At 43.8% G+C, this 69,815-nt stretch overlaps 2 protein-coding genes across 3 annotated transcripts in view; one reads left to right on the top strand and one right to left on the bottom strand.

The window, feature by feature from the left end:
• LOC126987935 (AN1-type zinc finger protein 4-like) overlaps positions 1-31,308 on the top strand; it is a 40,544-nt gene extending 9,236 nt beyond the window's left edge. The window contains exons 2-6 of one of the 2 annotated variants that reach the window (XM_050845576.1): positions 24,562-25,460; positions 25,703-25,904; positions 29,040-29,186; positions 29,564-29,690; positions 29,993-31,308. In XM_050845576.1, coding sequence (XP_050701533.1) covers positions 25,118-25,460; positions 25,703-25,904; positions 29,040-29,186; positions 29,564-29,690; positions 29,993-31,267 — 2,094 coding nt within the window. In that variant the 5' untranslated portion in view covers positions 24,562-25,117 and the 3' untranslated portion in view covers positions 31,268-31,308. Of the gene's footprint in view, positions 1-24,334; positions 25,461-25,702; positions 25,905-29,039; positions 29,187-29,563; positions 29,691-29,992 lie in introns of those variants that run through there. The other variant, XM_050845577.1, reaches the window with a different exon arrangement.
• A 4,627-nt stretch (positions 31,309-35,935) lies between these two features.
• On the bottom strand, positions 35,936-68,853 carry LOC126987934 (mitochondrial basic amino acids transporter-like). The gene is made up of 7 exons (XM_050845575.1): positions 68,446-68,853; positions 50,296-50,339; positions 40,889-40,972; positions 40,422-40,540; positions 39,133-39,391; positions 38,594-38,761; positions 35,936-38,105 (listed from the first exon to the last, which is right to left on the bottom strand). Exons 1-7 carry the CDS (start codon positions 68,477-68,479, stop codon positions 37,560-37,562), a joined length of 1,254 nt encoding a protein of 417 aa, XP_050701532.1. The 5' UTR covers positions 68,480-68,853; the 3' UTR covers positions 35,936-37,559.
• Between the last annotated feature and the right edge of the window lie 962 nt (positions 68,854-69,815).

Below are 69,815 nucleotides of genomic sequence, written 5' to 3'. Positions count from 1 at the left end.
ATGGCGTTGATTACATTTTTCTTGGAGATAAATATTTAGATGTTGTTTCTTCGTGTTTCCTGGAGCATGCGTCTTTTACTTCCCTTCCTCCTTTCCTTCCCTTTGTCCCTTTTCCCTTCCTCTTCTTATTGCTCCTCTTCCCTCTTCTCTTCCTCCATCTCTATCGTTTGCCCCTGTTTCCTTTCTCCCTTCCTTCCGTTTCTCCTTCTTTCCCCTCTTTTCTTTCCTCTTTATCTTCTTTTCCCTTTCCTCTTTCCCCTTCTTCCCTTCTCTCTCATTGCTTCTTTTCTCTTCCTTCCTTCCTCCATCCCTTCCATCTACTGCTTTTCTCTTCTTCTCTACCTTCTTGTTGCTCCTCTTCTCTTCCTCCCTCTCTTCTGTTTCCCCATATTCCCTTCCTTCGTCCCTTCCGTCTATCCAAATTCCCTTTCTGCCTCTCTTCCTTTTCCCCTTATTCCCTTTCTGTGTCCCTTCCGTCTATCCCAATTCCCTTTCTCCCTCTCTTCCTTTTTCCCTCATCCCCTTCCTCCCTCCCTTCGTCAGCCCTTATTCCCTTCCTCCTTCCCTTCATTTTGACCCTATTCCCTTCTGCTCCTCTTACCCTTGCTCCTTTCCTCCCTCTCTTCCAGCTGACCCTTTCCTTCCCTCCGTTCCTTCTATCTGCCCTTTTCACCTTCTCCTTTTCTATGGTATTGTCAATCCTTCAAACTATTTAAACCTCACATCCACACAGGGTTATTTTTACATATATTTTTTTCTTTCCTCCTTCTCTCCCTCCCTCCCTTCTCTGATATAGGCTATCTTTCAAATAACTACATTTCCTTTTACCGTACATGCATATTTTAATCACCTTCGAATATATAAGTACGGTTCGTGTCCCAGCTAAAAATAAAACCAAGTGGCTCCTGAATGCTACACTTATCGATGCGTCTCACCACAGGGAACTGAACTGTTTTTTGAGAGCACGCAACCACACCCAGTAAACAAGTCAAGCATTCGTCTCACCTTCGTTTTACTTCCTCATTCCTTAAGTTTAGATCCTCTCCTATCCCTGAAGACTTGAAGGGCCCCTCTCTCTCTCTTCTTTGTCTTGAGAGCTGAAGGTTTAAAAGGCTCCTCTCTCTCTTCTTTGTCTTGAGAGCTGAAGGTTTAAATGGTTTCTCTCTCTCTTCTTTGTCTTGAGAGCTGAAGGTTTAAAAGGCTCCTCTCTCTCTTCTTGTCTTGAGAGCTGAAGGTTTAAAAGGGTCCTCTCTCTCTCTTCTTTGTCTTGAGAGCTGAAGGTTTAAAAGGTTCCTCTCTCTCTTCTTTGTCTTGAGAGCTGAAGGTTTAAATGGTTCCTCTCTCTCTTCTTTGTCTTGAGAGCTGAAGGTTTAAATGGTTCCTCTCTCTCTTCTTTGTCTTGAGAGCTGAAGGTTTAAAAGGTTCCTCTCTCTCTTCTTTGTCTTGAGAGCTGAAGGTTTAAATGGTTCCTCTCTCTCTTCTTTGTCTTGAGAGCTGAAGGTTTAAATGGTTCCTCTCTCTCTTCTTTGTCTTGAGAGTTGAAGGTTTGAAAGACTCCCCTCCCTCTTCTCTCTCTTAACAGCTGAAAGTTTGAAATGTTCTCTTCCCTCCTCTTTCTCTTGACAGCTGAAGTTTTGAATGGTTTCCCTCCCTTTTCTTTCTCCTCACAGCTCCTACCCATGGTCATATAGGATCACTGTTTTGGGGTTGTGGCTCGGGGTTTAGGACCAGCAGATATCCTTCCTGACTTCACGCGCTGGCACTGAATAGAGTTTGAACCTTCTCGCCACGGATTTCAATTTTCATAGCTTATCGGTCCGACCCACTTTATCACCGTGCCTGAGTCCCCTCACTTTCCCCTGCACCCCCAGAAGTGTTCAATAGTTGAAGAATAAGTGTATTGAAAAGAGATATATTTTGACTCGAGTGTTTTTGTACTGGAATCAATGTACGAGTAAATAGATGATATTGAGTCTCGAGCAGGTAGCATGAACTAGTTTGTCGTTAAAGAGTGCATCAAGACACCTCTCCATCCGAAATTGACCTCTCTTTTGGCTACTCTTTACCTGTTTCTTATGTGGGAGAGGTGAGTAGCGAGCTTTTTTTTTTTTGCACTTTTTATTGCCCTTGAGCCGTTTTCTTTGATGTAAAAATAAAAAAATCAACACACGTTTCAAATTATAACTTCCCTTTTAACGTGAGTGGCTTTCCATTAGACTGTGACTGGAGGGAACTCGTGTGACTGTCTCTCATAACACTTACTTACGATGATTAAAAGTATAGTGTGAACCAATCTGTCGGTAAACTCAACACATACTTCTCTTATTATAACCTTACTTTCTATATGTAACCCTGCAACTAAAAGCGATTTACTAATAGAAGGAGCTGGTGTGACTCTCATAACACTCACTTCTGATGATTAGAAGTATAGAGTGAACCAATCTGTCGGTAAACTCAACACATACTTCTCTTATTATCACCTTACTTTCTATATGTAACCCTGCAACTAAAAGCGATTTACTAATAGAGGGAACTCGTGTGACTGTCTCTCATAACACTTACTTCCGGTGATTAGAAGTATAGTGAGAACCAATCTGTCGGTAAACTCAACACATACTTTTCTTATTATAACCTTACTTTCTATATGTAACCTTGTAACTAATAGCGATTTACTAATAGAGGGAACTCGTGTGACTGTCTCTCATAACACTTACTTCCGATGATTAGAAGTATGGAGTGAACCAGTCCGTCGGTAAACTCAACACATACTTTTCCTACTATAACCTTACTTTCTATATGTAACCCTGCAACTAATAGCGATTTACTAATAGAGGGAACTCGTGTGACTGTCTCTCATAACACTTACTTCCGGTGATTAGAAGTATGGAGTGAACCAGTCCGTCGGTAAACTCAACACATACTTTTCCTACTATAACCTTACTTTCTATATGTAACCTTGAAACTAATAGCGATTTACTAATAGAGGGAACTCGTGTGACTGTCTCTCATAACACTTACTTCCGATGATTAGAAGTATGGAGTGAACCAGTCCGTCGGTAAACTCAACACATACTTTTCCTACTATAACCTTACTTTCTATATGTAACCTTGTAACAAATAGCGATTTACTAATAGAGGGAACTCGTGTGACTGTCTCTCATAACACTTACTTACGATGATTAGAAGTATGGAGTGAACCAGTCCGTCGGTAAACTCAACACATACTTCTCTTATTATAACCTTACTTTCTATATGTAACCCTGTAACTAATGGCGATTTACTAATAGAAGGAGCTGGTGTGATCATTGGGCGATAGTTGGAAGCAGGTTCTCTTCTCCTCCTCCCTCTCTTCTATCTCCCCCCATTCCCTTCCTTCGTCCCTTCTGTCTATCCCAATTCCCTTTCTCCCTTTCTGGAATGTTTAAAATTGCAGCTTGAACCAGTTTGTCGGTAAAATCAACACACCAAACACATTTCTTATTATAAGCTTACTTTTGATATGTAACGTTGTAGTTAATAACTCCTTAGTAATAGAGTTCGCTGGTATGAAAAAAACAACCTACTGTTCTCTTTGCAATATGTGTGTAGTACTGAGTGTTCGCTATAATTATCCGACTCGTTATTACCGTGATCGAGGGGTCGTTGCCCAAAATAGCCTGATAATGAGTTGTGTGTGCGTGGGGTGTGTGGGGTGGGGGGTGGAGGTGTGTGTGTGTGTGTGTGTGAGAGAGAGAGAGAGAGAGAGAGAGAGAGAGAGAGAGAGAGAGAGAGAGAGAGCGTTTACCATGTATCAAACCCATGTAGCTCTTTCGTGGAATAAAAAAAGGAATAATAAGTCGAGATTATGATCATGAATACCGGAACACTTAGCTTGGTCATGCAAAAGGTATTATAACAATTTATTTGATAGTATTACTGAATGGGGAAAAATAAATAAATAAACAGAGATATGTCGCATAGATAATGAGAATAAGAATAAGATTAGAAATAGATATAGGAAGAAAAAAAGGAAATAGAAGTAGGAGAAGAAGAAGAAAGGAGCAGAAGATAAAGAGGAGGAGAAAAAAGCAGAACAATAAGCAGAACAAGTAGAAGAGGGAGCAGAAGAAAAAGAAGAGGAAGAGGGAAAAGAAGAAAACAAGAGGAAGAAAAAGAAAAAGAAAAAGCAGAAGAAAAAAAGAAAAAGGATAGCATGATTTAAGTACGATTCAGTTATAAAAAAGAAACGTTACACACACACACACACACACACACACACACACACACACACACACACACACACACACACACACAGAAGAAGAAAAAGAGGGAGAAGAAGAAAAAGAAGAGGAAGAAAAAGAAGAGGAAAAAGAAGAAGAAAAAGAAGAAGAAAAAAGAAAAAGAAGAAGTATGAGTTAAGTACGATTCAGTAATAAAAAAAAGGATCGTTAAACACACACACACACACACACACACACACACACACACACACACACACACACACACACACACACACACACACACACACACACAAAAGAAAAAAAAATATTGCGTTGTTATCCTCCATATTGCACTGCGTATAATCATCGCTATGCATCGAGTAAAGAGGTTAGCGGCCACAAAACTTCCCTCGAACCGTTTTGGCTTTACGGGAAGCTTGCGGGCTGGCGGCGGAGGGCAAGTACTTTATTGTGCGATTCGGGGCAGTTTCGCAGCGTCCAGGAACCCGTTTGTATCAGGACCTTGTTTACCGCGGGGCGAACACGCGATGCAGGTCCGTGTGTTCTCGAAATCATGGCTATAAGTGAGACACGCGCTAACACACACACACACACACTCACACACAGAGTTAAATTTAATAGTTGATGAATGGAATGTTTTAGCAAATGAATTCGTGCGTGCCAAAATATATACATACATAAGTTTAAGGAATTATGTGATGAAATACGAGACATTGCGATCTTGACTGAGGAATTCGAATACGTAAACACACACACACACACACACACACACACACACACACACACACTGGCTACAACAAGACTGGCAACACGGTAAACACGCCGCCTTGGTTCAGTAATGCATGCAGGTGTTTGGGCCACGCTCGCTCGATGGTTAGTTAGTATACTGAGGGTCGTGTACTTCCTCTGCCTGACAGTTTAAAGAGAATATTATAGACCGGAATATGCCGCGAACGAGCTCCTGTATTCGCCTTGTTTACACTTTCTGTTGTTTTTCTCTTCTTTTCTACTTCATTTTTTTAGTTTGTGTTTTTGTTTTATTTTTCTTTCTTTTTTTATTTATTTTTTCGTCCCTCTTTTTTCTCTCCTTGTTTTGGTTTTTGTTCTTGCTGTTATTTCTTCTTGTTGTTTTTGTTTTTCTCGATATTGTTTGTGTTTTTGTTCATGTCAGTGTTCTTGCTCTCCTCTCCCTCCCTCACTCCTCCTCCTCCTCCTCCTCCTTCCCCTCCTCTTCCACTTCCTTCTCCTCCTCCTGTTTGGGTCATTCACTCTGGGCCCACAAAACCATAGATCCATTATTAAGAATCCTCAAACACACGCAGCGCTGTAAATCTGCTCGTAAAAAAGTCAACACCTAGCTTGAGTTCATCGTGAGGACCTTCTGGTATAAGACGCATGGAGTAATGTCATCCTTGTGTTACTTGTTGGTGAGGCATCATCTGGAAGGCGCACTGTACTTTCTGTTCGCTGTTCATAAAGACGTGATGTTGTTAGAGAGAGTACCGAGACAGCTTGGGCACGACATTGATACCCCTTATTCGTCTCTTTTCGTCTGTCCCCTTCCTTCCTTCACCTCTCCCTAAACTAATGCGGGGTTAGGCGTTTTGTCTTTCCATTCCTTTCCTTTCCTTCCGTTTCTTTCCCTTTTTTTCTTCTTACTTTTCCTTCTGTTTCATTTCCTCTCTTTTAATTTTCTTTCCTTTCAATCCGCTTCCTCTCCTTTTCTTTCCTTTCCTTCCCTTTCCTTTCCTTTCCTTTCCTTTCCTTTCCTTACCTTCCCTTTCCTTTCCTTTCCTTTCCTTTCCTTTCTTTTCCTTTCCTTTCCTTTCCTTCCCTTTCCTTTCCTTTCCTTTCCTTACCTTTCCTTTCCTTTCCTTTCCTTCCCTTCCCTTTCCTTTCCTTTCCTTTCCTTTCCTCTCCTTTCCTTTCCTTTCCTTTCCTTCCCTTCCCCGTCCTTTCCTTTCCTTTAACTCCTTTAACCCTTACCCTGGAACAGAAAGAACTACGGGGAGATATGATGTGGGTCTTCAAGTACCTGTACAAGGCAAATAACATCAAACAATACAAGTTCTTTAAGCCCCAAACAAACTTGATAACTACAAGCAAGAGTCTACCGATTAAGGGAGTGATCCAGTGCAATCCGCTGTTTTCTTCTTCTCAAATCGATTCATCCATCATTGAAGATTGCTGTTGGAGTTGTTAGCGCGCAGTCGAGCAAATCGTTTGAAAATTACATTGACTGGATTTTTTTTTTCTTTTTACTTCTCTGCGACTGAAATGAATTAAATGTTTTTTTATGCCTACGTACAGCGTGTGCCATAATTTATTCCACAGGTCACAGGTGTGTCTAACGAATACATAAAATCTACTAAGCAGGGAATATTTCGTTTCTTTTTAAGGCAACAGGTTTTCAGTTACAAATCCATGTTTATTTTTTCATGTTTCCTTCGCTTTTTTTTCTCTTCCTCCTTCTCCTTCTCTTCCTCCCACCTCTCCGTCTATTCCTTCTTCTCATTCTCTTCCTTCTTATGCTTTTCTCCCTCCTTCCCTTCTCTTCCTCTCTCTTTTCCGCCTCCTCTGCTTCCTCCTACTTCTCTTCCTCCTCCTCTTCCTCTTCCTCCACCTCCTCTTGATCCTGCACCACCTCCTCCTCGTTCTCGTCCTTGTCTTCGTCCTCCTCCTCCTCCTCCTCCTTCACCTCCTCCCTCACCTTATTATTAGCATTCCTCTAAGCATGAATAGTAACGTTCCAACACGGTCAGGAGCAAGAGGCATGAGTCATCTCGAGGGGTAATCAGTGAGTCACAATGAGTAATGGACGCACACACACACACACACACACACACACACATGGAAAAAGCAGATCTGTTATTAGCAAAAAAAGAAGAAAAAAAAGTACGAACTGATATGAAGTATGGAAAAAAACCATAAAAGGAAGAAGAGAAATATGAACGTAATAAAAATGAAAAAAAGTAAGAAAGAAAAAAAATAATTGAAAGCACAGAAGATAAAGTTAATGATGATGATGATGATGATGGCAATAGTGAATAAAAAAAAGTGGAATGAATAAATCAAATATGAATAATGAAGAGGAAGAGACGGAGGTACAGAGGAACAACGACATGACTGTGAATAATGTGGGAAAAGGAGGAGGAGGAGGAGGAAGAGGAGGAGGAGGAGGAAGAGGAGGAGAATACTTCGATTTTCCTCCGTCAAGGTCATATAATTTCCACATTCCTGAACTTATTGCTCTCCACTTGTTCTATTGAATCTTTGTTCCTCCTCCTCCTCCTCCTCCTCCTCCTCTTCCAACTTTTCATTAACGTTCATTCTTGTTCTCCTTGTTCCCTTTCTCCTTTTCTTTCCTCTGTTCTTTATTCTCCTTCTTTCCCTCCTCCTCCTCCTCCTCCTCCTCCTCCTCCTCCTCTTCTTCCAACTTTTCATTAACGTCCATTCTTGTTCTCCTTGTTCCCTTTCTCCTTTTCTTTCCTCTGTTCTTTATCCTCCTCTTCCTCCTCCTCCTCCTCAAACTTTTCATTAGCCTTGTTCTCGTTCCCATTATCGCCTTTCTTCTTTCTTTCATTTTTTCTTCTTTATTCTTCTCCTTTTTCTCCTCCTCCTCCTCCTCTTCCTCGTCCTTTTCCTCTTCCCACTATTCATTAATCCTCTTCTCTTTCGCCTTCTCCCCTTTTTCTTTTACTTTCATATGTATTTTTCTTCTTTATTCTCCTTCTCTACCTCCTTCCTTCTCCTCCTCTTCTTAGTTTTCATTAGCCTCCTCATCATTCCCTTTGTTCCCTTCCTATTTTCCTTCCATATGTTTTTCTTCTTTATTCTCCTCCTCCTCCTCCTCTTCTTCTTCCAACTCTTCATTAACCTCCTTCTCGTCTTTCTTATCCCGTTGCTATTTTCTTCCATCTGTTTTCTTCCTCTTTCTCACTGTTCTGCTTCGTGTATTTTCCTTTAATCTCCTCCTTCTCTTCCTCTTATTTCTCTCCCTGTTTGTTTTATTTTTTCGTGTTCCTTTCCTTAATTCTCTTCCCTCCTCTTTATCTCCCTGTTCTATTCCTTGTTCCTTTCCTTCCTCCTCCTCTCCGTCCTCCTCTTCCTCTTCCCCCTCGTCCCAGTAATCTTTCCCCGTATGGAGTCTCTGTTCGCCCTCCTCCATCCCTTTCAGCCTTTCATCCCAAGTTATTATGTTCGTTAAGCCTTTTACCTAATAATGATATACAGTGGCGGACGCTCCCCTTCCTTCCCCGCCTATGAAAACGTCCATACCTTTCATGCTTAATGGGTACACTGTTTTTCCGACTTATTTTTACTTTTTTCCTTCTTTTCTCCCTCTTGCTATGTTGCACGAAAGAGAGAGGGAGAGAGAGAGAGAGGTTTTTACTCTTTTTTTTCCTTCTCCGAATAATATGTTGCTTGACAGTGCGTGAGAGGAGGCTTTATTTTGATCTTTTTACTTAGTTTTGTCTGTGTTTTGTGTTGTAATTAGTGAATACGTGAATGATAGTGTACGTTGTTGGGTTAGTAATGAAGGGGAAGGGAAACGAAAAGAAGAGGTTCCCGTTGCAAAGCTGGTGGTCTAAGTCTTGGTCTGGGAAACGGATGATGTTGTAGGGTTAGTGATAAAAGGGACGGGACACGAAAATTGAGGTTCCCGTTGCAAAGCTGGCGGTCTGAGTCTTGGTCTGGGAAACGGAGGAGTCTTGTGTTTACCTTTTGATCCTGTTGTTTGTGTTGATGTGTTTGTGTTATGTGATATGTGTTTCTGCTGTGTGTTATGTGTTTGTTTGTATTGTGGGTGGGTGAAGTAATGAAGAAATAAAAGGAAGAAAACGAAGGAAAAGAGGAGATAAGAGGTTGTGTTTGTGTTTATGTGTTTGTGTTTGTGTTTGCATTTTGTCACGTGTTTGTTTGTGTTATGTGCTTGTGTTTGTTTATCTTATGTGTTTGTTTATGTGTTGTGATTGTGTTTGTGTTTTCCTTATCCCTTCGTTTGTGGCTCCCGAGTGTAACCAATTATAATGAACGGATACACTAAGAGATAACGAATATATTGATAAGACCTGCCAAGTTATGTTATCGGGTGTATTTAGGTTGTCCGAAGGTGTTTCAGTCCTTGTGTTGAAGCGTTCTAATCCTTTCGCTTTTTGCTTCTCGTTTTTATTCGTATTTTCACTCATCTTTTGTTCTGCTTGTCGTGGCCTTGTTGAATTTGTTATGTATTTAGCTTTTTTTTCTTTTGTCTCGTCTTCTTTTTTTGTTTTCTGTTCTACCTCCTTCTATTTCTTCCATCACCAGCACCACCGCCAAATCTTTTTCTTTCTCCTCCTCCTCCTCCTCCTCTTCATTCTCCTCCTCCTTTTCCTCCTCCTTTTGTTCGGTTTCTTCGATTGAGATTCATGATTAGGTGCATATTTTTTTTTATCTTTTTCGTTCTTAAAGTATTAATGTGCACTATTATTATTATTATTACTATTATTATTATTATTATTATTTCTTTGTCCGTTATTTCCACCCCAACATTATCAGTATCTTTTTATTAATTCTTTCTTCCTTACTTCCTCTCTCTCGCTCCCTCCCTCTCTTCCCCTCCCTTCCTTCCTCTCTCTCTCCTTCCCTTCCCCTCCCTTCCTCCTTCCCTTTCTCCCTCCCTCTCCCTTCCTCTCACTTCCTCCCTTCCTTCCTCTCTCCCTCCTTCCCTTTCTCCCTCCCTTTCCCTTCCTCCCTCACTTCCTCTCTTTCTTCTTTCCCTCCTTCCTCCTTCCCTCTCTTCCTCCCTCTCCCCTACTTCAATTAAATTCGCGTGACTTTATGAAACGTACACACAGGTATCTCGTGTATGTGTGTGTGTGTGTGTGTGTGTGTGTGTGTGTGTGTGTGTGTGTGTGTGTGTGTGTGTGTGTGTGAAATCAATATATATTTTTAACTAATTGGGTTAATAATATAGGAAACGTGGCAAGAGTAATACACACACACACACACACACACACACACACACACACACACACACACACACACACACACGAATACCTCCATGAATAAATTAAACCTGAGAATCCTTGAAACTGGATTGACGAACACACACACACACACACACACACACACACACACACACACACACACACACACACACACACACACACACACACACACACACACACACACACACACACACACACACACACACACACACACACACACACACACACACACACACACACACATCTGTTGAAAGCCACACCTGCCGGAAAGGGGACAGGCGTGCTTAGCGTGCTGGATCAGAGAAGTACCTGGTGATGGACAACTTAACTTCCGAACATTGTTTAAGACTTTGCTAAACAGACCAACTTTTTTTCACCTTCAATCTCTCTTAAGACTTTTTTTCACATTGTTTTATTTAGTGATATTTTTCTTGTCTGTTTCATTCAAGGGGAGGTATCAGGACACCTCTTCTCACGGAATTGACTGCTCCTTCGCCCACTTCTTCGGATTCTTTACAGGAGCAACGAGTAGCGGGCTTTTTTTTTATTATTATTGTTTCCTTTTTTGTGTGCCCGTGTGCTGTCTCCTTTGCTGTAAAAAAAAAGAAATAAAACTTTGTACAAAATTGACTTGTTGACTGTTATTTGACGTGATTGATTTTCTGTTAATTCTAGTGTACCTCTTCTGCCTAATTCTTCAGAGAGTACTGTGAGCATTTTCTTTTATATATATTTACGCTGAAGAAAACCGCTCAAGGGCAATAAATAAAGGAAAACAAAAACGCCCGGTAATTCCCCGCTCCTGCCCAAGGAAACCAAAAGAATGACCGATACATAAACAAATAAGAGAGTTTTTCTTCTTCTTTTCTTCTTTTCCTCTGATCTCCTCTTTTCCTCTTCCTTCCTTCGTTTTTCTTCCTTTTATTTCTTCATTACTTCGTCTTTGCTGTAAAAAAAAATAAGTGATGAAAAAAAAAAACGGAGAAACAGAAGGTAAATTAAAAGCAAATCAAAACGCGAGCAGGTAAAGGGCGAAAAAAGAAATCGGTCTATCATCAAGAAGTGAGGAAAGATTGCTGATTGGAAAATTGGCTTAATGGTTGAATGATAAGGTAGCGAGGAGGCGGAGATAATTGGTTGAATGGCCAAGCGAAATTAACAAGGAGAGAATTATAATATCACAAAAAAAACAAAGGAACCCAAACGCCTCAAACTGTGCAAGGATTTTTTTTTTTTTCGCGGTAAGAGTTTGGGAAAGAGAAGAAAAATAAGGAAAGACGAAGTAATGAAGAAATAAAAGAAGAAGAACGAAGGAAAGATGAAGAAAAGAGGAGATAAGAGGAAAAGAAGGAAAGAAGAGGGAAAAAATACCCACCAAATGGATTGAGTTGAAATATTAAAAAAAAAATTAAATGACCAAAAGAACCTCACACTATGAAAGGACATTTTTTCTGCAAGAGTTTGGAGAATATTAAAAAAAAACTAAAAAGAAAATAACCACAACAAGAAGATAATTAAAATATCACAAAAAAATATCCCATACTATGCAAGAGCTTTATTTTACGGTAAGAGTTTAGAAAATACTTAAAAAAAATATATAGCCACAACATTCTACCTCCAGACGGAAAATATATGAGTTAACCAAAAATAGCAACAACATATTAAGGTCAAGTTCAACAGAAGTAGCTAACTGTGTCGACGGTGTTTTCGCGTCCTCATTAGTCTCCTTACCTGTCGAGCACCTGGCCGGGGGGAAGCTCACCTGTGCTGTCTTTCAAGTGTAGTGCTGGTGTGCGGTGCTGAGGTATTATCCTACATTATATTACCATCGTTTTATTGTGAGGTATTATATATATACTCGTAGCCAATGTGACGGAGATGAACACCGAGGCTACTACGGCTATTGGGTATGCCCCCCCAACTTTGCCTGTACTCCTATTTAGCTGCAAGGGATGTGTTGTGTGTGGCCTCCTTACTTCGTGTTTGGCTACTAAGTTTGTTTTCTTTTGGTAATTTAGACGGTTCAGAAGATATATAGAAAATACTCGAAACTCGTCGCTCTGATGAAAAAAAATGAAAGTAACGCCCAAAAAGAAAAGAAAAAAAAACAAAGAAATACCAAAAATAAAATATGTAACTCCAAAAAATAAATTAAGAAAGAAACGCCGAAAAAAAAAAAATTACCCCCCTCCCCCAAAAAAACAACAACAACAAATAATATAAAAGAAACGTCAAATAATAAAAAAAACGCTAAAAATAAAAAAAGGTACCAAAAAATCCCCATCAAAATTCTTAGGTCTAGAGAGAGGTTCCGAGAAGGCTTGTTCATCAGTCACCTCACCTGTCGAACACCTGGCAGGAGGGAGCTCACCTGCGCTGCCCTTTAGGTGTGCATGCTAATGAATCTTACGTTTACCCTTCATGCTGAGATACTATTAAACACTGAATGGGTAAGAAGGGTGTTGTGTGTCTGCCTTCTATTAGTCCGTGTCTCTGTTGGCTACTGAGTGTACTGTACTTCGTGAATGATTACCTCGACAAGTGTTACTGAAGTATTGTATTGAACAGGTGCGCGTCTTGTTCTCAGTTGTTGACGTAGGTTAGGTTAGGTTAGGTTAGGTTAGGTTAGGTTAGCTGATAAACGAAGAAGGAAGTGTTTGTGTGCCGGGGGGGTTGTGGGGTTGAGAGAGAGAGAGAGAGAGAGAGAGAGAGAGAGAGAGAGTGCCATTTTTGTTGTGGTTGCTGTCGTGGAAACGTCTAGAGAAAGAAGAGGAAGAGGAGGACGACAAGAAAGAGAAGGCGCATGGATAAAAGCAATGACTAAGATCTAATCGAAGAAAACTGTGAAGAGGGGAGAAGGAGGGAGAGGGAGAGGGAGACAAAAGATCAAATGGAAAGTCGGAGAGAATGGATGAAAAGGAATAAGCAAGACAAATGAATAAGTGCATGAAATGAAATAAATCAATAAGTAAATTACTGAAGAAATAACGTTAAAAGTAATGACACACACACACACACACACACACACACACACACGTGATATATATAGGAAGAAATCGCATTTGACTTATCAATAAACGACGTACTAGAAATGAGGTCATGGTGAATGTGTGTGTGTGTGTGTTGACGCGTGCATGTTCCCTCCTTCCCCCCCGTAGGCTTCTGACCCACTGGTTAGGGTGAACCACTGTAGCGGCAGACCCATATTATATTTATCTAGGGCGAGGGGAGATGTTTTTGTTGTTGTGGTGGTGGTGGTGGTGTGGTGGTGGTAGCGGTGGTGGTTGTTGTGGTGGTTGTGGGGGTGGTGGTGTGGTGGTGGTAGCGGTGGTTGTTGTGGTGGTGGCGGGGGTGGAGTATTCGTATTCAGTGTTCGTATTCGCGTACATTCGACTACCGTATTTGGGTGCATTCGTGCTCGTATTCGAATATTTATTGATAGAAATCAAAGTATTCTCATTCGTCTTCGAATACAAGGAAAAAATACTCGTATTCTGCGAATAATCTAATGAATATTTCAAAATGTATCATCAGAAATAACAGCCGTTGTTCCTTACAACTTTTACCTCCTGGGCGGACGTGTATAGTACAGGTTCGCAGACTGTGGCAGCGCGGTGTACTCTGGGCTCGCGAGTATGACTCAGTTCAAAGTCAGTTGCCACTTGCTAGTGTGGACGGTGACTGTGTGGCCCAGCTTGATACAGGCTTATTGTAGGATTGTTTTCTGTACTATCCTGTTGCCCACGGGATGTTATATCTACAGTGGTGCGGCGTTTCAAGGAGATAACAGCGTTCACTGTCCGTGTACAGTGTTCCAGACACTGAACAGTCATTATTCATTATTCATGAGCTCATTTTACTATTGCCTAACTTTAGAACAATGCTGTACCCAAGTACATCAAGAGGTATTTTTTCAATGAGAACATTCGTGAATGTATTCATGCATGCTTTCACGGAGTATTCGGATTTATATTCGAATTAAAACCATTTCAGAGTATTCGAATTCGTATTCGTATTTGTTGGAATTTGAAGTATTTGTATTCGAGTAAACAACTCTTGTATTCATTCCATCCCGGGGTGGTGGTGGTTATATTTATTTGTTTGTTTGTTTACTTATTCATGTATTTTTTTAACCTTGCTTATTTATTTATCTACTTATATGCGTGACGTTTATTTTCAGGTATTCTTTAGTTAAATTAGGCATATAATCATTGATTTATCATTAATATTATAGTCAGTGTTATTTTTACCATCATCATCATCATCATCACTACCCTCTTTTGAACTAACTAGGGCTATAACGTGTGCATCGTTGTTCGTCTGTCTGATTGATCGTCGTTCTGTTTATGTTTGTATGTTTGTCTGTCTGTCCGTTACCAAGTATCTGAAAAAGGGATAGGCACACAAAACTATACAGCCACCAAATACACATGACAACATTCTTACGTGGCGACCTTAAACTCATTAACTCTTACGAAAACTCCGATTAAACTGACTTATAAGTGACGGCGAATAAATTATAGATCGACCGAATGACTGACGAATGACTGAACCAGGGCGGACCGCGAGTGCTTCGTCAGGGCACTGGGAGCGTCTGAACCTACATAACAACGCTTATTTCATTACGGAAGTGACTTACCTTTGCTCTTTCGTCCCCCATGCACCTGTACCTTACTCATCTTTCTCCTAAATGTGTAAGCTTAATGAGTACTATGAAAACAGGTACAATGGGGATGATAAACATGTTAAGCTGTCAGTGTAGACCATGCGCTCCTCATGTGGGTTGATGGAGGGTCTGGGAGGTGGTTCGGCCCATAATTTGAGTTCTTACTATTTTTTGCTTCCCATCCGAACCCTTTCCAATAATATCCTAAAAAAATGGAAAATATGGCAGGTAATGACAGGTGATCCGTAATTGACCTCCCCTGACCTCTCATTGCTATTTTCTTTCGTAGTTGCAATGTTTAGTCGTCTTTCTTTTGTTTTGGTTTGTTTTTTCCCCTCAGCTGCTTCCTTCACTGTTAAAAAGAAGATACGTATAAATTATTTGGAGTCCGGAGTTTCCATCTTACCATCATCATCATTATCATCATCATCATCATCTTAACCCCTCTGAGACACACTCTTCCCCCCCCCCCCCCCCACACACACACACATGCACACACACCTACCGTCCCCTCAGTTCTAATGATCGATAAGGAATTTTCAGCATAAAGGAGGAGGAGGAGGAGGAGGAGGAGGAGGTAAGGGTTGCAGGCAAACATCATAACCTTTCTCGCCTCCCTCCCTCCTGCAATGCTTATTAAAGGTTGTGACGGAGGGATGGAATGCATGTTTTATTTATTATTATTATTATTATTATTATTATTATTATTATTATTATTATTATTATTATTATTATTATTATTATTATTATTATTATTATTATTATTATTATTACTATTACTATTGCTATTACTGTTACTATTACTATTACTATTCCTATTATTGTTACTACTACTACTACCACTACTACTACTACTACTATTGTTGATGTTGTTATTGCTGTTTTTTGTTGTTATTATTATCATCATCATTATTATCATTATCATTAAAGTCTGCCCCCGCAAAGCAAGGAGGGGAATAATGTTTGCACCGTTGTCAGTCTGTTTGTCTGGTCGTCTGTTTGTCTGCTCGTCTGTTTGTCTGGTCGTCTGTTTGTCTGCTCGTCTGTTTGTCTGCTCGTCTGTTTGTCTGGTCGTCTGTTTGTCTGGTCGTCTGTTTGTCTGGTCGTCTGTTTGTCTGGTCGTCTGTTTGTCTGCTCGTCTGTTTGTCTGCTCGTCTGTTTGTCTGGACGTCTGTTTGTCTGGTCGTCTGTTTGTCTGGTCGTCTGTTTGTCTGGTCGTCTGTTTGTCTGGTCGTCTGTTTGTCTGCTCGTCTGTTTGTCTGGTCGTCTGTCCGTTACCAATATAACCAAAAAGCAGCTTGACATTTTGCCATCAAACACGCATACAACATTCTTATTAAGTGAATATCTCAAACTTAAAAAAACGCCAATAAAACGCTAGTGTGTGTGATTGATGGCGGATAAAAAGACGATTGACTGACTCAGGGCGAACAAAAAAGGACTGACTCAGGGCGAATAGAAAATGATAGTGACTCAGGGCGAATAAAAAATGACAGTGACTCAGGGCGAATAAAAAATGACAGTGACTCAGGGCGAATAAAAAATGACAGTGGCTCAGGGCGAATAAAAAATGACAGTGACTCAGGGCGAATAAAAAATGACAGTGACTCAGGGCGAATAAAAAATGACAGTGACTCAGGGCGAATAGAAAATGACAGTGACTCAGGGCGAATAGAAAATGACAGTGACTCAGGGCGAATAGAAAATGACAGTGACTCAAGGCGAATAGAAAATGACAGTGACTCAGGGCGAATAGAAAATGACAGTGACTCAGGGCGAATAGAAAATGACAGTGACTCAGGGCGAATAAAAAATGACAGTGACTCAGGGCGAATAGAAAATGACAGTGACTCAGGGCGAATAGAAAATGACAGTGACTCAGGGCGAATAGAAAATGACAGTGACTCAGGGCGAATAGAAAATGACAGTGACTCAGGGCGAATAGAAAATGACAGTGACTCAAGGCGAATAGAAAATGACAGTGACTCAGGGCGAATAGAAAATGACAGTGACTCAGGGCGAATAGAAAATGACAGTGACTCAAGGCGAATAGAAAATGACAGTGACTCAGGGCGAATAGAAAATGACAGTGACTCAGGGCGAATAGAAAATGACAGTGACTCAGGGCGAATAGAAAATGACAGTGACTCAGGGCGAATAGAAAATGACAGTGACTCAGGGCGAATATAAAATGACAGTGACTCAGGGCGAATAAAAAATGACAGTGACTCAGGGCGAATAAAAAATGACAGTGACTCAGGGCGAATAAAAAATGACAGTGACTCAGGGCGAATAAAAAATGACAGTGACTCAGGGCGAATAGAAAATGACAGTGACTCAAGGCGAATAGAAAATGACGGTGACTCAGGGCGAATAGAAAATGACAGTGACTCAAGGCGAATAGAAAATGACAGTGACTCAGGGCGAATAGAAAATGACAGTGACTCAAGGCGAATAGAAAATGACGGTGACTCAGGGCGAATAGAAAATGACAGTGACTCAAGGCGAATAGAAAATGACAGTGACTCAGGGCGAATAGAAAATGACAGTGACTCAAGGCGAATAGAAAATGACAGTGACTCAAGGCGAATAGAAAATGACAGTGACTCAAGGCGAATAGACACACTGGCATGACATCTTTCTATGTAAATCTATGTAAATCTTCAGGGCGAGTGTCAGGCTGCTGGTCATGATATTGCTGTTCTTTACCAAAAATCTCAACCCGCTGTCAATTTTCTTTCTCATTTCTTTTCATGAGGTGGTTTTACCCTAATTGTCTGACCTAGATCTGTGTATTCCTCTCTCTCTCTCTCTCTCTCTCTCTCTCTCTCTCTCTCTCTCTCTCTCTCTCTCTCTCTCTCTCTCTCTCTCTCTCTCTCTCTCTCTCTCTCTCTCTCTCTCTCTCTCTCTCTCTCTCTCTCTCTATCTATCTAGAGAGAGAGAGAGAGAGAGAGAGAGAGAGAGAGAGAGAGAGAGAGTGAGAGAGAGATTGAAATCCTGAATAGTGTGTGTGTGTGTGTGTGTGTGTGTGTGTGTGTGTGGAGGGTGAATAGCTGGTGATTGGAGTGGTGGAGGGGATAGGTAAGGGAGAGGGGAGGGAGGATGTGCGGAGGGCGAGAGGGGCACACACACACACACACACACACACACACACACACACACACACACACACACACACACACACACACACACACACACACACACACCTCAGATATATATTTATTTCTTCGTGCGAAAAAAAAAGAATGCATGTCGTGATCATTTACTTCAACTCTAATACAGAATAATTTCGTTTATAATCTCGTCGGAATGCAGGACTTACATAACTCGTTTTTATGTGTGTATTTTTATTTTATTTCTGTTGCTATCGAGAAAAACAAAACTATTTTAAGTTACAGTTTTTTGCAACGACGTAATTTTTTTTTATCTGTTTTACATCGACCGAACAAAAAAAAAAAAAAAAATCAATAGTATCTACAGAGTGGCCCAGAAAAAGGAAGAAAATGTGGGTTAGAACAAGAATGGAAGAGAAACGAACATATAAACAACTACCAACATCATCCTTTTTTATTTTTAGCATTATTTAAGGAAGAGTAAAAGCATATTAGGAGTTAACAAACCAAGAACAGAGATTAAAGGAAGAAAGGAGAGGTTAAATTATGAATAAGAATGAAATTGACCTAAAAACAACTGCTAACATCATCCATATTACTTTCAACATTATTTAAAAAGGGTTAAAAGCATATCTGGAGTTAAGAAGGTAAGGTTAGAGGATAAAGACTTCCATAAATATAAGAAACAAGGAAGGAGGGGAGAGCAAAACGAGGCTAATTATATATACAGCGACTCCCCTCACCTTCCACTCTCTTGCTCCCCTTCTTTCTATCTAAGCGAACTCCCCTTCCCTCTTTCTACCCGATGCAGAGCGTGGTAATATGACTTCTGTGCTTCCATTATCTTCTACATTCTCTTCCCCTTCTTCCTGCCTAAGCCGAGTTCCCTTCCTCCCTTCCTTCTTTTCTTCCCGATACAGACTGTGACAATGATATGATTTTGTTACACTCCTCTCATCTTCCACAGTATACTATTCCTCCCCTTCTTTCTGTCTAACTAAACTCCTCTTTCTTTTCTCCCGATACAGAAGACCTTGGCAATGAGTCTTTTATATTACCTGCATCCTCCTCGCTATGCTCTTTCTCCCTTTCTTTCTAAGCCGACTCCCCTTCCACCATTCCTTCTTTTCTTCCCGATACTGAGCGTGATAATGACATGATTCTGTTGCTCTCCCCTCACCTTGCATACTCCTCCCCTTTCTTTCTGTCTAAGCGAACTTCCCTTCCTCCCCTTCCTTCTTTCTATACAGTACAGAGCGTGGTTATGAGTGTGATTTTGCTACAGTCCGCCCTCAAACCAAGGCTGTCGCTGAACTTCTAACTCTTCACTGAGACCCTTTCCTCGTGACAAAGCAAGCTCGTGGTGGTTGTAAAAGAGGCCATGAGAGTAGGGGTCGAAATTGTGCGTTTTTTTTTTTTTTTTTTTTTACAAGGGCATAAAAAAAAAGTTACAAATGTGAAAAAAAAGCCCGCTACTCAATTATTACTCCTGTTTTTGTAGTCTCATTTTTTTTTTACAGGAAAGGAGGAAGTTCAAGGTAAAAAATAAGAGGAAACAAAACACTCCACTGGGCCTGGTCATTCAAAGAGTGTGTAGTGAGGGAATTCCAAAAGAGAGAATCAGAATCATTTGGAGAGGTGTCTTGATTCTTCCCTCTTTAAAGTGTTCAAGTCTTAGGCAGGCTCGTGTTCTCTTTAATTACTGAGTGAGGCATCGGGGTAGCTATAAATCATTCACATTACAACATTAACTAAAGGATATATAGAGGAAGCTAACAATAGATTAACTAAGATTGTAATACTCGTGTAATCCTCCTGTTTTATTTTAATACTATATGAGGTCATCGTATTATAAGATCATTCAAATTACGACGTTAATTAATGGAGATATATAGAAAACAAACGACAACTTAACCCGTCCGCTGCGATTGGCACGGATTTTGGCCTTCACTGGTAGCCTGGTCACATATACTCCTAGGTCTTTCTCTGCGTCTGTGGTGGATAGTGGAGTGTTTCCCATGTGGTATTGGTATGCTGGATATCCTCTCCCAAGGTGCAGAACTTTACATCTTTCCTCATTGAATTGTAGCAGCCACTTTTTGCTCCATTCCTGTAGCTTGGTGATGTCTTCTTGTGGGACATCCGCGATCAAGGGGTTAACGAAGATTGTAAAAAAAAGCAGCACTTGAAGTAGGAGAAAAGGCCCCAGTGAACAGTGGCACGAAACTAACAAAAGAAACAAAAAGATCTTGGTTTGTATTGTAAGACTCTTTCGCTCCTCATATTAACTATTTCTAAAGGTTAAAGAGTGATTCAGTCAAGTTCTAATGAGTGTTTCCTTAGGTCCATGGTACAGAAGAAGGGTCAGATTACCACCAGGGTCATAAAACTACCTCTGGAAATGCCCAAAACTCCTACGAAAGCCTTGTCAAATAGATGAACTTTGGCGACGGAATGCTTAGTGATACGGCCCCTTATATCGTAAAGAAACGCAAAAATATGAAAGTAAGACACGAATTCTCCAACGCTTTCGGCTCTCACAACGAACAGAGGCCACAGAGGAGACTTATCTGGTTCACATGCGTTATTTTTCACATTCACGATGCAGAAGACTTATCAAATTATCACTAGGCTCATCAAACTACCCATGGAAATACCCACCACCACAACCTCTACGAAAGCCTTATTAAATGTGGTGTGTGAGCCCCGAAGAGTTTGACGATAAGGAAGGTTAGTGGAAGAGGAAGGGAAGCGAGAGAAGGAAGAAAAAAAGGGATAGTAAAGAAAGTGAAGAAAGAGAGAGAGGGGAGAGGAACTAGAAGGGTGAGATAGACTTGGCGGAACTGACATCACTGATCTTTGTTCTTTTCTGACAATAAAGAGATAAAACACGATACCAGTAACTCGCACCCTGCCAAAAATATCGGTGCCAGAAATAGAGAACAACAACACATCTCTTTCCTGAGGAAGAGGATGGAGAAGGAGGAGGAGGAGGAGGAAGGGAAGAGTTAGAGATATGAAAGAAGGGAAGGAGAATAAAGGAAGATAGGAGGGATAAAGAAAAAGGAGAAGAGGAAGGTCGATGATAAAAAGGAAGGAAGGAGGGAGGGAAGGAAAATAGGAGAAGATAGAAAGAAAAGAGGAAAGGAAGGAAGGTCAAGGATAGGAAAGGATGGTAGACTAGGGAAGGAAGGAAGGAAGGAGGGAGGGTTGGAGATAAGAAAGGAGGGAAGGAAAATAGGAGAAGATAGAAAGAAAAGAGGAAAGGAAGGAAGGTCAAGGATAGGAAACGATGGTAGACTAGGGAAGGAAGGAAGGAAGGAGGGAGGGTTGGAAATAGGAAGGGGAGGGAAGGAAAAATAAGGGAAGATAGAAGGAAAAAGGGAAAGGAAGGAAGGTCAAGGATAGGAAAGGATGGTAGAATGAGGGGAGGAAGGAAGGAAGGAGGGAGGGTTGGAGATAAAAAGGGAGGGAAGGGAAAATAGGGGAAGATAGAAGGAAAAAGGGAAAGGAAGGAAGGTCAAGGATAGGAAAGGATGGTAGATTGAGGGGAGGAAGGAAGGAAAGTTGGAGATAAGAAGGGAGAGAATACACAAGGAAGGAGTACGCTAGAGGAGGCAACCCGCCCTCACACGGCACCTCCTGAGAGTATGTTATTTACCAACTATTTCCCTACCTATAAATATATCCTCTCTCTAACGTTTCTCCCTGTCATCCCTTCCTTCCTCTTCCCTCATCTTCCTTCCCTCTCATCCTCTCTCTAACTTATCTATTCTACATTTTATTCCTTCATATCTCTCTTTCCTCATTTCATTTAATATTTTCAGTTGTGTTTACCTCAACTATTTTTTTTCTCACAACAAAGGAGACAGCTCAAGGGCACAAAAAAAGGAAACAATAATGAAAGAAAGCCCGCTACTCGCTGCTCCTAAAAAGAATCCAAAGAGGTGGCCGAAAGAGGGTCAATATACCTCCTCTGTTTGTTGTACTCATCCACCACCTTGTTCATGACCCACCTCTTGCCTGTTTCCTACATTAAGCTGAATTTATCAAACTTAATCTCTTTTTAACGTAGGAGCACCGAGTAGCGGGCTTTTTTTATTATTGTTTCCTTTTTTGTGTGCCCTTGAGCTGTCTCCTCTGTTGTAGAAAAAATAAGTACTTAATCTAAATCGCTCTTGTTAATCCCCTGAACTCACCTAAGTTAAATTATCTCGCAGTCTACGTCTTTCCAAAAAAATGTAAGTGGTTTTTTTTCAGTCTTTTTGTTCGGTAAGTTTTTAAGCCCTGGAGCGTTTTGGTCACTTCTCTGTACTGATTGGAGGGCATCTTTATTTTTTATTTTATTTTATTTATTTTTTTGCAACAAGGGCACCAAAACTGAATACCATAATCCATAATCCATACCGGCCTCTTGCAGACTCCTACGTTCTTTTGTTCTTATAATCCTAACCAGTGCCTTCAGTCGCTTCCTATCAGTTATTTTTATCCTTTACGTTAATTTCTCTTCAAAATATAGTCTGGCCTGAAACTCGGCAAACGGCCCTTCAACCTTAACACGTTGAGACTTTGGCTCCAGAAATAGTAACCAATTATACAAGATGCGTGGGAAGCCTCTGCTGGCCGTACATAAGGAATTAGCGGAGGAGGAGAAGGAGAAGGAGGGAGAGGAGGAGGAGAATGAAGGAAAGGAACAAACAGTAGAACAGGGAGAGAAAGAGGAGGGAAGAGAATTAAGGAATGGAACACGAAACATGAAAACAAACAGGGAGAGAAATACGAGGAAGAGAAGGAGGAGATGAAAGGAAAAGACACGAAGCAGAACAGTGAGGAAAAGAGGAACAAGAGAAGAAAGAGAATAAGTGAAAGGAACACGAAAGAAGAACAAGGAGGAAAAAAAGAGGAGCAAAAAAAGGAGAATAAAGGAGAGGAACACGAAGCAGACGAATAGAGAAAGGAAGATGAGCAAATAAAGAAAGAGAAATAGCGTATTGAGAAACTTGATAATGCATGAAGAAAAGAAGATGTGAAGTTGGAGGAATAGAGACATTTTGGAGAGAGAAGTTGGGATGAAGTTGGAGATAAAAATTTGAAAGGGGAGTTATGTAGTGGAGAGGGAGGAGAGGAGGTATGAAGAGAGGGAAGGAGGAGGAGGAGGAACACAAAGAAACACAAAGGAAGAACAAACAACAGCAGGAGGAGAGGTACGTTCTGTAGAGGGAGATCAGAGGGAGGAAGGAGAGATAAGATTTTTTTTTAGGAGATTGAGATAACGAGATATTTATGTGGAGTTTAAAGAGTGGAAAGATAGTTTGTTGAGGTTAAGATAGAGTATTCTGAAGGGAAAGTAAAGTTAAGGAAAGCACTGAAATGACTTTAATAGGGTACAGAGGGAAACAGAAGGGAAACAGAAGGCATTTTTGAGTTAGAGAAGGTAAAAGATAGAAAACAGAGATAAGATAAGAGATCAATAAGGAAAGCTAGCAGTAGAGAAGATATGGAAAGAAAGTTAAGTAATGAAAAAATCAGACGGGGGAAGAGACATCGTAGAAGAGGGGAAGGAAAAATGTTTAGGAGATATAATGAATCGGAGGAAGAGAAGGCAGTACGTAATAAAAGGGAAGAGAGATAAGTTAGAAGAGGAAGAGGAGGAGGAGGAGGAGAAAGTGTTGGAGGAATGTGAAGAATAATACGTTGAATTATTTATGAATAGGAGGAAGAGGAGGCAGTTCATAACATAAGGGAGGAGATGAAGGAGGAGAAAGAGAAGGCTGTGCATAATAAAAGGGAAGAGAGAAAAGCTAGAAGAAGAGGAGGAGGAGGAGAAAGGGATGGAGGAATGATAAGCTGAATTATTTATGAATTGGAGGAAGAGGAGGCAGTTCATAACAGAAGGGAGGAGATGAAGGAGGAGAAAGAGAAGATGATGGAGGAATATAATTTACCACAAAGAGGATGATAAATAGTTTTAACGAAGGAGTGACAGGGATGCATTTCGTGATGGAGGGGAAGGGAGGAGGAGAGAGGAAGAGGGAGAAGGGAGGATAGGGAGGAGGAGGTGGATGAGAAAGAGAAGATTTAAGAGTATCATAAACCATAAAATTTGCCGCTTCGCTAGAGTTTCAGGAAGCGAGTCTTTGTCCCCCATGCAAGACACGCGGTGAGTCAGGTCCCATCAAGCAAGCTCCTCGTCCTCGTCCTCATCCTCATTTGCCTTATCCTCATTCCCAGTCATGCACGCAGGGGGAAGAAGGGAGGGAGGGGGAGAGGGTTAACTGAGGAAGAAAAAGGGAGAAACATGGAAGCCGGAGGGAGGGAGGGAGGGAGAGTACGGTAAAGGTAAAGTCAGGGGTTATACGTAATAGCTGCACGTGGCCTCGGTGTTCATCTCCGTCACATTGGCCCTTAAGCTTTAACAACAAAAATTCCGCTAAGGGCGGCTCCGGCGAAAGCACACAAAACGAGTGGCCAGAAGAGAGGTCAGTTTCGGATGGAGATATATTCTTAATTGTTCTGTGTTCATGTGTAATTCTGTATATTGCTCTTTGGTGGTGACTGCTGTTGTGTTTCAGGCGCGTGATGTGCGGGCGTGAGTGAGGGCTTCCTACAACACGCTCCCTGTGCTCTGCCAACCAACACATGCTTTGCTTCTGCCCCATCCACCACCACCACCATCACCTATCCGTCGAAGAAACAGCTCCCCTCACCCCACAAGGACTCATGCATAAGAACATAAGAAGGTAAGGAGTCTTCAAGAGGCCGACTTGACGGAAACACCTCCAAACTTCCCCACCACCATCACCACCTCGACCCTCAGGGAACACCTTGCACCTCGGGCTGCCCACACCTGTAGGATGTAAACCCCACCCGGCCCCGCTCACCCCGGCCTTGGTGGCCTTGGTGGTGATGACCTTGGCAAAGGTTGAGACCCTTGTGACCCGCCTCAGCGCCGCGTAGCCAGTGTTGAAGGAACAATGTTCAAGGGCTCACAACCCTCGGTGGCGGCGGCGGTGGCGAAGGGGGTGAACCCAAGACTCCTGAGGGTGGTGAAGACCCGCCCCGCGTCGCTGGTCACCTCCGTGAGATGGCGGACATTTTGAGCCGCCCCTGCACGTCCCCCTGACCGACATGCGGGACGCGGGCGGCGGGCCGAGGCGGGAGCGTTCTCCTGAGGGTGAAAGCTCCCGAACAACCTCCCGGCGAACCTCGGAGTCGGAAAACGAGAACGAGAGCAATGTTAGCGAGACGCCGCAGCTCACCCAGCGAGACCCTGAGACCATGCTGGAGACCTACAATGCCGAGGACTTCGTGGACGGGGATGTTGAGGAGGAAGAAGAGGAGGAGGAGGAGGAAGAGGAGGAAGACGCTTTGGAGCTGGTGGTGGAGACGCTGACGGGCGTGTCCTACCGCGTCAGGGTATCTCAGTGGGACACCGCGGCGGGCCTCAAGGACCTCCTCTATCGCACGCAAGGTGGGTGTTGCGACGCTGGTGCTTCTGTGCAATACTCACTACGTCTCCTGCTGCTGCTTCTGCTATAGGCACATCTACTACTGAAACTCCTACAGTTATCTTATTACTTCTACTGCTACTATTTATATTACTACTACTACTACTACTACTTCTACTATTACTACTATTACTATTACTTTTACCCCCAATCTTTTTGCTACCGCACACTTCCACATACCCTCAACTCCTCCTCCCACCCTCAGGCATCCAGCCCAGCTACCAGCACCTCCTCCTGGGCGACCGCGAGTTGCTGGACGACGCGTGCCTCATCGACCAGCAGGTGACGGACGGCTCGACGCTGCGGCTGGTGCTGGCAGTGCGCGGCGGGCCCATCAACGCCCGCCGCCTTCAGACCCACGAAGATCAGTTCCTGCGTGAGCTCAGCGACTACATGGACTCCAACAGGTGAAGGAGAGTGGATGGGGAGTTGCTATCGCGAGGGAAAGTTGGGAAGAGAAAGGAAAATTAGTGATAAGGGGAAAGCGAGTAAAGGAGATTGGAAAATTTACATGTAAAGGAAAGAGGTGAGAGGTCAGGGGAAGTTAGATCAAGAGGGGAGTAGGAATGATCTTTTTTTTTTTACCTGTTAGTCTATGGCGCCAGGAAGTGGTAGCGTGGGAATTCGAACCCGCGTCGTCCAGAACTCAGTGAATGTAGGGCCAGCACGCTAACCACTCAGCCACCGCCCACCCTAAAGGGATAAGAGATAAGGGAAATAAGAAAAAGAGACGAGAAACTTTAATTGTGGAGAGAAGTAATGAAAGGAAGTTAGAGTAAAAGGGAAAAAAGGAAGGAAAACGGAAAAAAAAACGGCAAAAAGAGATGGTAAGATTTCATTGTGAAGGGAAGAAGTTGGACTAAGAAAGTTGAATGAGCACTTATAAAGAATAAAGAGAAATGATGAGGGAGAAGGAAGAATCTCAAGGTGAGGAGTAGAGATGCTGAAGAGCAGAGGTGTGTGACAGATGAAGCTGAAAGACAGGAAGATGACGAACAGCTGAGGAAATTAGAAGACGAGAGAAAGTAGAAGTACTGTTAAAGGAAATGGGAAGAGGGGAAGAGAGAGGGAGGGGGAGATTTCACTAGAAGGAGATTCGAAAATAAAGGACAGTCGCCGAAATATGAAGAGATTAGACTGTGAAGGAGGACTGGAAAAAATACATTGGGAAGAGAAGAGCGCAAAAGAAGATTCTAAATTGAAGTGTAGATGCGAAATATCAGTTTGAGGAAGTTAGAGAAGATTGAAAGGTAAAAGAGATGGGATGAAAGGAAAAGGGATATATGGGCTTGGATTAGACGATCACTGAAGAAATTGAAACGAGAGGAAAAGATGAATAGAGGGGAAGAACTTTGAAGTGAATATTGAAGACCTAAGAAGAAGACCAGGAATGGGCTAGTAGTTAAATGAATATGGAGAAGAGGGGAGAGAGGAGTACAGGTGAGAGAAGAGGTAAAGAAGGGAAGGGAAGGAAATAAGAAATAACTTAGGGTGAAGGATGATGAACAGCGACTGAAGTAAAAGAGAAAAAATGGAAAAGAGAAAGAAGATTATATATGAAAGAAAGAGTGGAGTAAAGAAGAAAAGATTGAAAAGGGAAGAAGAGGAACAGTTACGAAAAAAAAAACACTGGAAGAAAGTAGAAAAAAAGGGAAAAGAAAAGGATAAGTAGGCCTATCAATTAAAGCGAATATCCAGTAAAGAAAAAAAATGAAAAAAAGAAAGTTAGGTCTATAAGGAAGTGAACACAAAAAGAATCTCATATTAGCGTCAGTTTGAATTGAGCGCGATTCTTTGGGTAGCAACACGGCGCCTCCTTTAATCCTATTCTCCTATTCTGTGGCTCTGGTTAATCCTATTCTCCTATTCTGTGGCTCTGGTTAATCCTATTCGCCTATTCTGTGGCTCTGGTTAATCCTATTCTCCTATTCTGTGGCTCTGGTTAATCCTATTCTCCTATTCTGTGGCTCTGGTTAATCCTATTCTCCTATTCTGTGGCTCTGGTAAGTCGTAGTGTTGCGGTGTTGAGGGTGTTGTCGTAGGTCACTACTACTACTACTACCACTACTACTACTACCACTACTACTACTACTACTACTACTACTACTACTACTATGATCACTACTACTACTACTACTACTATTTTTGCTTCTACATCGTGAACTACATATATTTCTTCCCTATCCCTCCTTTCCTCTTTTTATTCTCTCTCTCTCTCTCTCTCTCTCTCTCTCTCTCTCATATCGATCACTCATAACAGGACGTAACGAGGCGAACGACCTACATTTTAAGATTGATTAAGCAAAGAACGACAACGCGACTGAAGGACTTGACAACGCTGCTATTTAGGTCTCCCTCGGCTGTCGTTCGTTCCTTCGTAATAAAGACGCATCGATCTCCCACTCTACCGCTGTATATTGATGGGAGTAAGCGAAGTGCAGCGAGCGAGATTGATTGAGGGAAGACCGCACGAGCGTTGCCAAAACACATTAGTTATTGTATAATCATGTTTCTGACCCATAACTATTGGAAAAACACACCTATGAATGATTTTAACGATAACTTTAATTAGAATCGCTATTTGTGTGGGTATGTACGACAGTTTTGAGTATGAAATCGATATATGCCATGTTCTGAGTACGATAATCCGGTAACACTGCGCCTCACCTCCAAGACTACCTGTACCCACCTGTCCATTCCTGTCATGCGAGTAGATTCCTGCCGCCGATATATGGAATGCTTCTTCTTGGCTTATGTAATATTATTTTTGTTGGCTGTTTTATTTATTATTTATTTATTATTATTTTTTTTTTTTTTGCTATTGACTACTATGGTGTAAAGAGAAAAAGAGGTAATGGATGTTACCTGCATTTTTTTTTATAAGGATATTTTTCATCTTTCGATTCGTGACGTTTTATTTTTCGCAGTAGGACGTTGTGAGCATTTATTCTCTGCCTGCTCTCATCGATAAGAACAGGCACTGAATCGATCGGTCTGATTAGTTCACGAGTTCAACGAATCTTTAACAGTGACTGACTTTGTATACCTACGGGGCACACGAAACTTGTAATAAAATCTGAAAAAGAAGCTGAGGCATTTTTTTTTTTGTTTTTGTTTTTGTTTACATTCTGCCTGTAGCGCCGGTAGGCTTTCTTCAGGGGCCTGGTGGTCGGCCCAAGCACGTCATGGCGCAGGCAATTTTTATAGTGGCGCCAGTGATGCTTAGGTCATGCTACCCCCCGGAACTCACTTCAGGACAGCATGTGGGCCACTCGGCGGTGACTGAAAAATCCCAGGTGGTAGCGTGGGGATTCGAACCGACGTTGTCCATGGCGCCGTGAATGTTAGGCCCGCACGCTAACCACTCAGCCACCGCCTAACCATACCCATACCTACCCATATAAAAAAAATCTTTAAACTGTTGCCTTTTTCTGGTGTCCCTGAGGTAGACAACTAAATATAAGCTGCTTTTCATATGTGCTTCTTCTTAGACGAACAAAACAGAATATCAACCAGTTCCTAATATGCGTCCTCCCTCACAGCCAGGAGGGCGTGGAGGGCGTGGGCGGCGGGCGGACGATGACGCTGCTGCTGTACCGCGACGAGGACAACGTCGTGGTGTATCGCATGGTGGACAACAAGGACGGCACCTACTCCCCCCTCAACGAGTCCTGGGGCTCCTCCGGCAGGTGTGTGTGTGTGTGTGTGTGTGTGTGTGTGTGAGAGAGAGAGAGAGGGGGGAGACGGTTGTGTGAATGGGTGGATAGCTATGTCTGAGTGTCTGTGTGTATCTGTGTGTGTGTGTGTGTGTGTGTGTGTGTGTCTGTGTATGTGTGTGTGTGTGTGTGTGTGTGTGTGTGAGAGAGGGGAGAGACGGTTGTGTGAATGGGTGGATAGCTATGTATGTGTGTCTGTGTGTATCTGTGTGTGTGTGTGTGTGTGTGTGTGTAGGGGGGAGACGGTTGTGTGAATGGGTGCATAGCTATGTGCATGGCTGTGTCACAAAGAGAGAGAGAGCGTCCAGACTCGCCGAGGAGGCTTTTCCTGAATCTCGCCGTGTCCGCAGCGGTGGTCGTGGCGGCGGGGCGGACAACACGTCGCCGCGCACAACCCAGCCGACGGAGGAGGAGCGGCGCACGATGGCGCGAATGGCGGAGTTGCGCGCGCAGATGGATAAACTCAAGCTGCGCAAGGTACGTACGTCGCTCTGCGCGATGGTGAAAGGCTGTTTATGCACAATAGCACCTCGTAGTTCTCTTGGTGCGTCTTGTTAAGTCATAATAATTCTGACAGCCCTGGAAAGTACTAGCATGGACACCAGACTGTCGATTAGGTAAGTTGCATAACATAAATGATCGTCAAGTTGCATCACCTCTGGGAAGGCTGTACCACCATCAGGCCTCCTTTGACAGGTATCGCTACTAGATGAGATGAGAGAGAGAGAGAGAGAGAGAAAGAGAGAGAGAGAGATGGTGATATGCTTCAACCCTTTCAGAAGAAGAAGAAGAGGAAGGTTGTGACGGGCAGCAATCAGACGTCTCTGAGCAGCAGCCTCAGATCGGTGCCCGGACGCCTGGATGACGCCTTCACGCCGCGCCTGGACTTGGGGGAAAGCGGGGGCCTGTCGGGCGGGGGCGGCTCTCTACAGACGCCGAGGAAGCGCAGCGGCGGCGTGAAGCGGCTGGTGGGCGTGAGGCGGGGGTCGCGGCCCACCACGCAGGAGCGTCTGGAGTACCTCAAGTCGAGCCACGGCCGGCCGATGCTGCGGGAGCTGCCCATGGCCAACCCGCCCGTGCCTGTAGACTTCTCGCGCCGCAAGCCCCTGGAGGCCATCCGTTCCCAGGTGGGCCGCGGCCGCCTCGAGGCTGTGGACGAGTTACGGGGCAAGGGGAGCACACCGAAGACAGGGGGGCGGCAGTCCCGCGCGTCGACAAGCACGCAGCACGAGGCCTGGCCCTCGCGGGACGCCCCCAAGCCGCCCCTCCACATGCTGCCGGAGATTCCCCCCAGCAAGCACAGTCGCTACGACCACGACCGCCTCAACCACTCTCACAACCAGGAGCTGCTGCGGCCCCCGCGGCACACGGCGAGTCGCCGCCCCAAGACCTCCCCCGAGGTGCTGGAGCGGATGCCCGGCACGCTGAGGGACGGCGCGGGGGAGCGTTTTACGCTACGGCAACCTGACGACCGCCTACGGGAGCTGTGCTCGATCCTGGAACCTTCTCGAGGCAGCGAGTCACGGCAGTCCCAGCGGCTCGGAAGCTCCCCTTCTGAGGGTGTACTACCCCCGCTTAACCTGTCCTCCAGCCTTACGGGGGGGGCCCCGCCCCCTCGCAGCCACAGAAGTAACTCAGTGGTGTCCCTCTCTCGGGCTTCACTCCGCACGCGCGGGGCCACGCCGCCCTCCCCTGGCCAGGGCGCCTTGGTCACCTCGGGTTCACGTGAGCGACGGGACGCCCTGCGGAGTCTCATGCGTAGCCAGGGTGGGGTTACGTCCCGGCCAAACAGCGGCAGAACGGCGCCAGCCCCGGCACTTCTGCCTCCAGTCACGCCCAAGCGCCGCAAGGCCCACAGGAAGCCACGCTGCGAGCAGTGTTCGCGCCGCCTGGGTCTGTCCAGCACCTACGAGTGTCGGTGCGGCGGCGTGTTCTGTGCCCAGCACCGCTACGCCGAGGAGCACACTTGCACCTTCGACTACCGCGGGACGGGGCGCGCGATGCTGGCCGTGGCCAACCCGCTGGTGGCGCCCAACAGGGTGCCCAAGATGTGAGGACGCGGCGACCCTGGGGACGAGAAAGAAAAAAAAGAGAGAGAGAGAGAGAGAGAGAGAGAGAGAGAGAATGAATGAATGAATGAGAGAATGAATGATAAGCTCACCATTGGTTTACATTTTCTCTGACTACGTCACGCATCCTCGTACGGATAGTATGGACTTGTTGATCATTGTTACGAAAGATCTCTCTCTCTCTCTCTCTCTCTCTCTCTCTCTCTCTCTCCCATACCCAGGGTTCCCAGCCAGCCAGTATTACCCGCAGCAGGGATACCAACAGTGCAAACCGTAGTGATGTAGCCCAACGCGGGGCGCGACGTTGCCTCACCTCAGTCCACAGCGCAAGACACGTGAATTTTATAGTAATCTAAAGCAAGTGTATATGCTGGCGTTGTGACTGACAGGCTGAGGACGGCGGCGGTGCTATGGAAGCCCTCGTCCGCGGGTGCTCCTTTTCTTCTTCTACCCGCAAGACACGGTGAAGCAAGGTTGAGGAAGGTCTCGTTTGCTTTTTGTTAATGACCTTTATTCTTCCTGCAAACTTTATATTCTCGTACAATTTTATCCGGTGATTTTATTCAGTAGCCTACTATTTTGTAATTATATAACTTTGGCTGCTGAAATTGAATATAAAAAATGGTTGATTTGTAGCCTAATATTCATGTACTCCGATTCCTTGCGTTATTTATAGGTTAAGCAAAAACGTATTATTGTATTTTTATATTCTTACAGCAAGGAAAGAAACTAAAGCTCACATTCCTTATATATTTTGTTGGTGTTAGTCAGCGTTCAGTGTCCCGTTGGAAAGGTGGACTCACACAGCGGTGCCAGATTACCTTGTTCATCACACTTTATTTACCGGTTTTCGACACAACTATCACAAAAAAGACATCAATAATTAACCATTCCAACGATAACTATAAATGAATCTAGTTATTGGGGTGGGGGAGACAGATTTTGGGTTCGAAATCGGCAAATATAAGAAAATGAGTACGACAATCTGGCACAGCTGGACACACGGCTGGGGGCGGGGCGTCAGTTTCCTTGTTGACATGGCGGGGAAGGTACACGTGCGTCTCTAAGGTAATCTCCAGCAGCATCAGTGCCTTATGCCTGCCACTCCTCATCCTAGTAACCCGTATGCATAGGCCTACATTCATCATAGTGGACACATCATACTCACCATAGTCAGCCTTCATTGTGGTGTTTTCGTCTTCGTTTCTTGTGTTCACGTCTTTTTGTTTTAATATGTAAGTATCGTGATGGCGGTGATGGGCGATTTTTAATTATTGTTTTCTATTTAAGGATTCATGTGTTAAGACAGCGAGGTATGGCAGTATTATTATTTAGAATCTCTAGTCAATGGTGTATAGTAATAATAATAATAGCATGGGGTAATATTTTCAAAGCAATAGGAAGAAAAATGATAAAAGAAAATACTTAAACAGTAATTGTGGATTAAAGAGTAATGATAAAGTTAAAAAAAAGGAAATCCTAGAGTTTGAAATAAGAAAAAAAAGCTTAAAGAGGAAAGATTGAGTTGTAAGTCTTATACAGTTAATTACTTCTTGGGGTAAAGGGATGAGATTGATTACTCTAACCTTTCAAACGGTTAATTAACGGAAGGGATTAAACGAACGAGGTATTCACACGCGAGGTGATCAAGGTGAGGCGAGCATGTGAGGGAGAGGTGTGCGGGAGGGGCGTAAGGGAGGGAGGGGGGGGGGGAAGAATGGGACGGAGGGAGAAGAAGAAAGAAAGGAGGTTTGTTTGAGGTTGTTGTTGACCCTTGTTATTATCATCATCATCACTTTTATTACTATCACTACTACTACTACTACTACTACTACTACTACTACCTCTCTACTTCTACTTATACTACTACCACCAGCACCTCTACCACTGTTGTTGCGGTTACTAATACTACTTTCCTTCCATAATACTTGATGCTGCAGTTCATTATTCCGTCTTTAATATTTGCCAACGAGAAACGGAACTTGCATATTCTCGCTCAGTAATTTGCAGAAGTCTAACACACACACACACACACACACACACACACACACACACACAGTTTCTTGGTCTAGGTCTGAAGTTTAACTTATTTTGTATTTGATTTTATGATGTATCCGATTTCTGTGTGTACCATGTTTTTTCTTCTTTCTTAAACCATGATAATTCTCCAATAACAATACCTTAGAATTATGTTGATAACGCACAAAAGATGACTGATTATTCTCTCTCTCTCTCTCTCTCTCTCTCTCTCTCATCCTCTCTCTATATGTCTCCTTTTTAACAAGTATAATTGTCTTGAACCGAAAATAAAGAACTAACACTCAACGAGCTGATTATTATTATTATTATTATTATTATTATTATTATTATTATTATTATTATTATTATTATTATTATTATTGCTATCATCCGCTTTTCACTTACTTCTGTATATTGGGATCGCTCCGTTGATTATGTTATTGTCTTTATTTTAGTTGAATTTCAAGAGTGAATATAAAAAATGGTTGTTCTTAGTACCCGTTATCTTCATCGCTGTGCCATAACTGTACCTACTAATATCCCATTTCTCTATATCCTGTCTGTTTCGTTCCCTTGTATATAGTATTTTGCGTTATAAAGTTCACAGCCAATACAATAATCAGAGAGGTCATTACTCCTGCTCATCACTACTTTTATTTGTCCGTCTGCATAATTGGTTTGTATGATAAGCTATTCTGACGCCACCACTGATTAATATACCATGTCTGTTATAAGCTCATCGGAACCTTGCTGCCTCCCTCTTACGGTTAATGGGAGAAGGGGAGGAGGGTGAAGGTGTATGTATGTAACCTATTGAACCGTTACCTGAGAATTCGGATATGTATGTTTGCCATTTTCTACGCATCATCCCAGTTTCTACTTATATCAGAGGACGAAATTACTCCTCCCTGAATTTGATCTGATGCATAAGAGTAATAGACTACTTTCATATTTTCCGTTTTTTACTGTTTTTATTATTTTTGTACTATTTTACTATTTTTCCGATCGTTAGTTAGACTGGAGTTCGTTTTTTATACCTATTATGAACTTTCTATGGCAGTTGCTTTTCCTGGTATCGATATTCCAAAATTGACCTTATCTCTCGGCCACTCATCTCTACCTTCGTTTATAGGAGCAGCGATTACCGTCTCTCTCTCTCTCTCTCTCTCTCTCTCTCTCTCTCTCTCTCATCCTTTCTCTATGTCTCATTTTTTAACAACTATGATAGATTTGAACCGAAAATAAAGAACTAACACTCGACAAGCTAATTTTTATTATTATTATTATTATTATTATTATTATTATTATTATTATTATTATTATTATTATTATTCCTTTGTTGTAAAAAAAAAATGGGATGGTGTGTATAAATTGGCGAACACTTCTCTGCAACAAGTTTCCTGCCGACTAGTGGAGCAGGTAAGGTTGGTTGGTGTCCCCCGAATGAAGTTCCTTCCGGATTTGTCACTCGCATAACGTAGAAATAAACATAATTTTCATTTTTGGAATGTGATTTGATGCCCCCTTCGCGTGCACCCAAGCTGTGGAATGGATGAAAGAAACGAGTGCACAGATCAGTGATACATATATAGTTTAATTTTTATGGAGAGGGATGAAGGGAATGAGTCAATCTATATGATGAAGTGTCCCCAGTATTGCATTTCTGACCTTTGCTCAATAATGTTTTCCCCGTCGTTGTATTTATAGAAAATGGATAATTTGTTAAACTAATTCAAGGGGGACATTGTCATTTCTGTAGAGAGGGATAATGGATATGAGAATGTTATATGATGCAGCAACCCCAGTAGTGCATTTCGAACCTGTGACCAATGATGCTTCTCTCTCATTGCACTGTAGACACATTTTTTTTTTTTTTTTAATGAGAGAGGGATGAAGGGGATGGGGCAGTGTTATATGTTGTATTAGGCATATCACCAGTTTTGCATTTCTGATATGTACTCTATAATGTTTTCCCCTTCATTGTAGTTATAGACAGTGGTGATATGCAAAATCTACTAAAGGGGATGGTCTAACTCAGGGTGAAAGGGTGGTGTATGTTCGCATCAGGCTAAGGTTTCAAGATGGGACGGTAGTTTAACACCAAGGAGAATATATTAGTACAACAGTCTCCTTGTTTAACACCGGGCAATGGTCGTGTTTATCATTTTTGACAGGGGTACAGTATTCCCCCTCAGCCCGACCCCTGCTTAAAGAGTGTTTTGTTATCTGTCGTCATTCTTGTGTTTTGTTTTGATCGTTATTTTTATTGCCATCATCATCATTAGGTTTTCTCGCGCTATCAACAGCAATGGTGGTGAGGCGGGAGATCCTTCACCACACGAAACACGGCGCAAGGAGTGACGAGGACAAGCCCTCTACAGCAAGGTGCGTTACAGTGTTTTGTGTAATAATGTGTCAGGCTGTACAGTTGTGAGTAGTGACCTCCCGCCCCCCCTCCCTCTCTCCCATCAAAAAAGAAAAAAAAAATAATAATAATAGTAAAAGAACGTGCAGCCTCAACACTTTCCTCTCTCCTTACCTTTCACTTGTGGCTGTCATTACCTGTGCGTTATAATTATGCATTGGTGTTGTTGATAAGGTTAGGAATACCCATGTGAAAAAAATAAGCAGATATATTGTTGGTAATATTTTATTGAGAACTTTTATTGAAGTTTGATGTTTTGGTTTACACTTCTTCAGTAATGCATCACGGACTTTTATTCGAATGTGATTTTTTGGTTTATTTTCTTTTCTTAAGTTGTGCTCACGAAACGAAGATCAATAAATAATGGACGGATCAGAGACGAATGAGACTCGCGGATTTGAAACAAGGTCGATGGTTGGTGGGGGGAGGCCCTGGAGAGAGAGAGAGAGAGAGAGAGAGAGAGAGAGAGAGAGAGAGAGAGAGAGAGAGAGAGAGAAGATTAATAACCTAAAGCCACTTTGGTGTTGATATTGTAATATGCTAATATTTTCAGAAAAACCTATGTACAGCCTGTTATAATGGCGGGTAAGAACTGATTGGGGTAAACAGGAAAATAATAACATTTAAAAGTGCTAAATTGTACACGTAAGATATTCTGTACACTGAACACCAAAATGACGTTGCATGCTTTATATATATATATATATATATATATATATATATATATATATATATATATATATATATATATATATATATATATATATATATATATATATATATCCAGGGCCTCGTCAGCAGCCTAACAGTAAGCTGCGGCAGGTATCGGTGGACAGGTAAGGGCTATAGGGGAGCTGTGGCGAGAAAGAGACACAGACTCCGGAACATGAGAAAGCAGCTTTCCTTTCGAGTGTTGAGTCTGCTCCGCGTGTTCCCCGCCCGCCCACCAAGCCTCGAGAAGTTGTAGAGAAAGTGATGATCATCCTCTATAAGAGAATTTTATGCCCCCAAACTAAAGGGAGTTTGTGGGGCGGGTCTTTGCACTGTCCTGAGACAGGCGAGTTGGCATTGGTTTTAAGTACTAAGTAAGCTAAATTGGTCACCCTCAGAGGACCGTGTTGCTGTCACTTAGACAAAGGATTCCTTACTGGACACCTACACGACAGGCTTCCCCAGGAGGCACCCTCACCTGCCTGGGGCGTGACAGGGACCAGCGATGCTTGCACCGGTTGGCCCCGCTGCAAGCTGGACACACACATGGTACAGTCGGGGGTCGGGGGTCGCGCGGCCTACCCCATTCACTCCAGCGAGCGGTGTTACAGTGACGGTGACGGCCTGTTGTGTGGAATGGTGATTGCGCAGGTGTGTCGCCAGACCTGCACACGCCCCCGTCAGGGGCCGGCCACCCCCACGCATGCAGCCGCGGCGAGATAGATGCCGGGCCCCACTCATCCTGCTCTGCACGCGCCATGATCCACGACCCCTCTCCTCCCAGTGCGCGGAGAGGAGTCGTGCCTATCAGCTGATGAGTCAAAGATCATGCATTTTTCAGCAGTATATTTTTCTGTTGATCCTATAGTATTCATGTTTTGCTGGGTCTTGGTAAATATGACTGTATCGCTGACCGGCTACAAAGTGAGGTTCTATGACTTACGAGGTGCGACAAGAAGCTGACCCAGAGGTTTCTGGCGCCAGCCGTTAGGTCACCGTGACTGGCCACTGTAACACCGCCCGAGCTGGGCCCCGCAAGCTCCGACCCGCCGCCGCACGATCACAGCCTTTTCCCTTCACCTAAGTAACGGCGACAGACCCTCCTGTGGGCGCTCCGAGGCCTTAGAGCACGATGCTGAGGTTATGATGTAGCCTGGCGGAGGCAAACACGTCCTCCCCCCGCGTCCTCCAGGAAGAGAAGGCCTCATGACACTTGCACACTGAGCCGAACAGGCCGGGGAGCTTGCCGATCACTGAGGAGCTGTGCCGCTTCCAGCACTGACACATAGTCTCGTGCTCCTCCTCTTCGTGGAACTCCGCCTTGGACGCCGCCATGACCTGCGGCAGGAAGGAGTTTGCTGTGTTGCAGGAGGTGCTCAATGCGAGGCTGAGCTGCATGATCTCCGGGATGGCGGCGGCCTGCACTAGAGTCTCGCCTCCCGTCTGGATGTCCCGCCATGACTGATTGGTCTCGACCTCTTCCTGCTGGCCCTGGAACGCCTTCATGGTCCAGGTGACAACGGCGAAGGTGGCGGCATTGGTGGGAAAGGCGCGAATGAGCGCGGAGTTGAGACCCCGGAACAGCACGCTGGAGCCCTCCGTTGCCATGCTGGTCTTGAGGCAGTGCAGGATGCCGCGGTACTTGTTAACACCGCCGATGCCGTCAGCCTGCAGTGGAATACAGAGTTAGCGGCGAAGGGCTCATACACACACACACACACACACACACACACACACACACACACACACACACACACACACACACACACACACACACACACACACACACACACACACACAGCCAATCAATGCCATGATCACTTACTACAGAACAACGATTTTTCTTTTAGAATCTTTTAGCATCTTAGTAGTATTTTTTTTGTAATTTATATATCACAGATGTGTTCGTGTGTCTTTTTGTCATTATTTAAATCACTACTCAAGGCAACGACCACATCATTTCTACAAAGGCGTGTGTGACTCTCCTCCCGAAATTGACCTCTCTTTCGGCCACCTCTTTTGATTATTTTTTGTAGGAGCAGCGAGTAGCGGGCTTTTTTTTTATTATTGTATCCTTTTTTTGTGCCCTTGAGCTGTCTCCTTTGTTGTAAAAAAAAAAAAATCATACAGGACAGAACCGCCAGTATCACACTCACCTGTAGCCGGGACTTGATCATGTCGATGGGGTAAGTCACCACCCACGACAGGGCTCCGGCAAACCCTCCGGCTCCCAGCACGGCGGCGGGGGACACGGAGCCGTCAGCCGAGGCCCACGATCTGCTGAGGTATTCGTAGCTCAGGAAGTAGGAGGCGAACCCGGGAACCTGTAGGGAAGGCGGCGTTAGGTAGCTTTGACGTGTGAAAGAGGCGGGCTTTTTTTTTATTGTTGTTTACTTTTTTGTGTGCCCTTGAGCTGTCTCCTTTGTTGTATAAAAAAAAAGTCAGGGAGGATAGGGAAGAATAGAAAGCAAACTTAAAATCCTACCCCTCACGAAGGCGTTACGCTGATTGATTGTATCCCCACGTTGACTATTGTGGAGGTATGTGTTTGCAGTGACAGTGGGCCGCGCTAGGAGGGCCACGAAATTAGTGTGTACAAACAAGAGGGCTCAATGAAAAACGCGAGGGGAGGACAAGCTGGCCACCGAACGAAGCAATGAGTGAGTGAATGAGATCAAGAGAGGGGCACACTCACATCTCTGCAGACTGTGATGAGCTGTCCCCTGAAGATGCCCCGCCAGCCCTCCGTGGTGACGATCTTCCTCACGCAATCCATGGGGCTGGCGTAGCTGCTGCAGTTGGTCACCGTGGAGGAGGAGGTGGCGGCGCAGGACAGGGACTTGGTGGTCGCGCACGCCTCTGTCTGTATCTGTACCCGTGTCTTGATGAGCTCCATTGGCGACGACACGATGGACTGGGAGAGGCCCGCCGCTGCGCCGCATAGCATCTGTGATCTGTCGGTGCGGGAGAGTGGCTGATAAGTGAGTGGCAGGTTAGGCGGCGCTCTGAGGCGACGAACACAACACGGATAGACTTTTCCCTATCCTACGACTTTGACATTCATAAACTAATTATCACGTGAATCCCCGGAAACCAAAACCTAACCCTGGACTGTCAAGGGACTCTCCTCCTTTTTTTTTTTATTTCCCTTATATTGACAATCGATCAACACTATTCGAAATGTTACTCATGTTCTGACCGTTGTAAAAAATTAAGATCGAGTCCAACGGAGGCAAAAACAAGACCTTTGCGGCAAGGAAATGGTGTGTGAACAAAAAAGTCACCTTACTTATCATGGATTTCTTCCCCCTTAATTCTCGGAGGTTTGGTGTGACGCAAACCAAAGAGTTGTAGTGTTGAATGTGCAATGTATCTGTGGCTCAACTCGGGAAATTACATAATTAAAATAGGTTGCGTTATTAATGAGTATGTGTCTACCTCCTCTCGGGATATGACATCCGTTGGACAATAAAGTACTTAGCTGTATACACGAAGGGCGTTGTTGTAATGTTACAGACAAGGAACGCAAAAGCAGGAGAGCCCCTTATATGATACTGACAATCATGGCCAAGGCTTGCCGGGGGTGCAGTGGGCAGCCCGCTACGGGTTGCTGAGCGGCGGGCTGCTTACTGTGCGGGCCAACAATTTTATTTTTCATTTCTATTCTCTTTTTCTTTTGCCTTCACTGCCCCGCCGCACCAAGCCAGAGACCCCCTACAGTGACCCTCCAGACAACCTTCAAGCTTGTGCACTGACGGCCCCGACAATGCAGGTCAGGTCGCCTTCGCCCCGCCCACCCTCACCATCACTGTTCGAACTCACGGAAGCGACTCGCCGCCCCAAAGAGCAGACGACCACGCATTCGAACAATCGCGGTGAGAGGTGAAGCCCAAGGCGACAGCGACGGTGGCCACATGTTCGGCGTTGCGCCACTGAGAGGCTGATTACAGGTAGCTTTTACTCCGCCACGGCGGTGGTGTATACCTGAGGGAGTCTGGATTCTGGATGTGTTTGACCATGTTGCCGTGGACGCCGAAGACTATGGCGTTGACGAAGGCCACTCCTGCCATAGGGGAGGACATGCCCTTGTACAGTCCGCGAAGCTGTCGGGGAGGAATTAAGGGTAAGCAAGAGGAAGGACCCCGACACCCTCAGGCTTCGCTTCACACCTCAAGCCGCGATAGGAGGCACCCCGCACTGCCCACCGCCACGCCACGCCAGCTCCAGCGTGACCTGAAGCCTTTGCCGCCGGTGTCCCTCCCGGCCTGGCCCTGTGAAGGTCCAGGGACGGAAGGATCAGTGGGGGCAAATTCTGGGCGGCGCAGTGGGCACTCGTTCGTGTCGCCTTCTCGGGGCTCAGAAATGTGAAGGAAACTCACAAAATTTTCCCACCCATTACGTTATCTTATTAATATTTCCCATCCCCGTGGCGCTCCTAGACTGGCACTCACCGACTCATTTTTTACTGTGTCCGTGATGCAGTGCCACGTGCCTCGGTACTTGGGGTTGAGGAAGTCCTGGGTCTGGAGGCGGACCTGTGCGGGACGATAGGAAAACAGGGTCAGTATGCAGGAAGGCAGCACCAAGCTCTGCCACTGAAGATGAGCTTTTTGCAATGAAAGGAAGATACTGCCTGTTATTATCAACAGGTAAATAATGAATGGGACAAAGGAAAATAATTTTGAAATAAAACTGCATTGAAGAAAATAACTCAGAGTAAAGTTATGTCTCAAAACGACGTCACTTTCCTTTTTTGCAATTTAAATAGTCACCTTAATAAACACTAACACAAACTTACGCTAGTGGGGAATATGCCCCTTCTATAAAAAATAAAAAAAAGTAAAGTTTCTAATTCAGTCGCTGCAATTGAAAAGGGATGACAGGGTCCCGTAGATTTGTGTACCACCGTTTTCAGTAAGTAGTCCTTTTTCCAGAGTTTCCAGATTCCGTATCCAGATGGAAGTGCGTAACGTCGTATCACCTCTGGCATGTCGTTTGTTTAGGATTTAGGCTGTATGTTAAGACACGCGGGCAACTTACTTTCGCTAACGTGGGAAAGAATGCAGTGGTATGCTTTTTATTCATTAACACATTATAGATGACTGATAATGACTGTAAAATAAATAACGTAGTTGTTCCCTTCACGATACGTCGACGATCAGGTTAGCGATAAAAGAACTAAGATGTCGTTGGTAAAAATAAAAATAAAAACATGTCCAGCTTGGCAGATGTGCGGCTTGGCTGATCGACACGGCAAATATCTAAAGAAGTTCCTCCTATGTTGGATTCTTGATTAACTTCTTGAGGGGAGATTCACATCCTCGATCCCCATTCGTGCTCATTCCTACTCCTCGCCACCTGCTAAGCATCACGCCTTTATCCCACGTGCCCTGCCATGCCCAGATTGCTGTCCCCCTCCCTTCTCCCTTCGTCACGTGCCTTCGCCACAATCTGCCCCTGTGCTGCCCTCGTGCCATGATCAACACGTGACTCCCTTCACCGCCTCAGAGCCCAGTACGCAGCGGGGCCTTTGTGCTCCTTCTCGCCTCTTCTCTTTGCTAGACATTGTTTTGGGCAAATTTCTTATCTTATTTTTTTCCCTTGACCCCGAAATTACTGTATAATTACTAACATTATTGATTCTTTTCCGTTTCTCCTAAGTTTTATTTAGTAGATAGTGAAATTGACAGGTCGTATTCTCCAAATATTCCCCGTGTTTCGCTTGCTAGAGAATGAGATCGACAGCTTTTTTTTTATTTACTGGGTTTGTTTTGTTAAAGTCTTTCCTGATTTCCTTTAAAAAAAAAAAAGAGGTGTTGTTGTTGTGACCTTCCGTGAAAGAACACACTCTAAAAGAATATACCTTTCACTCAAGATCTACGTAGTAAGGTTTTCACCCGTCTAAATGCCACAACCATAATCTGGCCTCCGTCCCCTCCCCCTCTCCCTCCCCAAACCAGAACTCGAGGTACGCTGGCACTGGACGGAAGAAAGATCGACAACTTCAGAGAGAGAGAGAGAGAGAGAGAGAGAGAGAGAGAGAGAGAGAGAGTCACTATCACCTATATAAGACGCCAAAGAATGTCCCCCATCAACTCATTCTAATCAACATTGCAAAACGAACTCACCGCCGCGGCGCCTAACCCCCCATTAACCCCCCCCCCATCCCTCCAGGCCATCTCGTGTCAATGAGTCGAGAGAAATTCATGATCAGCTGCAAGACCGGTACCACATACGGCTCTAAGGGGCGTGCGCTGCTATTGGGTGAGGCGGTGAGGGTGTCTGGCGCTGATTGGCGGGGGCAGTGGTGTGTCCGAAGCCCCGCCCCGAAGCATGCCTCGGGGCCGGCGAAAATCAACAACACCGGGGAGCCGGTTTGCCACACGGCCTGAGGAGAGCCACTTTTTGCGCCTCCTCGATCCACTTATATAACTATAAGGTTCAAAATAGATGTGCCAGAGAGCCTTCGGATGTACAGAGACCTTAATTAGGAGCACTAGAGGAAAGATTATTACGGGGAGGTTTGAATCAACGCCAGAAAGTTACTGGGTGCACAGGGGTAAGATTATTATTATTTGATTGTTGAAAGATTAAAAAAGGTCAGAGGTTTGGATTCACGCAGTAAGATCAACAGCACTAGTTTCGTATTCTTTTAATTTAAGTCAACGAACAGTAGGTAAAGGGTAAACCTCCTGTAGGGCTAAATTATTGAAGACAAGTAACAGCTCAGACCGTTGTTTTTGCTAGTGACAAGGTTTACTGCCGTCTAGAATGCAATGGTTATACAAGAGGATGAAAATAATTTGCTACGACTAAAATAAAAGGATTCTCGTCTTTTTTTCCTGCATGGGGTAATACCCGTTACCCTGAGGGGGATCAGGGCTCATAGGACAATAGAAAAAGTTATGCCGAGGGAAAAGTTATTTAAGAGTGAGCAGTTGGTGGGTTATATTTTTTACTCTTTGGAGGTTGTTTTATGAGGTTTTAGACTGGGATTATTGTTATATGAAGAATGCTAAAAAAAAAATGCAGTGTGTGTGTGTGTGTGTGTGTGTGTGTGTGTGTGTTGAAATTATTCAGCCGGGAGAGAGAGAGAGAGAGAGAGAGAGAGAGAGAGAGAGAGAGAGAGAGAGAGAGAGAGAGAGAGAGAGAGAGAGAGAGAGAGAGAGAGAGAGAGAGAGAGAGAGAAAGCATGTGTGTGTGTGTGTGTGTGAATGTCGTGAAGAGGAAAGCACACACACACACACACACACACACACACACACACACACACACAAATGAACATGTCTCTATCACCCCAGGCATGCTTAGTGGGCGTGATGGGGTGGTGTTGTGGTCTTCCCGCCCCCGCCATTGTGTGTTAAGCAGGGGTGTGTCGGTCCGTAATGCGTCTGTTGTCACCGCACATGCTTCCCCGCGTGGACACAGGTATGGCGCCGCTTCTTGTTTCATGTTCCTCGCACGTGTTTGTCACTCACTTGGATACTCGGTTTGTCGTGTTCGTAAACGAGTATGGTCGCTTTTGTTCGGTTTTGTTACGTATTTGTTATTTATTATTTGCTGGTCGTGTGTTCCTGGGTCTTCCTACCTTTTCTGACGCAATATAACGGTTAATTTCCGCTCTTGTTCGCTAAATTGTTTCGTGGTTAGTATTTCTTATTTGCTGGTCGTCTGTTCCTGGGTCTTCCTACCTTTTCTGACGCAATATAACGGTTAATTTCCGCTCTTGTGCGCTAAATTGTTTCGTGGTTAGTATTTCTTATTTGCTGGTTGTCTGTTCCTGGGTCTTCCTACCTTTTCTGACGCAACATAACGGTTAATTTCCGCTCTTGTTCGCTAAATCGTTTCGTGGTTAGTATTTCTTATTTGCTGGTTGTCTGTTCCTGGGTCTTCCTACCTTTTCTGACGCAACATAACGGTTAATTTCCGCTCTTGTTCGCTAAATTGTTTCGTGGTTAGTATTTCTTATTTGCTGGTCGTCTGTTCCTGGGTCTTGCTGCCTTTTCTGCTGCAATATACCTGTTAACTTTCCTGACTTTCTTCACTACCTAACGAGACTCTACATGGCGACTGTTTTTTTCTTTCCTAGTTTTCCTCGAGTTTTCTTTGTTAGACATTGTTTTGGGCAAATTTCTCATCTTACTTTTTCCCCCAGACCCCGAAAATACTGTATAGTTACTAACATTATTGATTTTTTTTCCGTTTCTCCTAAGTTTTATTTGCTAGATAGTGAGATTGACTGGTCGTATTCTCCAAAAATCACCCTTGTTTCGCTTACTAGAGAATGAGATTGGCAGCTTTTTTTTTATTTACTGGGTTTATTTTGTTCAAGTCTTTCCTGATTTCCTTTAAACCGGCAGCAGCGACGGGTCAAATTTGTGGCATTACCGTGTACCAGCGACGGGCCAAATTTGTGCCATGATACAAACCCCCCAAAATAGATGATGCATATACTGATCACAAATGCTTTGATATATATTATGAAATGGTTTATGTGAGAGATGATTTTTCTCGTTTTTCTCGCTTAGAGGGACCATTAAGAAACGTGATCCCCGCTGCTACTGGGTTGAAAATTAGAAAGAATGTTTTCCCCTCTCGCTCTTCATCTGTAGGCAGCGTTCTGTGTGGCCGGGCTCATACTATCGAGCTATATATTCCTTTCATCCACCTCCTCCAAGTCGACAGTCGGGATGTCTGCTCGCCTGTCTTTACCTATTTTTGCATTCACTCAGTAGACTCGTTTGCTCTGCCACATCCACTCAGAAGTACTTACTCTTGTATTAATGACCTCTGACTTTTTCATGTGCATTCCCTCACAAACAACCTTGCCAGCGGGTGGGGATAACGACCCTGGCTTATAGTGTTGCCAGGGATAAAAAGTCTTGGGTTTTTACGGTTGTCGAAAAAAAGGGTTTTGTGGATTTTATTAATTTTCAGGGACAAAGCAGCAAACGTGTGGGATATTTAATGGCTCATAAAACTCGATCATAAAAAACACTACTCGGGTAACTATGCTTCCCAGGACTGAATTGATGTGTTAGCCTGTTTAGTCGTTGGAAATATATTGGTGTTAGGTTTGAAAATATTTGGAACCCTTGCAGTATTTCCTTCCAGCAGAAATATCACTGACTTAGCGTGTGGGATTTTAATGGCTCATAAAACTCGATCATAAAAAACACTACTCGGGTAACTATGCTTCCCAGGACTGAATTGATGTGTTAGCCTGTTTAGTCGTGGGAAATATATTGGTGTTAGGTTTGAAAATATTTGGAGCCCTTTCAGTATTTCCTTTCAGCAGAAACATCACAAATAGCGATAATAAAACGTACTACAACAGATTAACATAAGCAACACCGCAAACAAATATAAGTTCTGGAAAGAATATGACGCTAATAACTTTGAAAATAACACGTTTGACAGCACCAGTAAAATGCCACCACCACCACCACCAACAACAACAACAACAACACTAACAAGAACAACAACTATACCAACACACAACTCTTTTACGTAACGTTGCTACAGAAATCATCCGTATTTAGTTTTTACTTCTTTTGGTGGGGCGGCTTCTCCTTTAAGTAGAGTTTCTCATTAATGGAGTACCTGTTTGCCACACCTATCAGGATACTCTTAACCCGTCCTCTGCGATTGTCACGTATTTCGCCTTCACTGGTAGCCTGGTAACATACACTCCCAGGTCTTTATCTGCCTCTGTGGTGGATAGTGGAGTGTTTCCCATGTGGTATTGGTGTGCTGGATTTCCCCTCCCACGGTGCACGACTTTACATTTTTCTTCATTGAGTTGTAGCAGCCACTTTTTGTTCCATCTCTGTAGCTTGGTGAGGTCTTCTTGTGGGAAATCCGCAGGGTTAAGGTCAGGTGAAGTACTGTTCGTGTCACCTACCACCCTCTGCCAGTGCGTCCCTCAAATTACACAACCACAGTGGCGTTGCAGCCTTGTCCTTCCTGCCGTGGTTACTGTCCCTAAACAGCCCCTCGTATGCCCGCTCGCCCCCTCCACCATCACGCAGCCGCTTACACAAGACTTGCTACTCATTCTGAACTGTCTTTTCTCGTCCTCGTCCGTGTGCTAGATTTAATAGTATGTTTTATTTAACCAGTACGAGAAAGCAATCTAAACAAACGTCATTACTACATTTAACCAGTACGAGAAAACAATCTAAACTGACGTCATTACTACATTTGCTAGATTTGATAATATTTTCAAATGCATGAGAAAAAATCCAAAAAGACGTCATTCCTGCATTTCCTATATTTAAATCCTATATATTTTCACTGCATAAGAAGAAACTCCAAAGCAGACGACCTCCCTGCAATTGCTATATTTAATTATGTCTTTTTATTTCACTGTTTAAGATGAAATTTCAAAGTAGACTCCCTTCCTCCGTTTACAAGACCTGATCATGTCTTGAATTATCTTCATATTTAAAACAAGTATTAAAAGATAGCCTTTCTATATTTTCTGTTACCTACTACTTGGACGTTTTCAAGGGAGGAGTTTCAGAAAATTTGACATAGATTGTAAACTGAAGCGCGTGTCTCGACCTCTGTCCTCTGCATTGCGGCAATATTGTAAACTTTTCTCCAATATTTTCAATCCTTGCACGGCGCCGATTGAATCTTGTACGGTTAAATTAAAGATGTGTGTCGGAGTAGCAGAGAGGCTTAGCAGAGTTAATAAACGGCATTCTTTCCGGATTTTTCTTTCTATGTGACGGATCAGACAATTTTTGCTACAACTATTATTAAAATGTTGCGGATCAGAACAGCCACTGCGGAGAATCTAAATTACAAAGGAGCTGCAGTGAAGTCGGTAACGGAAACAAATAGCTAACGATTACAATTTACTTTGAAGCTAAAAATAAAGGAAAATGTATGTGACGCATCAAATTAATACTCGCGGGAAATCTTGGACCTTCAGCGAGGCGAGTGCATAGGATAAATAAATAAATAAATAGACTACTTCATATTTTTCAACTCTGTGCGTCCACTTTATATACGGCGCTGCTAAAATATGGTTAAGTCTGCCCGCTAAGCTCTCTGTCTCTCGCTCTCTCTCTTTACCTGGGCCTTGTGGAGCCATTCATTAGCTGCCGTGCACCTGTAGGCCTAGGCGACGATGCAGGGCGCCGATAGCGTGTGGGGCCGAGAGTCACCTGTTGAACTCTAGGCCTAACAGCGGAATGTGTTGCCTAGGTTAGTGTTGGTGTGTGTCGGGTGTGTTTTTGTGTATTGTTGTATTATTTATATGTGTATTATTTGTTTGTGTATAGTATGTGCATGGCTTGTATAGGGTTTGTGTACGGTGCTTGTAAATTATGTATATGTTTTGTAAATGTCGTGTTTGATCTGTATGGTATGTGTATGGTATGTGTATGGCTAATGTATGTTTGTTGGGTATGAGAAGATTGGTTTGTGGTCTTTGTATGGTCTGTATATAGGTGGTGTATGGTATGTGTATGGTATGTGTATGTTCTGTGTATAGTTAGGTGTCTTTTTTAGCGGAAGTGGCTTTACTAAGTGACATTAAGACTGGACCTTTTTTTTTTTTCACTCTGGAGCGGTTTGTGTTGAAAGGTCATTTGGTTACACAATAGGCCTACACTCCTTGACTTTTCCTTCCTTCCCTTGAATTTAACTTTCTCATTTTTAGGTGGAGTTATCTAATCACCAAACGGATTCCTTATTTAGGCATACTTTCTACTGTGTTAACGAAGTATATTATATCAATCTATTTTCTCTTCCCATCTGCCTTATTTAAGCATGTGTTGGGTTTTGTGAAGAACTTACTTGAGGGAAAACTAAGGTGTATAACAACAAGAAGGCCTAGCGCATTTTTGCTTTTGTTGTTGTTGTTGTTGTTGTTGTTGTTGTTGTTGTACTGATGGTGGGAACGGTAGTGGTGGTGATGTCGCTTTCGTTTCGGTAGTGTGTGTGTGTGTGTGTGTGTGTGTGTGTGTGTGTGTGTGTGTGTGTGTGTGTGTGTGTGTGTGTAAACAAAAACAGGAAAAAGGCCTACTTAAAGATCAGATACGCCTTGAGATTAAATTTTTGAAAGTGACGTTTTGTGTCTGAAAAAAAAATACATTATATATATTTTTACCACACTAGCTTTTGCGTTTAAGTGGCTGCGATTACGAAATGATGCATCGCATATATCTTTGTGTCCTTAACTCACCAACGTTAGAAATAGAACAAACTCCGTCACAGTTACGAGTAAAAAAGTATGTGAAAGGAAAAAAATACATAAGAGAAATCTATTACAACTCATACACATGATGCGAGTGTAGTAGTAATAGTAGTAGTAGTAGTAGTAGTAGTAGTAGTAGTAGTAGTAGGAGGAAGAGGAGGAGGAGGAGGGGGAGCTGTAGTAGTAGTAGTAGTAGTAGCAGTAGTAGTAGTAGTAGTAGAAGTAGTAGGAGGAGGAAGAGGAGGAGGAGGAGGGGGAGCTGTAGTAGTAGTAGTAGTAGTAGTAGTAGTAGTAGTAGTAGGATTAGGAGGAGGAGGAGGAGGAGGAGGGGGAGTTGTAGTAGTAGTAGTAGTAGTAGTAGTAGTAGTAGTAGGAGGAGGAGGAGGAGGAGGAGGAGAGGGAGTTGTAGTAGTAGTAGTAGTAGTAGTAGTAGTAGCAGCAGCAACAACAGAAATAGAAGTGTTAATTGTTGTTGTTACCGCAATAGCTGTGTTCCCGATCATGTCCTTGCTCAGTATTACGCAATTACATGTGAACAACAACGCAGCGACGCACACTCCCCTTAATGAGAAAAAAGTGCAAGTAGAGGTGTGCGACGCAGCGCCTCCCTTACTGCGCTGACCCGGGAAGGAGAGAGGGAGAGTCAAGCCACGTGATCCGGTGAATGCGTCGTAGCTCCTTTTATTTTCTTTTAACTCTCCCCCCCCCCCCGCCCCCAGTTGTAAAGTTACCCTTACCCAACACGTGGCTCTTAAACTCGTGTAACCTTTTCTCTTCAATTTTTATTACTCAAGATCATCTGTCTGTGTTATTTCGGTATAGATGCTTACGTAAACTTGTGTCCTGTTACTCTGTCGGAAAAAAAAGAGGTTCTAGGGAAGCAATTATAGAAAACAGTTAAGCACGCCTTGTTGGGTAAATATTTGCTGAGGTGTTTAAATGTAAATGGTCCAAGATATTTTTTAGGGAGCAGTTGTACAAGTCTTAGAACTAGACACTCGAATTACTTGCTTAGTCTATTTTTATCATTCTCAAGAACACCTAGTGCGTTATTACGGTATTATGAATGCTTACATAAACCTAACGGAGTCCTTCTTGTTGCTTAAAGTTGAAGGATCTCGGAGAAATACTTTAGTAACAATTAGTAGATTCTGAATATCCGTCGCGGGAATTTCAACAGCCTAGACGGAACAAATCTTTTTTTGGCGTGAGTGTAGTGTTTGTTGCACCTCTATTGCTTGCCTCGTGTCTCTCAGCTTTTGTTTATTTAGGAGTTAGGTGATGCTCGATGATTACCGATTATATGTGGGTCTATATGATAAATAGATAAATGGATTGTTAGATACTGAGAGAGGGCCATTAACAGGGAGTGATAAACAATACAGTTATAAGGACAGAGAATGAACGACGAGGGAATACAAAGGAGAGAAAGTAGGAGAGAAGATAAAATAAAAGGAAGGGGTGAGGAAGTATCAGGACACCTCTCCTCCCGAAATTGACCAATCTTTCGGCCACTCCTTTAACTCTTTATAGGAGCAGTGAGTAGCGGGCTTTTTTTCACATTTGTTACCTTTTTTAATGCCCTTGAACTGACTCCTCTGCTGTAAAAAAAAAAAAGTCGAAAAAGAAGAGGAGAAATGGTCTTACCTTTACTGTGTCGAAGGGATGCCCCACGGCCACTCCAGCACACCCTGCGGAGGATAGAAAGACCGTCAGGAACAATGATACACACATAACATTACACAGCTACACATAATTACACTCAACGGTCCCTATAGAGAAAAAAAATTTTTGCGTTCTTTTTTTGCGTTCTTTTTTTGCGTGCTTTTTTTTTTTACATAAGAACATAAGAACGCAGGAGTCTACAAGAGGCTGGTAGGCCTGTACGAGGCAGCTCCTTTGACCCTAAGCCTGTCTTCACACTCATCAGATTGCGAGTCACTACATGTATATATATCTAGGATGCAGGACTTTGGTTACCGCGTCGCCACCTTCAACAGACGGATCAAAACATCGTATGGAGGCCAGTTTATATATCGTTCTTCAGGTCTGGCGGGAACATGTGGTAGTAAATATTTCTCTCACATCACTTATGCCTCTATAGCCTCTCTCCCACCCTCTACCTCCCTTCCCTTGTGTTCCTTTTACTTCCTCCTTTGTATTGAATATTGTGGTCCTTTTCCTTCGTCGGTATCAGTGTTTTTCTTTGCTTCCTCTGTCGTCACTGTTGGTATAGCATTTCCTTCGACAAGTTTCCATTATGCTTTTTCAGTTTACTTCCTCCTTTGTATTGAATGTTATGTTCCTTTTCCTTCTCACATCACTTATGCGTCTACCTCTCTCCCTCCCTCTTTTCTCCTCCGCCACATCCATTTATCCCTCTACCTCCCTCCCCTCCTCTCCTGCGCCGCATCCCTCCACCCCTCCCCTCCCCGCACTTGTTTTCCTCAGCAAAGTATCTCGTCATTCCTGCTTCGTGAAGTTGCCCATTAATCCAAACTGGGTCACGTCAAGGACAGTTTGCCAACCATTGTATCAGCTTATCATTGAAGTTTCTAATTACATAGGAAGAAGCTTGCTCAAGGCAGTCTACTTGTTAGCTTTACTGGACATGGAAGCTACGAATCAAGTTTTGGAGTGCGCTGAACTGACCCTATTTGGTGTCACTGGGGGCAAGGTGAGGCAGGCAGGCAAATAGGTAGGCATGGCAAGGCAGGCGGCAGCAGGAGGCGGAGTACTCGTGTGGTAAGTTGTCAAGGCGTGGTTGGTGCGTGTGGCATTTCAAGGTAGAGCAAATTTTATTATTTTGGAGCAACTTTTCTGGGACTCGTTAACACGTGTATGTAAAGAGAGTGTGCGATGCTTATCTCTCCTTCATCTCCACCCCTTATCTCTATACCATATTTTTTTCTCTCTCCTTCATGTCCATCCCCTCTCTCCACCATATTTTTCCCACTTTCCTTCATCTCTATACCATATTTTCTTATCTCCCCTTCATCTACACCCCTTATCTCTATACCATATTTTTTTCTCTCTCCTTCATGTCCATCCCCTCTCTCCACCATATTTTTCCCACTTTCCTTCATCTCTATACCATATGTTCTTATCTCTCCTTCATCTCCACCCCCCTTTCCTATACCATATACATCTCTCTTTCATCTCCATGCCTTATATCTATACCTTATTTTTCCCTCTCTCTTTCACCTTCACTTCCACCAAGTCCCCTACGGCCTACGCCACCAAGCGCCACCAAACGCTTCCCCTCCCACTCTCTACCTCTGTTAACGCTTACACTCCGGACACTCAGCCAACTCTTGTGCCCTTCATTAGTATTCAGACCTCGCCTCAGCCACAGCCAAAAGCTAACTTGGGCGCCTACTCTTACGTAAAATATTACCTGGCCGGGCAAGTCGCGTGGAGTTACCCTGAACAGGTATTTTTTATAGAGATTGTTGGCTGGTTGCTGGGTGTGGTGGGCGGAGGATGTGGAGGAGGGTGGAGCATGGAGGGTGTCGGCGGGTAGCCATGTGCACCCTTCTGTCTGCTTTTGCAGGAACAGCGCTTATCGGGTTCTGTTTTTTCTTTGTTTATTGTCTTGAGCTGTTTTCTTTACTGTGTTAAAAAGTAATGGGAGGCTGATGTTTGAGGAAGGTGGATGTTGAGGAGGTGATTGGGGAAAGGACTGGAGCATGGTGCGTGGTGGGGCGGGTGTGGAGGGGCAGGTTGTGGGTGCGTGAAATGAAGGCGCATTTCACACGAGGTCACTACGGTTGAACGGCGGCGTCACCGGGTTTCAAGGTGGCTCGCTCGCGTAGCTGGTGACCGCCACCCGCAGTGGACGCCACTCACTGTAAGGCACCGTTTCCAATGGGAGCTTTCATACGGAGCCACCGGTGGCCGCCACTTTCGTCTAATGGAAGTCCAGGTGTGAACACTGTACCTGCTATGCGCGGACGCGGGCTCGCAGATGACCCAAGGAGGGCCCGCGTTGAATTTCGCCCGCGCGCGACGTCCGCAGCGTGTGAAAGGTTCCATAAAAAACATCATTCAAGTTGACGCGGGTCCGTGTTATAAGCGCGGACGCGGGCCTCGCCCGCAAGTGTGAAAGGGGCCTGACCAAAGCAGATTCTTGAGGATTCTTGTTGTTTGTCCAGGAAATATTGAGAGGAGTAATGGAAGGGTTTGTGTGGAGGGAGAGGTGTGGAGGGTAGCAAGGGATGGTGGGAGGGAGATGCAAGGTGGTGTGTGTCGCTGATATATATATATATATATATATATATATATATATATATATATATATATATATATATATATATATATATATCTATATATATATATATATATTTGTGTGTGTGTGTGTGTGTAATGTGGTGTCGCCGATGATGAGGCCGAGAACCTCCTGAAAGGAAGGTCTGCTCATACGAAAGATTTTTTTCTCGTCGGCACATAAATCAGTGTATCGTGTGATGCAAACCACTGTCTATCCTAGTAACAGAATACCAAGGACATACACTTTCTATATCAAGCTCCTGAAGTCTACCGAGAACACGATAATTAAATTTTCTCTCGTCACTAATATATCTCCCCCTCCCACCTCCCACCTCCCCACCCCTCTCCGCCGCCGCTCATCCTTACCCCTCCCCTCCCCTCCCACCTATCCCCCCCAGGTGTTGCCTCATACCTGAATAAATAATTATAGAGTTGGTTCGTGCGTACAGACGGTGACCTCGTGGCCGCTGGATGGCCGAGGAAGTTTTTGTGCTGTTTTTTTTACTTAGATTTGGTGGAACGGTTACGAAATTGAAATTAATGTTTTGAAGACCTGCTGGTATTCTACACATATATAATACAAATATGATGCCGTCTCCCCGCTAACTCACGTATAGATCCCACCAACAGCCAGGAAATTGATCATATATCTCAAAATCTAAATCAAAATAAATATGGAAACTGTCCACAGAATAAGTATCAAAACATAAAAAAATGACCATGTAATCAAAATCAAAATATCCATGAAATAAAAAGAAAAGAAAAAATGTTGCAATCAAGACTCAAAAACAAAATCTATGCAGTCAAAACCAAAATAAAACAACTTTGCTCTGATAACTTGCATGAAAAAACTTATCCATGCAATCAAAATGAAAATAAAAATGAAAAACTTCCCAAACAATAAAAGAAGAAAACAACAACACACCAGAAACCACCGCATAGATAGACACCCATCCATCTTGCCAACTCATCCCTCAGTCAACCCCTCCACCTGACCCTCACAACCACCACCTCCTCGTCCACCTCCTGAACACCAAGAGTACATGTGGAGGGGTGGGCGCTAAGGAGGGCAAGGCCGGTACATGCTCGCGTGTTGCCCTTGTGCTGGGACGGGCGTGAGTGTGGTAATGTTTGACCTTTGCTAGTGTGGGGCCCCGTATCATAGACCTCGTCCAGTAGTAGTAGTAGTAGTAGTAGTAGTAGTAGTAGTAAGGCAGGGGTCAGGTATAAAGGTAGGGATTTTGAAAGCGTTTCCATGATTGTTGAACGTTTGTAGAAAAGATATATGAAGAGCTAGTGATGTTTCATAAGGTAGGTAATGAAATACTGGCACGGTAGAAAGTGAGGGAGAAAGGAAGAAAAATAAAGGAATGAGAAAGGAGAAGAGATGGGAAAAAAGATGTGAAAGTACTATGGGAATGAAGAGAAAGGGAGAGGGAGAGAGAGTGTGTGTGTGTGTGTGTGAGAGAGAGAGAGAGAGAGAGAGAGAGAGAGAGAGAGAGAGAGAGAGAGAGAGAGAGAGAGAGAGAGAGAGAGAGAGAGAGAGAGAGAGAGAGAGAGAGAGAGAGAGAGAGAGAGAGTAATTTGGCCACGATAATTATTCCCATATGGTCACGGTTGGCCACTAATAGATCAATTTACGAGAGAATTAATTAAATGTTTGCTGTGATCACAAACCATTCCGCTCTGATCTTTTTTTTTACGGGAGGAGAAACAAACTAGAGAGACTGAACCCCCACAAAAAAAATATAAGGGAAAAAATCTTGCAACACTGAACCTATGAAAAAAAAAACACCAGCAGGAGTATGCCGTTAAGATAAATGGGAAAGGGTTCTAAAATCATCCTAATTTTATTTTTATTTATTTATTTTTTTTTTTTGTATATGTGTATGTGTGTGTGCAACTACATAACCTCTGCAACCTGTCATGTTTTTTTTTTTTTTTTACATCAAGTTTATTTACATCGCCTTTTTTACATCGAGTTTTTTTATATAAGTTTTTTTTACATCTATTTTTTTTACATCGTTTTTTTACATACTAGTGGAAACAACTAAAAGGCATAACAAACAGAGATAAACAAAATCCCACAACAAAAACAAAAGCCCTGTCATGTCACACTCACGTCACGATCAAGCCTTGGACTCGGTGGCGCATGAGGTGAGGTGCTGAGGTGAGATAAGCGGGATCGAGGCTTTTAAAGTGACCAACCAGATTATCTTTTCATTCATCTCAACACGTGATCAGAGCGATGGCCTAAGCGACCCTCGGCAGCTTCAGAATCGGAGGCCGTAGATTAGATAGGACGCAGGTAAATGAGTGACCAAGTGGACGGAAGGGGGGGAGGGGCAGGTAAAGTAGAGGTTGAGGTAGATAAATAGACAGGTAGAGGCCGTAATGAAGTAAGGTTTGCAGGTGTCATACTGGTTGTAGTAGTGTGTTCAGGGTGAAGCAGAAGGGGGGATTAAGATTTGCAAGGAAACAAAGCAGGATAAAACGAAGCAGGTGTTCCATATACGAAGAGGTGTGGAGAGGTTGAAGTAAGATGTGGAAGGAAGAAGAGAGTGAAGAGGGACGAGGGTGAAAGAAGAAGAGGAAGGTGAAAAGATGAAAGGATGAAAAAAGACAGTAAAGAAGGAAAAGGATGAACTAAAAAGATGGTAAAAGAAGATACTGAAGGAAGAACAGCATGGAGGAAGAAGAGGCCATGGTCGTGAGGAAATGGAAGTTCTCTCAGGAGGTACCATGTGTTGTTCGTCTGGGTTTTGTAGTCTCCGTCTGTCCTTGTGGTTAGCTATCCTTGTGCTTGTGTCTGCTGGGGTTGTGGCGGCGGTCGAGGAAGGAAGCCAGGGTACGAATGAAACTAATGGCTTCTGCACTTAAGGAAGGGTACGAAAAGCTATAAAGTGAAGGTTGGAGGTACGAAAATAAAAGGAAAAATAGATAAGTAGCTAGAAAATAGAGAAATAGAAATACAAAATAGAATAGAAAAATAGAAAAAATACAAAATACAAAATAGAATAGAAAAATAGAAAAAATACAAAATACAAAATAGAATAGAAAAATAGAAAAAAATACAAAATACAAAATAGAATAGAAAAATAGAAATACAAAAATAAACTGAAAAATAAATAAAATAGATAGAAAAACATATAGAAACAAAAAAATAGACAGAACAATAGAAAACTAGGTAAATTAAGGTAATGTTTTTGGCTGCATACGCTATAGCTGCGCGTGGCCTCGGTGCTCATCTCCATCGCATTAGCCCTTGAGTCTGTGGTGTTAGGGAAGGAGGGAACCCATTACCCCGGGACCCAGGGCCAGCGTGACATCCGGGTTACCACAGTTTACCTTCCCCAGATTTCCCCATTTATCGACCAGCCCGAAAATGGAGGATGAAGAAATGGATGAGCTAATTGCCGACTGTAGGCCGCGATTTGAACCCTAAATAAGCACTCTAATTGCTGTACCCCGGAAGTTATACGGCATGAGAAAGTGTTTACAGGAGATGGAAGAGAGGGTACAGAGGACGCAAAGGTACAGTGGATGCAAGGATACAGAGGACACTAGGGTACAGTGGATCTACGGGTACAGGGGCGCTCGTTAAGGCTTTGGAAGGGCTGGCGCGTCGAAGGTTTCTGGCGGGGTAGGTATGGACTGGCTAGCCTTGTTAACGCCCTTTTTTCTAAGTCCATCGCGACCTCCCTTTCCTATACTCTCCACATGGCTCCACTTCCCCTGTTCCGCCTCCACTGATGAGCAGCCTCGTCGTTGTTATTACTGCTGTGTGTTGTGTTTCGTTATTTTTTTTTTGTCTTAATTTTTGTGTTTCTCTTCCCGTTCTTCTTCTGTTTTTTTTACCTTCTATTTCTTTGTATTGGGTTTTGTGACCGCTTTTCCTCATGTTTGTTTGTGTGTCCCATTTTACCTCCTTCCTTGAATTTCCTTTCCTTTTTCCTTTTTCCTTTTTCCTCATCAATATTCATTTGTTTTGTGTTCCTTTTACTTCCTCCTTTGTATTGGATGTTATGTTCCTTTTCCTTCGTCGGTATCAGTGTTTTTCTGTGTTTCCTCTGTCGCCTTTGTATAGCATTTCATTCGACTAAGTTTCCATTATGCTTTTTCAGTCTACTTCCTCCTTTGTATTGGATGTTATGTTCCTTTTCCTTCGTCGGTATCAGTGTGTTCTTTGTTTCCTCTGTCGTCACTGTTGGTATAGCATTTCGACTAAGTTTCCATTATGCTTTTTCAGTTTTCTCTTTACTAATCATTATGAACATCCCCACTTTTTTTTTCTCTTTCATTTTTTCAACTTTTCCTCTTCCTCATCTTTCTCCTCCTGCCTTCTTTCGTTCTTCACTGTCTCCTCATCCTCCTCATCGCCTATCCGCGGCTTGGAAACATCAAGTGAACGAACGAACGAACGAACGCGGCGCTTGAAACAGGTTCACCGCCCCGCCCTTCTCTTCTACCTCTACAAAGATCACTATGGTCAACCCTGGCGCAAAGACTATCATCAGACCAGTGTTCGAACCCTACCCATCACTACTACTACTACTACTACTACTACTACTTCTACTATACCTTTCGTCATGTCCTTCACTGACCATAACTAAAAAAAAATGTTGGCCCATCGCTCTGTAGAAACCTTAACCTCGCCTTTCCCTCTCTCTCCCCGCCCCATCCTCCCCATCTTCCTCCCCTTTCCCCATCAGTACTAGTCTTCCTGCCCTTAAGCAATAGAGGAGGAGTAACAGAGGGTGGTAGGTGGTAAGGAAGGGGAAGGGAGAGGAGAGAAGATTGTATTGTGTGTGTGTGTGTGTGTGTGTGTGTGTGTGTGTGTGTGAGGAGGCGAGGCTGTAGCGTGTGTCTGTGTTTTTCTCTCGTTCCTATCAAGTGTCAGACACGTGGGATGCTCCTGAGACTTCCGTGCTCACAAGGAGAAGCCCTCGAGGTTATCTAAAGGCCGAGAAGGGGGGAGGAAGGAGGGGAGGGAGGGAGGGAAGGGACGAAATGAAGGGAAGGTGTGGTGTGGAGGTATTCGTGTATGATAACAAAAGAAATGGTAGAGCAGGAAATGGAGGAAAAAATGGAAGAGAAAGTAAAGAACGGAAGAACTAGAGGAAGAGAAGGGAGGGAGGCGAGTGAAAGTATATAAGGTGAGAGAAAAAGAAAACAATAAATAGGATGTTTGGCTACGTGGAAGAGATGAAAGGGAGATGAGGAAGGATGGGTTGGGAAGAGGAGATAAAATGAGGAACAAACATTAGGAAAACAAAGAGAGGAAATAAGAAATAAGAGAAACAGGAAGAGAAGGTGGGAAAGAGATGGATAATTAAGCATATAGAAGGTACTGAGGGAAGAAAGCAAGAGAAAGATGTAGAAAGAGGAAAGAGAAAGGTGAATGATGGGAGATATGAATGAAAGAGTGGAGGAAAGAAGGGCAGAGAGAGAGAGAGGAGGAAAGGAGGACAGGGCATCGACACACACACACACACACACACACACACACACAGCCACGCCCCCTCTCCTCCCCCTCCTTTCAACCTGGGAAAATTCCTCTCCTTGGGGATGCGAGACACGTCCTCCTCTCACGCCCCAGAGCGCCCACCGAACCTTTCCCCAACGCTCCCCGTTTTTCCCCATCCCCCCTTAGTATTCCCCGTCACCTTTAAATTTATACCATCACTTCCAGGCCTTCGAAGCAACTAATCAATTGTTTCCCGGTATTTCTCGTCCTTTTATATCATCCTTAAGTGTTCCTCATCTTTCCCCATGACGCTAAAGTATGCCCCGTATCTTTAGGAACCTTTAACTTGACCCAGCCCACAACCGCACGTTCAGATGAGCCAGAGTATAATCAGTCTCCTGTTTTGTAATTATTTTTGTTTCTCGGTATTCTCCATCATTCCTGTCATTCAAAAGTATTTCCCTATCATTTCCCATCACACTATAATATATACCATAATTTTCAAGTTGGCTAAATCACTCGTCGTTCCCAAGTGCCCTTTTTGTTTCCTGGTATTTCCATTATTCTACAACATTCATCGATTCCCGCTATATCAACGACGCCTTTACCATTTCTCATCATTCTAAGTAATTCCACATCTTTTTCATGTATTTCAACAACACCTCCCCTTTTACAGTCCTCCGAATCATTCATTTTTATCTTGTTATGAGCATCGTGATTATTCTCTGGTTTTCCTTCCTTTCTTGTCCTCCTCCTTCTTTTAAACCACTCATCATAATTTCCGATTCCTGTGATTGTTCCTCAGCTCTCTTCCTCATTTCCCTAACATCCTATTTACTGTTTTCTTTCTCTCTCACCTTACTTTTCCACGCCTCCTTCCCTTCTCTTCCTCTATGTCTTCTGTTCTTCCCCTTTCTCTTCGTCCATTTTCTCCTCCATTTCCTGCTCTACCTTTTCTTTTACTATCACACACAAATACCTTCATACCCTCCCCTCATTTCGTCCCATTCCTCCCCTGTTAAACATTTTATATACCCCCTTCTTTCCCTTCTCACTTCATGCCCACCTTTACCTACCATTTTATATCATTAGCCCTATTACCTCCATGATTAGCCCCCATCCCTTTTAACAAGTTCCCCTCTATCCCCATTCCACCATTTCTTCTTACTCCCCTTTCCTTCCTTATTACTTCTAACACCTCCCAGCTATATCCCTTTCCTTTCCATCTACTCCATTTCTTCTCCTACTTTTCGTCTCCTTCCACTTATCTTCTCGCCCTCCCAATCATCATGTCTGCCATTTCCAGTCCCCGGTCTCTGTCTCCCTATCTCCCTCTCATCCTCATTTACTCCTTCCACAGTCTCCACTCCACATTACCTCCCCTCTTCCTCAACGAACTCCACTACAGAACTCCCTTCATTAACTCCCCCAGCATCCTCCCTCAGTCCCCCCAAACCAGTCTGCCCCGAACATACAGCATCAGCAATCTCCCCCATCCTCCCATTACCCCAACATGACCGACTCCTACCTTACATTCTAGTCTCCTCTCCCCCCCCCCTCCCCCCTGCTTCCCGCCTCTTCCTCTTCCTCCACCACCTTACATAACATCCTCCGCCACCTTCTCCCTGATATTTACTACTCCACTTCTTCTCCCTGTCCTCATTATTCATTTTAAACCCCTCGGCTTGTCTGGGTCACCCTCTTCCACCTCCCTCATATATATTACTCCACCTCTTTCTTGCTTCTCCTCCCTCCCTCTCCACTTATCCCCCCACCGCCCGAAGGAAAATGTCCAACCACCTGTTTCACCCCCCCCCCCCCCCACGCACGTGACTCCAGCGTGCACGAGACCATCACGAGACTAGGTAGTGATGCCCAAAGGAAGGCTGGAGGGGAATGGTAGGATGCTGGATGGAGGAGATGTATGGGAGGGGAGGATGCTGAAGGAGAACACGGGAGGGGCGGGGAAGGGAGGCGGAAAGGGATGGTGTTGTTGGGGCAGGTGAGGAGAGGGAAGGCAGGTGATGTGGAGAGGTGGTGATGGGAGGAATGGAGGTGATGGGAAGAATAGCTGGTAGGTAGGAGAATATCTTTATGCTTTTCTCTCTCCAGCAAAGGAAGGAAAAATAGCTAAATGCCGTTCTTAAAAGATTAAAGAGGAAAGGAAAGCTTCGAAGAGTCCAAAACCATTAGAAAAAAGGATAACTAAAGCAAAGGAAACGAAAAATATAATTCCACATACAAGTAAACAAGAAGATAAACAAACACAAACACCCTTCCTATATACAACAAGCTTTATGAGAGAAGGAGGGGGGACAGCTTTGCTTTTCTCAACAAGAGGCCCGCACACACACACACACGCGCAAACACACACACACACACACACACACACACACACACACACACACACACACACACACACACACACACACACACACACACCCCTGCCGGCCGTGATCTGAGCGCCATAAGGAGTGAAAGGGCAGGTATGGGGCAGGCGTAGTGCAGGTGTGGGGTGTCCAGGGGCGAGGGCGGGGCCAGACGAGGGTGATTAAGAGATAAGAGGAGCTCAGAAGGGGAAGCTGCGACGATGAGGGAGGGGAAACATGGAAACATGGAAATGCAGGCAACAGAAAGCCTATTGGCTCATTACGAGGTTGCCCGCGTTGGTGATTTAATCTGCTCGACAGCTCCTTGGGGACTGGGGAGAAAATGAAAGCACCTCGATATTGAGGAGCAAATGAAAGCACCTCGATATTCAGTTTACTCCCGACGCAGCGAAATGACGGTCGCTTCTATATTTGAAGGAGTTGATGGTATTCGCATTTACTACTGAGAGAAGATTGTTCCAGTGGCGGATGACTCGGTTTGAAAAGAAACTCCTTCCAATGTCTGTGTTACATCGACTCGACTGAATGGGTAAACCGTTATTTCTAGTTCTTGAGTTGGTTTGCAGTTCAAAGAATTTGGAGTAGTCGACGTTATTGATTTTTTTCAGGTACTTGAAGACTTGAATCATATCCCCTCGTAGGCGTCTTTTCTCCAATGTAAAGAGATTGAGTCGCTTGAGTCGTTCCTCGTACGGGTGAGCCCTTAAGGTTGGAATCATTTTCGTGGCGCGTCGTTGAATCCTTTCCAGTAAATCAATGTCTTCTCTGTAATTAGGAGACCAGAACTGTACTGCATACTCGAGGTGCGGTCTTACCATGGAATTATACAAGGTAGCATCACGTCTGGCGTTTTACACTCGAAGTTCCTCGCTATGAACCCGAGCATAGTGAAGGTAGATCATTGGAAGAAATGGGACATGATGTGGGGAGATGATGATGGGGAAGAGTAGGAATCAGGAAGAGGTGGTAGAGAAAGGTTAGGAAGTAGGAAGCTATGGAAAGAGGAAGACTACTGGAAGAAATGGGATATGATGTTGGGAGAAGAGTATGGGGAATGGTAGGGAGGAAGAGGAGGGGAAGAAAAATAAGCAGGAAGATGTTGAAGGAAAAGAAGGTAAGAAGAAAATAGGTGACGAAGAGGTGTAGGGGAAGAGAAGTTGGATTATTAGAAATATGTGAGAGAAATAAAAGATACAGAACATGAGGTAGCAGAATCAAAGGAATGGAATAATTTGAAAGAGATGAGACGAGGAAGGAAAGAACAGGAGAAAGGAGACAGAGAGACAGACAGAGAGAAAGAGACAGATACACAAGGATATAAGGAGACTACAGAAGGACAGAGGTAGAGAGATAGAGAAGAGAGAGAGAAGGGGAAGGAGACAAAGAAAACAAGAAAATAATATGACATCATCCAACCCCCCCTCCCCCCACCACACACACACACACACACACACACACACACACACACACACACACACGTCTTCCAGTTTTCCAAGAACAACACGCACTTTCAACAACAGAGACAAAATATTTTCCTTAGTATTACACGTGCGAGGAGTTACCAGAAGCTCCACCAGTCAGGTATACTCGTTAGGTAGTCTAACTAATATAACCGCCAAGTAAGAGCAGAAAAAAGGCAGGTGGCAAGGTTTCAGGGATAGACGAAGCGGGCCGAGAACGGGTCCTGGTAACTTTCCGTAAGCCAAGCAGCCGCCGCCTCCTGGTAACAAGAATCACCAGAAGCAGGAAGAGTGTTTGAACCCAAGAAGTAAGAGAGAGGAAAACAATCGAAGCCCTTCTCTGTGATCTTTGTGTTTTGGTTGCACTTCTGAAGGCAGGAGTAAAGGATTATGTAACGCATGAAAGAGAAAGAGAAGAAAGAGAAGTACACGAGGAAGGAAGGAAGCAGCGGAAAGGTGTTTGATCCTAGGAGAGAGATGAAAACAATCGAAGCTCTTCTTGGTGATGTTTGTTTATCGTGGCACATTTCCTTAAGACGGTAACTAGAGTAAAGGATTTTGTAACGCATGTAAGAGGAGGAAGAGGAAAGTGTTTAAGCTTAAGGAGAGAGAGACGAAAAACAATCCAAGCGTTTATCCGTGATGTTTGTTGGTGTTTAAGATTCTGTAACACCGGAAGGAAGTAGAAAGGGAGAATGGGATGATGAAAATGTGGGAGATAGAAGGAGTGAGAGGAATAAGAGGTGATAAGAGAGAACGGCAGTATTAGTCTGTGCAAAAGGGCAAAGAACCAGATAATGCAACACCTGGATATTATGTAAGAGAACGAAGTCGTGAATCAAAGGAATATCGAATCTGTATTGCCTGATGTTTTGTTCCTGGTTATTGCTTGATGTTTTGTCCCTGGTTATTGCCTGATGTTTTGTTCCTGGTTATTGCCTGATGTTTTGTCCCTGGTTATTGCCTGATGTTTTGTTCCTGGTTATTGCTTGATGTTTTGTCCCTGGTTATTGCTTGATGTTTTGTTCCTGGTTATTGCCTGATGTTTTGTCCCTGGTTATTGCCTGATGTTTTGTTCCTGGTTATTGCTTGATGTTTTGTCCCTGGTTATTGCTTGATGTTTTGTTCCTGGTTATTGCCTGATGTTTTGTCCCTGGTTATTGCTTGATGTTTTGTTCCTGGTTATTGCCTGATGTTTTGTTCCTGGTTATTGCCTGATGTTTTGTTCCTGGTTATTGCCTGATGTTTTGTTCCTGGTTATTGCTTGATGTTTTGTCCCTGGTTATTGCTTGATGTTTTGTTCCTGGTTATTGCCTGATGTTTTGTTCCTGGTTATTGCTTGATGTTTTGTTCCTGGTTATTGCTTGATGTTTTGTTCCTGGTTATTGCCTGATGTTTTGTCCCTGGTTATTGCCTGATGTTTTGTTCCTGGTTATTGCCTGATGTTTTGTTCCTGGTTATTGCCTGATGTTTTGTTCCTGGTTATTGCCTGATGTTTTGTTCCTGGTTATTGCTTGATGTTTTGTTCCTGGTTATTGCTTGATGTTTTGTTCCTGGTTATTGCCTGATGTTTTGTTCCTGGTTATTGCTTGATGTTTTGTTCCTGTTTATTGCTTGATGTTTTGTTTCTGGTTATTGCTTGATGTTTTGTTCCTGGGTATTGCCTGATGAACAATAATAAAAATAAGGAAGCCAGAACAAGGAAACATCTCACCAAAACCATACATAGGAAGCATTTGACTTGCATCGTTTAGCTGAATTAAGAAAAAAATGGAGCACAGACAGCTCAGTCCTTAACCGCTTTGTGTGTGATAAGAGGCAGCGTAACAAATTTCCCTGTCAAAAACGAAGAGAAAAACAGAACAAGTAAGTTAGCAAGGACCGGCCACGACTTGTTTTATCCAGTTGGCGGACTCGGGAGGATCAGGAGGAGGCAACATACCCCTAAGAGCGCCCTACAAGCTTAACCCTCCCTCGCAGGTGTTGGGGGAAGGAGGGAGAGGGACAAAAGCTGTGAGAGGGAGGGAGAGCATGGAGGTCTGTGTACTGTTCTTTCGTTGTTTCTTTTTGTTTTCTAAGTGCGTGATCTTGTTTGGCTTTCTCCTTTCCACCTCCTTTCTCCTTTTTCTCTCCTTTCTACCGGCATGAGTGAGAGGGAGGGAGAGGAAGGGAGAGGGAGGGAGATGGAAGTAGAGGAAGGGAGAGGGAAGCAGAGGAAGAGAGATGGAGGTGGAGGGAGGCATAGACGGGCGGGCCTTCACCTGCTGAGCCACGAAGGCCCAGCAGAGGCGCCGCAGGACCCCACGAGGAGGCCACGGCGGCTTCACGTGTCCCGCCGGAGTGACCACTGAGCAAGGCCGGGAAAGGGGCGTGAGGTGGGTGCGGCGAGTCGGGGCGCGCTGATTGGCTGGCTGAGAGTGGGGGGCGAAGGTGGGGGAGGGGGTGGGTGCTGAGGGGGAGGTTGGGGGTCTGTCTGTGCTCTTGTTTTCTCTTTTGTTTTCTGGTTTGTGTGAGGTGAGGGGGGTGAGGGGGGGGTGAGGGGGCAGGGGTCGGTGTGTGTGTGTGTTTCTGTTGTTCTCTCTCGCTCTCTCTCTTTTGTTTTCTGAGTCTGTGTTCCTTGTTTGGTTTTGTCTCATCTTTGGTTTCCTTTCTAATTTCCTTGTTTCGTTTTTTTTTTTTTTCTGTCTGATTTTCATTTTCGATTTTTTTGTTATAAGCTTTTGTCTCGTCTCGTTTCTTTTTCCTTTTTTTTTCTTTATTTATTTTTACATCTTACATATTGCAATTGAATACATATATCTCTCTCTCTCTCTCTCTCTCTCTCTCTCTCTCTCTCTCTCTCTCTCTCTCTCTCTCTCTCTCTCTCTCTCTCTCTCTCTCTCTCTCTCTCTCTCTCTCTCTCTCTCTTTACCATAAACAAAAAGGTGCCATCATTTCCCTTCACCCCAAACAGTATAATTATGGCGTGAGGGTAACAAAGGAAGGGAAGCCATAGATCTAATCAACATTAATATATAAGTCATCGTGTCATTTATCGATATATTTATGCAATCGCTGAAGATCGTATCTGATGTCCTACTTGGTTCGCGCCGATTTGACACTGTTCTGCGTTATGTTATTCACCCAAGGTCTGATTCACGTGCTGGACTCGATATCTTCAGTCCATACCATCATGAATAGCTTGACTCATTAGCAGATCTTTGGGTACGTCTGGGACCTCACACACTCCACACGCACCCATGTTATGCGATAGTGTTATGATATGTGGTGGTACTGTGATGTTATGTGTTGTGAAGTGTTATGTCGTGTGATAGTAGTCATGTGTTGTATAGTGTTGCCATGTGGTACTGCTGTCATGTGTTGTGTTTGTGTCGTGTTATGCCATGAGGTAATTAAGTCAATTTTACCTGATCATCATTACTATTGTGGTTAAGAGCATCTGACAGAATATACTTGCATCATTATCCTTAACTATCGTTGTGTGCATCAGTTCGTGACATTAACATCAGTCATCACATTACATCATCGTTACATCAACATCCACCTGCGTATCAGTCATTGTTATTATTGCAGGCAGGAACATCTTACGTCATCATCACATCATCATGACATCACATCGCTTCCATCCTCATTACATTAACATCATTGCCACACCTGTATACTACGTCATCATTATAATTGCAGGTAAAAACATGTAGTGGAGAAACTACATCATTAATCACCATTGCTTGTAGGGTTCAAAGCGTGATAATACATCGTTTAACCTCTTCGTGTCATCCTTACATCAACACCTTAACCTTCATAGTATAACAAAACCTTAGACTCACATTATTAAGAAAAAAAACAAAGAAAAACGTAAGAGTCATTAATAGGAAAGAGGAGAGTAACATTCATATCAACAGGAGGCAACAGAGTGACATTCCCATTAACAGGACGGAACAGAGAATCGCCTTAACATTCATATCAACAGGAGGCAACAGAGTGACATTCCCATTAACAGGACGGAACAGAGAATCGCCTTAACATTCATATCAACAGGAGGCAACGGAGAGTAACATTCCCATTAACAGGACAGAACAGAGAATCGCCCTTGTCATCATAGGAAGGAACGGAGAGTAACATTCCCATTAACAGGACGGAACGGAAAATCGCCATTGTCATCATAGGAAGGAACATGTAACAGAGACACTAACTGCGCCACCGTTGTCCATCACCGTTGCCTGCGTGCCTCAAGACGTGTCATCCCATCGCCTCCCCTCAGCCGCCCCATGAGCCGGAATACCTGTGTGCTACCTTACGTCATGCCTCATTAAGTCCACAGGTGATCCACGGTACCTTCCCTTACACACCCACACACACCTACCCAGCCAGCCACACACACACACACACTCACCCTCGTCTCCCTGCAGCTTCTCATCATCCATACACAAGTGGTCTGAAGGCATTAAATCAACTGTATCATTAACACTTAGCGGCGCGCAGGTGTGGTTACCATGGTGATTAAGTGACGTGTTATCGCTTTAATTATTTCACGAAAACACCTGCGACCTATTTCCTACAAACATAAGGGGTCTGCAAGAGCTCCTGGAAATCTAACCCACTTACCTCACTGTCCATGCATTTAATCAACCACTTCTTGAATGTATCTATGGTATTGGCACCCACAACATGACTGCCAGGCCTGTTCCACTCATCCATACTCTTATCAGTAAATCAATTATTGCCAATGGCTTTGTTGAATCTGAATTTAACTAACGGCACCATCCTCTTCTCCCTCCCTCTCTCTCTCTCTTTTGGTCCCCTCTCTCCTCTATCTTTCCTCCTCCCTCTGTTTTTCTCCTTATTCTTCCCTCCTTCCTTCCCTCTCTCTCTCTCTCTCTAATAAATGACGAGCCCTAACAACTTTTTTTTTTTTTTTTTTTTTTTTTAGAAGCTTAAGGATTGGGACTTAGCACAGCAAATTGTGTGATGGCAGAAATCTTTGACATGACATGAGATAAAATGAAGGAAACATGTAAAGAAATGAACCACACGCAACATACAGTATTGATCGTGTCGCTGCAGGAGGCGATAAATGATCCCCCCATCGAACTGAACCAATGTCATGTCGTGAATGATTTATAACGAAGATTTTTTTTCTATAATTTCTTGGATTCCCTATGAGCAGGTTGATTATGTATATATGACTTCGTGTGTGTGTGTGTGGGGGGGGGGGGGGATGTATGTATGGAGAGGGAACGTTTGTGTGTGTGGAGAGAGGGGAGAACGTGTGTGTGTGTGTGTGTGTGTGTGTTTGGCCAGATTCTTTAAACGTCGTATTAGGATCTATTAACAGTTACATGGCTAGTTTGTCTTGCTAATTGCAGTTTTGGGATGGATTTAGTCAGAAGTGTAGAATTTTCACAACGTTAAGTCGACATATTACAAACTCAGTCGTAAAAGTTATAGAAGACCAACCTAACCACGCCTTAAAAAATGTGTATATGTTATTTATTTATTTATTTATCTTATATTTTATTTTTTTTTTTTTTTTATTTTTATTTATTTTTTTTTTATTTTTTTTGTGTGTGTGTGTCTGTGTGTGAGGGGTCGTGTTGGGTGCCTCGCAAGACTACACGCGCATCATTGAGTGCTCCAGTGCTGGGTTGCGAAAGTTTCATAACACTGGATAGAAAAAAAAGCAAGGTTAAATCTGCTTGTATCCTTGACGTCCACTGCCATCCGCTGGGTTTCGTCACAGGTCAATTTCCCCCAAGAGAGAGGAGGCAGGTAAGATATCACTGGATTAACCCAAATATTACCACCTGCGCATGTTCCCCTCCAATTGGCCACCTGTTTTAGTGAAGGTAATCAGGCTTTCTATTCTGTGTGGTAGGAAACAGCAGCGGACCCAAAACTGACCCCTGAGGAACGCCCGAACTGATGTTGACACTTGGGAGAGAGAGATATAGATAGATAGATAGATAGGTAGGTAGATAAAGGGATATATGAAATTAAGTCTGATATCCATTGCGTTTCTTCAATTTTCTTTCTGGGTCAGTATACGAACCAAATGTAATAAGTCTACCCTCACCAATATTATCCACACTAAAGCAGATATAACACACACACACACACACACACAAACACCACTACTATACAGAGAAAACAAAAACAAACATCCACAACACAACAGACAACAACAACAGTCAAAATCACTCTCTGTACTCACCCCCGAGGCAACCTGCGATGAATTCTAGCGCCATCTCGTTGACTTCGTTGTGTGGTAACTGTTGTGAGCACTTCGGTAAATAACAAAATCTTCGCGCTTGAAGTTGGCGAGAATTTGGTAGCCGTTGTGGGCCTAACTCTGGTGTTCCGTGTAGCGATAATTCTGAGTCCTTTTTAACTTTTGCTTCAGTATCAGGGAAACCTCTGTAATGCGTGTCACCCTGCTTCTGACTACCAGGAAGGAAATCAAGCAGCAGAGAGGCGGATTCGATATTGCGTGGCGTGGAATCGAATCCCCAGCAGCAGAGGCCCTGTCAACACGGAATGAGGAGGAGTATTGCCCGTGGCCTGCTCCTCTCCCTGCCAATGTTGGACTGACCCCGACAGACACCGGCGAGATGCACTCCACCTGTATGCTGCCCCGCCTTAATAGTTCGCCTCCCCGTTGCCCCACCTCCTCGTCTCCGCCCGCCCCTGTATCTTCAACATAACACCCCCCTTCCTCCCTCTATAGTCTATACCATTGCCTCCCCTTCCCCGCTACGCTACTCACGACGCCCTTCCCTCTCTCCTCCCTCCTTTTCTTCTCCTTCTCTCCTCCTTTCTCCCCTCATTATTACACACGGTACCATCCTCCTTCTCCCTCCCTCTCTCTCTCTCTCTTGGTTCCTTCTCTTCTCCTCTCTCTCTCCTCCTCTCTTTATTTTTCTCCTCCTTCCCTCCTTCCTTCCCTCTGCACTACACACCACGCCTCTCTACTTCCTCCCTCCCTCTCTCTCCTCCCTCCCTCTCATTGGTCTCTCTCTCTCTCTCTCTCTCTCTCTCTCTCTCTCTCTCTCTCTCTCTCTCTCTCTCTCTCTCTCTCTCTCTCTCTCTCTCTCTCTCTCTCTCTCTCTCTCTCTCTTGATCCCCTCCTCCTCCTCCTCCTTCTCCTCCTCCCTCCCTCTCATTCGTCTCTCTCTCTCTCTCTCTCTCTCTCTCTCTCTCTCTCTCTCTCTCTCTCTCTCTCTCTCTCTCTCTCGCGCTCTCTCTCTCTCTCTCACTCTCTCTCTCTCTCTCTCTCTCTCTCTCTCTCTCTCTCTCTCTCTCTCTCTCTCTCTCTCTCTCTCTCTCTCTCTCTCCTCTCTCCCTTTCTCTCCCTCTTTCTCTCTCTCTCTCCTCTCTCTCTCTCTCTCTCTCTCTCTCTCTCTCTCTCTTCCCCAGCCTACTTCGATACCCCCTCCCTTTTCCTTCTCCTTCCGTCTCCCTCCCTTTATCCTCTTCCCCTTCCTTCTTTCCCTGCCTTTGTCTCTCTCCCTTGGTCCCCTCTTTCCTACCTCCCCCTTCCCTTCCTCACTAAAATACTCTTCTTTCCTCTTCTCCTCCTCCTTC

This window comes from Eriocheir sinensis, chromosome 67 (assembly GCF_024679095.1).
Source record: "Eriocheir sinensis breed Jianghai 21 chromosome 67, ASM2467909v1, whole genome shotgun sequence".
Classification (NCBI taxonomy): Eukaryota; Metazoa; Arthropoda; class Malacostraca; order Decapoda; family Varunidae; genus Eriocheir; species Eriocheir sinensis.
The sequence above is the reverse complement of the archived record's forward strand: the minus strand, read 5'-3'. Positions and strand labels throughout refer to the sequence as shown.

Bases quoted from the DNA above. Each gene is read 5' to 3' on its own strand.
- LOC126987934 (XM_050845575.1), bottom strand. From the start codon at position 68,479: ATGGCGCTAGAATTCATCGCAGGTTGCCTCGGGG. The intron at 40,541-40,888 runs GTGAGTGCCAGT...CCTCCCCGACAG, and splicing joins ACACAGTAAAAAATGAGTCG to CTTCGCGGACTGTACAAGGG. The intron at 38,106-38,593 runs GTGAGTGTGATA...ATTCCACTGCAG, and splicing joins TGATCAAGTCCCGGCTACAG to GCTGACGGCATCGGCGGTGT.